Here is a 70,922-nt window from a genome sequence, read left to right as displayed (position 1 = left end):
TGCTGGACAGAGACCACTGAACTGAGCCTCCCCTCAAGGTGCAGAAGTCCCTCACAAGGACCTACATGGATCTGGGCCACCCTCCACAGGAACGGGCTGTATTCCTTGAGCCACCAGGAGTGTTATTTCAAACTGGTAGATCCTACAGACACAAAGTCAATCAAAGGATTAAATAAACAAGGACTAGAAAGGAAAGAACAACAATAGCCATTAAAGGGCCTAGAAAGGGAAGGACCCGGGTTAACTTTGGAAGGACTTTCTCTTTTTTTAAGCTCTTGGCAGAGGCAAAATCTCCCATGAAAAACTTGTGAAGCCCCTCTACCTGTATACTTAAGGTGCATATTTACACCTTAATATAAGATGTAGTAATATAAGGTGTCTATTTCCTTAATATTGATCTCAGAGAGACAGCAGTGAGCGGTGCTAAAGAGGGATCTTAGTTTCCTGCCCAGGAATTGAACCTGGGGAGCTTGGTATAAAATGAGGAGTTCTAGACACTAAACACCAGGGGCGAGATGCAAAGTTCCCTTGGCTCTTACCATCTTTGAAAGCAAGAATGTTTCAAGGAGGCAAAAACTGTAAAAACAGATACCAAAGTTATTACTGGGGACATACAGAAATAGTTCATTTATTTAAGACGGAAGCAAGGCGGAAATATACACCCAGAGAGAAGTGCAGGAGTCCTGAATGAGCAGCACAAAGAAGCTAGGCTAGGGATTTAACACACACATACAGGGCTTCCCTTGTAGCTCAGTCAGTAAAGAATCTGCCTGCAGTGCAGGAGACTGGGATTCGATCCCTGGCTTGGGAGGATCCCCTGGAGAAGAAAATGGCAACCCACTCCAGTATCCTTGCCTGGAAAATCTCATGGATAGGAGTCTGGTGGGCTGCAACCATGGGGTTGCAAAGAGTCGGGCACAACTGAGCGACGAACACTTACTTACTTACATGTCTCTATCTTCCCTGGTGGCTCAGTTGGTAAAGAATTTGCCTGCACTGCAAGAGACCCGGGTTCGATCCCCGGGTCGTGAAGATCTGGAGAAGAAAATGGCAACCCATTCCAGTACTCCCTTGCCTGGAGATTTCCGTGAACAGAGGAGCTGGCAGCTGACAGTCCATGGGATCCCAAAGAGTCGGACATGACTGTGTAACTAACCTTCTTTCACTTTCACTTCCATACATGCATCTATTCTTCCCCAGCTCCCCTCCCATCCCCACCCAGGCTGCCACATAACACTGAGCAGAGTTCTATGTGCTATACAGTAGGTCCTTGCTGGTTATCCATTTTAAATAGATCAATGTGCGCATGTTGGTCCCACACTCCCTAACTATCCCTTCCCCCAATCCTTTCCCCCCTGGCAGCCATAAATTCATTCTCTAAGTCTGTGAGTCTCTTTCTGTTCTGTAAGTAAGAGCACTTGTATCACAACTTTTTGGATTCCACATATAAGGGCCGTCAGAAGGTGCTTCTGCTTCCCTGTCTGACTTATGTTGTTCAATATGACAATCTCCAGGTCCATCCACATTGCTGCATACGGCATTATCTCATTCTTTCTGATGGCTGAGTAATACTGCCCTGAGTAATACTGCCCACATCTTCTTTATCCATTCACCTGTGGGTGGACGTTTAGGTGGCTTCCAGGTCCCGGCTACTGTGAGCAGCGCTGCCGTGAACACGGGGTGTCCTCTCAGACCCTGTTTCCTCAGGATCTCCAGGTGCACTGAATCCCATAAGATGTAGAAACGGTGAAACATCATGACCTCTCTTGTGGGTTAGAAAACAAAAATCTTAAATATTTCAAGTTTTCTGGAGTTCTGAGATGTTGATTTAAATAGCGCTAGCATCATAAACAGGCTTCCCCAGTGGCTCAGATCGTAAAGAATCCGCCTGTCAATGCAGGAGACACGGTTCAATCCCTGAGTTGGAGAAGTCCGCTGGAGAAGGAAACAGCAACCCACTTCAGTGTTCTTGCCCATAGAAACCCATGGACAGAGGAGCCTAGCGGGCTAAAGTCCACTGAGTCGCAAAGAGTTGGACAGGACTGAGTGACTAACACTTCCCCTTTCAGCATAATAAACTATTAAGGGAAATAGTCATGAATAAAATTACCTTCTATTGAAAATAGGCTGAGGTGATTTCTCCAGACACAGAAAGAATCTCTGAGTCCTGTAATAGCAGATGGTATTTTTCTTGCAATATCATTTGCAAGAACGAGGTCACGAGGCAGAATCTAATTATCCACAAACTAGAATATGATGAAAAATGTTCTGTTTGTGGAGATTTCTTCAACTACTTGAGCATTTCAGTGTAGAAATTCCATCACTTAGCACCAGGAGAAAGTGGAGAAATAAACTGTTTCTGTTTAGTGTTTTAGAGATGCTGAGTAGGATTTCCCCAAATGTGATAAAGCCCATGAGGTGATGCATCTACTGTGACATCGTAACCGGAAAACAGACTCAGGATTCATGGGGTCTGATCTCCTGGATCTAAAGTGAAGAGCAGGAGAAAGGCAGACAGAGCACCTGCCGCGCTTCCTGGGAGCACAGTCACCTGCAGAAAAGAAAGAGCCTTGGTCCAGGGGGCTGAGGAACTCCTGTCACTTTCCTGGGGCTGCCCCTCCCGAGCCCCTCCTCGAGCCCTGCCCTCACTGGCTCCTATATCCTCCACCCCCACCCTAGGCCGCAGCTTCTTGTCACCTCCTCTTTCCTTCCTGCATCACAGAGTCACCCCAGGCCCTGACACCTCCTACTCAGGCTCAGGACTGTAGCCAGTGAGGAATCAATCTGCTCCCTTTACTCAGGTCCTGATCCTCCCCGAGGGGGGCCTAAAGGACCAGGGAGCAGGTCCCCGGAGGAGGGGCCTTGCTTCCTGACAGCCTTGGGGAGCTGCAGGGAAACCTCCCTCCTTCGTGCCCCTCCAGCCTCTGAGGCAGCAGCACACACAGCTCTCAGGACCAGGGTCTTTGCCCCCTCCTCTCTTCACGGTCCCGCCCAGCTGGGCGCCTCCACCCCAGCTGGGGCCCACCACCCCCAGGCACCTCTGCTCAAGGTAGGGTCCCTCAGTGATGGAGGCTCTGGGTCCCCAGGAGGCTGCTGACATGTAGGCCACAGGCTGAACAACAGTTGCTGCTGCTCCAGGAGCACAGGCCTGGCCTCAGCCCTTCCCCCAGTCTCTGCTGTGGGGCTCCTGCCTTGCCTGCTTGACCCAGGCCACTTCCTGAGAACAGGCCTTTGGAGTTGGGTCTGCAATTATTGCTCTTGGGTGATATGGGGTCTTATCCCCCTGCTCATTTCCAGGGTGAGGAGGTTCAGTGAGCAGCAGGGGTTGGGTGGGATTCACCTACCCCGGCCTCACACCAGGCCCTGTGCCCTTGCCTTCCCTCTGAATTCTGCCCTCAGTACCTGCTCCTGGAAAGGACTCAGCCCAGGAAGACAGTTATGACAAAACTGGTAAGGAGCACGGGGAGGATCCAGGTGATGTGCTTGCTGGCTGTGGCCGAGGACTTCACTGTAGGGGGGCCCGTGGTCGGTGATGCTGCAAGGAGAATGAGGGTGAAGCCCTCGTCCAGACCCCAAACTCGGCAGATGCCGCCTCAGCCCCCCTGACCCAGGTACCCCTACTATGCAGCCTGTTTGCACCCACACGTGGAGGCCCTTGTGACAGGTCCTCAGGCGAGATGGGAGGGAGGGAGGAGCCCAGTCCCCATGGGATTCTGACAGCTAATGGGGAAGCAAGATTTCCAACAGAGTCACTCAGTCCTGCTGTGACATCAGAGATGGTGACATCAGGATGGAGTCCTCAGGAGCTGACAGCAGAGGCGGTATTGACAGATTTCCAGAAGGAGGACTGGGGACATTTAAAAGAAGGTTCTGGAAAGAGGGAATAGTAAGAAGGAGATTGGAATCACAGAGACGCTCTCATGTTTAGGGTCAGTGAGAATCCGTGTCCAACAGTACAAAGGCCTGTGCTGTGAGGAGAGACGCCAGGAGGTGTACGAGGAAGGAGGGTCACAGAGCATCCCCAGGCCATTGTTCTCCCAGGACAGCTCACCTCTGACGGATCATTTTCACAAACACAGAGGGGTGGGTCCATGTCACCAAGAGAGAACTACCACTTTCTCCTACCCTTCTCACTTACCCATGGTGTTCTCCCAGCACACCAAGAAAGCCTGATAACAGAGCCGACAGTCTCTCTTGCAGACCTTCTTGAAGCAGTCGGTCACAGCTCTGTCATTCTCCCTGTTCCTTTTCATCCGTCTCCCTCCAGCATGATGCACTGTACAGGGTCCATCGTCCAAATTAAAGGGCAGCCACGGTTGTCCTTTGAAGCCAAACTCCCAGGATGCACTGATGTGTCCGCTGTCTTCTCTACAGCATTTCATCCTGGCCTGCAGGGTGAGAGGGCCTGACCCCACGGAGGAAAAGAAAGAGCTCAGCCTCTGGGCTTGACAGATTCTTACCCACCTGGGTCCACCTCCCCTGGGCCCAGCTAATCTGGCCCTGGTCTCCCCTGCAACAGCTGCTCTTTCCACTGGACTACTAGGGAAGGACAGTACCCTTTTTTTTAAATTCCGAAAATAGTGGATGCAGCTAAGCCCCCAGTCTACTCCTCTTGCATTTGGATTTTCTAACTCACCCTTGTCTGTGTGTTTCTCTGGTGTAACGTCAGGCATCTGCCCCTGGAGCAGGTCTCCAGTGTCTCTGAGTGTGTCAGTCTGTGTTTCCCAGGCATTTATACATTTCACTTCCTCTCCCAATGGACTCATGTACTTGCTCTTACCTTTACCAAAATCACAGGAGACAAAGACCTTTTGATCAACTTCTCCTTGAACCTCACACCATGGCTGACCATCTCTGGGCCGAGGATCGATGGTGACATTATTGGAAAGAGAATGAGGGTCTGTGAAGGCAAAACACAGTGAGGGTGAGGTTGGGGAAAAAAACCTGTAGGCCCCTTCCCCCAGTTATGTGAGAGCGGAGTAAAGTGCAGGGCTGGGCTAACAGAGCAATGATACCCCACAACACACACCATATAGCCAGTGCCCCTCCTCTCCTTCTGGAGAAGGAGCAGTCCCCTGCCTGGCAAATTTCACACATCCTGGCTGTGTCCCCTTGTCCACCAGGTCCGTTCCCAGCATCATAACCTTTGCAGAGACGTGCCAGGCTGCTGTGCAGGAAAAGCCTAGACGACAGAGGACTGTCAGAATCTAACCCCGGGTCCTGTGAGAGATGGGGAGCCTGTGGGGATGCTCCTGAGGAAGCAGGATCACAGGGAGAGAGGCAAAGAGGCGACAGGTGGGTACAAAACCCCAAGTTGGAGAAGGAAGAGTTTATAATTACAGGTCATAGGAGTTAGCAAGACTGGGGAGCTGCTGCTGATCTCTCACTAGGATGGGTCTTGGAAGCCTGGAGAAAGGCCTGGCCCACATGGCATGAAAGAGAAAATCCAGAACTTCTGAAGCAGGTGGTAGAGGAGGGGATCAAAGCCTTAGGGAAGTGAATCTGCCAGGGCGGACATGGTATGAAAGGACAGGAAAGTGTGCAATCCACTAGCTCCATGGGACAGCCTGATGGACTCTATCGAGCCCAAGAGGAAAGCATGGATGGGAAGCATCTCCAATAGCTCAAAGTTTACTTTTGTGGAAATCAGGGATAGTGGTAGGAGACCGTGTTCCTATGGCCTTTGCAGGAATAGGGATGGAAAATAGGGAAAGATCAGATTCTGGGTGGAGTGTTGTATGTCAGGAGCAAAGTTGGTACAATGATCAAAGTGATTAGTGAAAGTCGCTCAGTCGTTTCAGACTCTTGTGACCCCCATGGATGAATTCTCCAGGCCAGAATACTGCAGTGGGTAGCCTTTCCCTTCTCCAGAGGATCTTCCCAATTCAGCGATCGAACCCAGGTCTCCCGCATTGCAGGCAGATTCTTTACCAGCTGAGACACAAGAGAAGCCCAAGAATACAGGAGTGGGTAGCCTATCCCTTCTCCAGCGGATCTTCCCGACCCAGGATTCAAACTGGGGTCTCCTGGGTTGCGGGTGGATCCTTTACCAACTGGGCTATCAGGGAAGCTGAAAGTGATTAGAGAGTCCCAATGCCAGCCAGGGCCCGACTGCAGAGAGCACAATGCTGGCTCAGAGCACAGGGTGATCTAGAGGCAGAGAGATGGCCAGTGAACCTGGAGGAAAACTGCTTGACTGAGAGACAGAAACCAAGGAGAGACAAACACAAGACCGGATGATCAGCAGGCGGAAAGCGGCCATCCCTCCCAAACACCCCTACCAAAATTTCCAGAACTGAGCTACTTCTCAGAAGGCATCACCAGAGAAAGAAGCCACGTCCCAGTGAGGAGGGCCCTTTCATCACCACGGCAAGTGCAGAAGTCCTTCCATTCTCTCCCGATAAGCCACATGGTTATTTACTGGGGTAAGTAAGTCCAATACTTTGGCCACCTGATGCAAAGAACTGACTCATTGGAAAAGACCCTGATGCTGGGAAGGATTGAAGGCCAGAGGAGAAGCGGACGACAGAGGATGAGATGGCTGGATGGCATCACCGACACGATGGACATGAGTTTGAGTAAGCTCTGGGAGTTGGTGACGGACAGGGAAGCCTGGCGGGCTGCAGTCCATGGGGTCACAAAGAGTCGGACACCACTGAGTGACTGAACTGAACTGGAACTGCAGAAGGAGAAACTACTCCCACATTCATATGGGACCCAGGGTGTTGCTAACACCACGCACAGGACTGTAGCATGATCATGGCCCCCGTGCTGTGAAGTGATGCTCCAAGGACCAGGCAATTAATAGACACCTGTCCCAGGTCCTGCTAACAGTGCTTATCTCTGGGTCCACAGATCCACTCAGTGTCCATTGCACATGTCCTGGACTTCTGACATGAATGGACAGTCTGTGTTGTTAGTAAACTACCATGGGTGAGGGTACCATAGTCGTGAATTCCACATTCATTCTTCTGACCCTGACTCCCCATCGCCTGATAGTACGTGTAAACAACATCATCTCCTGGAGGAAATCATGGAAATGAGTACCAACCTACAGTCACTCTAGGCCTGCAGAGCTCTGGTCCCTATCTCATCTCCACTGAATTACCATTGGGGTCCTAGGTTTCCTCTAATGGTACATATGAAACATTTCAGGCTTCACAGACCCTAAGTCTCTGCTGCAACTGCTGTCCTGGCACAAAAGCAGTCACAATTGATGAATGATGAGTGTGGCTGGACATGCTTCTTGGGCAGATGACCCAACAGAACTGGTGACGTTGTAGCTATCTGTGTTCGGAAAGGTACTACATGCTGTATGTGGCATTTTACTTGGAGGCTCACAACACAGACTCCTAGTGTCCTGAAGAAAGGACACACCACCAGCAGTGAGAAAGCCCATACCATTCAGTGTGGCTCCTGGTATGGTCCTGGGGCCTGGCAGAGATGAGGCCTCTGGTCATGGAATGTCAGACTTGCCCATCATGATCTGGGTTCACCAACCCCTAAGCATTAGTTCAGATAGGCCAGCCGTCATAGGATAGAAGTGATTATGTGGCTTGGCATAACCAGGGCCACAGGGAACAAATAAGATGTACCAGCAGGGGACCTAGGCCTGACACCAGCGTTGATACAGGGCCACTGTCCCCTGCTCACACCTGTGACTTCATGCAGTGTCCCCTGCGGCTCCTTGAACCAAGGAAGCCAGTCTACAGCAGAGGGGGTGCATGAGCCCATAACAGCCAGATCCGCACTCCTATCACAGTCTCACCACCAGAAGCTACAAGGCAGGACGGGGTACGTTTCTGGTTCATAAACAGACAACTGAGGCAGCTCTTGGATGATTCTCTACAGGATGGGTCACTCATTACTGGGGTCAGAAACCAGGACAGTGGACAAGTCTGGTTCTCAGTTGATTTACACATCATATTTGGCTCCTGCTGCTCCACAAATGCGGAAGCTCCTTTTGCACCCAGATACAGATACCAAACTGCCTAATGAGACCTTGAGATATACTTTCTTCTGTAGAAGAAAAAACTGTCAACTCCTTCCTTAATCAATAACCATTATAGGCTGCTGCTGCTACTGCTGCTGCTAAGTCACTTCAGTCGTGTCCGACTCTGTGCGACCCCATAGATGGCAGCCCACCAGGCTCCCCTGTCCCTGAGATTCTCCAGGCAAGAACACTGGAGTGGGTTGCCATTTCCTTCTCCAGTGCATGCAAGTGAAAAGTGAAAGTGAAGTCGCTCTGTCCTAGGCGACACCATGGACTGCAGCCTACCAGGCTCCTCCATCCATGGGATTTTCCAGGCAAGAGTACTGGAGTGGGGTGCCACTGCTGATGGTGTCCCAAGTCCTAGACACTATGAATGTGGGAGCAAAGGGTAGAAGTGGGGATGCCCAGCCTCCCCCTCGAGCCCTGTGTCACACTCTGGGAAACCCTGTTCCCGTCCTTCCTAAGTTAGGTCCTGGGGGCCAGATCGGGGGGGGTTTGCTGGGTGAGTTATCAGACAAAGGGATAAGATGCCAGTTGACAGAGGGCATGTTTAGACTCTGTTCAAGAGACAGGAAGCTGTTGGAGGCCCTGAGCTTCTTGGGACCATGGAAAAATGGGTAATAAATGGTCTTGTAACCAAAAGGGCTCTAGGGTGCCTTATTGGGAAAGACCCGCCCCCATGGTCTCTGTCTGCCTCCTGTTGGTAGAAAAGTTTTAGTCAGCCAGGCCTCCTGTGAGTCTCAAAATGGTGGTTTCAGAGTTAAGGATTAGAACCTGTGAAGATGGAGAAAGGAATACTCCTCAGGCTGGGAAACTCTTAACAATTTAGACTGTGAGCAGCCCATTTCAGTATCATGAAACTGCCAGTTCCCTGAAAGATAACAAAGAGCTGACACAAGCCTCAAGTTATTTCTACAGGAAGCAGACCCCAAGCACATACAACTGCTGGCTGCAAGCACGCAGACCCCCAGACTGGTTGAAACCATAAGCTTGGTGGTGCTCAAACGTTCGCCTTGTGCCAACCAACCTGACCGTGTTCAAGATGCTGATGCGCCCTGCAGCAGCCACCTCTGCCCCCTTTCTAACCTGGAAACTTGGAGGCAGTCTGAGGACATTAGGCCACTATTTTCCTGGGGCTCCTGAGCAAACCAACTTGTCCTTTTCAACCACTTGTTACCTTCATAGGTGGTAGGATCTGGGTCATAACCAGCTTCAACTAGTAACAGCCTGAGCTGTCTGGGAGGAGCTTTGACTCCAGGGAGGTGCTGATCAGTGGCTAGGCATTGAGTGCCTTCCTCAAGATGCATATGTAATTAAAAATAAATAAATAAATTGAATTCTTTAATTATTTCAAGTGTTTTAAAAAATTCATTTTCTATTAAGCCAGCCTTGAAGATAAGCACAAAATCTGTTTACTTTTTTTTTTCCTACGCAACACAACTCGGGCACCCATTCTGTGCATAGCACTGTTCTAGGTGCAGTAAAAGGAATTTTTTTCTATTGACCTGACCCAAACCCACTTCTGGCACTGAGAAATGCTAGGATCTGCTAAATTTAAGATGTTTCAGTAAATTCCTCTCCTACTTTCCCCAAAGTAAGAAGGCAGAACTCCTCTGTATTAAAAAAACATTTAAAAAGGCAACTTCCCATGAAAGAGTAGTTTCTGTTTCTATTGTATTTTTCTCTCTTTTTTTCCTTCTAGCTTTTAAGTTTTCTTCCTTCCACACTGCTTTTTCTTGTACAAGGCGAGAGCATTTTTTCATTTTTCTTTTCCTAAGACAAAGTATTTCATCTTATAGACAAATAATTCCCAAGACTAGTGATAAATATTTTAAAAAAAAGAAAGAAAGAAAAGAAAGAAACTTAAGGGTTTCCCTGGTGGCTCAGCAGGTAATGAATCCACCTGCAATGCAAGAGACCCCAGCTCAATTCCTGGGTCAGAAAGATCCCCTGGAAAAGGGAGAGGCTACCCACTCCAGTATTCTTGAGCTTCCCTGGTGCCATCTAGCTTCTTTCCTAGATGGTAAAGAATCCATTTGCAATGTGGGAGACCTGGGTTCAATCCCTGGGTTGGGAAGATCCCCTAGAGACAGGAAAGGCTATCCACTCCAGTATTCAACCCTGGAGAATTCCACGGACTGTATAAGTCCATGGGGTTGCAAAGAGTCAGACAGGAGTGAGCAACTACTCATGGTACATTCAAGGATGAATCATCTACCTGGCTCTCCATTACTGGGCTGAGGATCAACAGTGAAGTTGTAGCAAAGAGAGTGAGCGCCTGGGAAGGAAAACACAGGTGAGGACAGGTTTTGGAGAAGACCCATTACCTCCTCCTCCCACTTATGTGAGAGCAGAGGAAAGCTGCAGGGCTGGGCTGGTAGAGCAGGAAGGCCCCTCTGCCCCCCAACACCACCTACAGGCTGAGCAAGTGGAGAAACCACATAACATTATCTCTGCTCTGCTCATAAGGCCTGCACAGAACTGAAAGCTACAGAAAGGAGAATTCACAATTGGGGTCACAGGACTTAGCAAGGCCAGGGAGATGCTGCTGATCTACCACTTTGATGGGTCTTGGGATCCTGGAGAAGGCCTGGCCTACATGGCATGAAAGAGAAAATCCAGAACTTCCGAGGCAGGTGATAGAGGAGGGGATCAAAGGCTCAGAGAAGTGAATGTGCCAGGGTGGACACGGTATGAAAGGGCAGGAAAGTGTGCAGTCCCCCAGGTTCTATGGAGCCCGAGAGGAAAGAACGGATGAGAAGCATCTCCAACAGCTCCAGGGTGACTTTTGCTGAGGGTCAGGGACGGTGGTGGGATTGGCGTTCCTGTGTGCTTCCAGCAGGAGTGATGATGGAGAAGGCGGAAGAGCTGATGCCACGGGGAGTGCCCTATGTCAGAAACAAAGCAGATGCAGCAGCCAAGGGGACCAGAGAGGCCCCTGTAGCCAGGCCTCACTGCAGAGAGTACCACGCTGGCTCCTAACACAGGGCGATCCTAGAGGCAGACAGAAGAGCAGTGAGCCCTGCTAAAAACTACACGATTGAGAGGAAAAATTATATAAAAAACAGAGACAAACACAAGGCTGGGTGTTCAGGAACCTGAATGCAGACATCCCACAAAATGCCCAGGTCCTTTGTGCAGTATCCAGCACTGAGTCAGGTCTTATATTCAGAATCCATTCCTAGAGACAGAGATGCCAGGCATCAGCAAGGAGGGCCCTCTTATCACCACAGCAAGTGCAGAAGTCCTTCTGGCCTTGGAAGCCACACGGTCATTGACTGGGGTAAGTGTACAGACATTCTACAGAGAAGCCACACCCACATCCATAAGGACCGAGAGTGGGACTGTCGTCATGTCCAGCAGTCTGAAACATCGTCATGGCCCTCCTGTCATTACTGTGGTGCCTGAGATCTGTGTAAGGAATACACATCTGTCCCACATCCTGCCCACAGGAGTGTCACCCATCCACTGGTCCTCATAGTGCTCATTTCACATCCACTGCATTTGCATATGAATGAAAAATCTTCATAGTTAGTAAATTACCGTGTGGTCAGGGCTACCATAAAGCAATTTCCAAGTTCACACTTCTGACACGGACCTTCATCCCCCAATAGTACATGTAACCAATATCATATTCTGGAGAAAATGACAGAGAGGAGTACCAACCTACAACCCTCCAGGGCTGCAGGGGTGTCATCCCTATCCTATCTTCATTTAATTCCCAGTGTCGCCATACATTTCTATAATTGTACATATGACATATTCAGGCTCTGCAGACCATGGTTTTCTGTTACAACTGCTATCCTAGCACAAAAGCAGTCACAGATGAGTGGTGAATGATGACCTGCTTCTTGGGAAGATGACCCAGCAGAACCTGTGACGTCAGAGGTGGAAAAGGTGCTATGTGCCGAATATGGCATTTTACTTGGAGGTTCACAACACAGACCTTTTATGTCCTGAGGCAAGGCCATGCGATTTGCAGTGGGGAATACGACACCATTTAAATGTGGCTCCTGGTATGGTCCTGGGGACTGCTGGAGGTGAGGCCTCTGGTCATGAAATGTCAACATTGTCTATCATGATCTGGGCTCACCAACCCCTAATCATTAGTTCAGATAGACCAGCCACCATAGGATTAAAGCAATATTGTGGTTTGGCATAAGAAGGGCCAGAGGCAACAAATAAGAGAGCAGCAGGTGGCCTAGGCCTGACATCAGAATTGTTGTAGGACCACTATTCTCCAGGGCCTGCCCCCGTGGCTCAGCAGTAAGGAATCCGCTTGCAATGTTGGAGCTGGAGTAGATGTGGGATCTACCCCTGAGTGAGAGAAGATCCCGTGGAGGAGAGCATGGCAACCCACTCCAGTGTTCTTGCCTGGAGAATCTCTTGGACAGAGGACCCTCGTGGGCTAAAGTCCATAGGATCATAAAGAGTTGGACATGACTGAAGGGACTTAGCATGCACACACTATTCTCTGCTCATGCCAGAGGCTTCATGCAGTGTCCCCTATATCTCCATGGACCATGGAAACCACTCTAGAGCAGAGGGGGTCAGAGGACATTAGCCCATATCTCCTGGACCCACACTCCTTTCACATTCACACCACCCAGAAACTACAAGGCAGGACAGAGCAAGTTTTTGGTTCACAAACAGGCAGCTAAGGCATCCCTTGCACTAGTCCCTAGGGGATAAGTCATCTGTTACTATTACAGGGCAGTCACATTGTTCTTTTTTTTTTTTTCAGGTCATCGTTGCCTGCTCTTGTAGCACAAATGTGGAGATGTAGAATGCACAGAGACACCAAATGGCCTGTCCAGACCAACAGTGTTACTCTCTGTCTTTTGAAGAAAAGGTTCTCCAACTCCTGCCTTAAATAATAGCTAGTATAGGCCACTGTCTTCATAGTCTCAGGAAATATGAATGTGGGACTGAAGGGTAGAAGTGGGGGTGCCCGTCCTGACCCTCATGCCCTGTGTCACACACTTTTGGAAACTCTTCTCCCATCTCTCCTGCTTTATGTCCTGGGGGCCAGGCTGGGAGGCTTCTGCTGGGGTGAATTCTTAGGCAAGAGGATAGGGTGCCAGTTGACAGAGGGCAGGTTTAGGATCCCTTCACAGATGGGAAGTTGTTGGAGGCCCTGAGCTTCTTGGGATGGGAAGGGATATGGAAAAAATAGTGTTGTAACCAAGCAGGACTCTAAGGAGGCTTCTTAGGTAGACTCCAGCCATCTCCCTGCCCCCACCTCCTGCACACTCCCCCCCAAACCCTGCCCAAGTGGTGGACTCCACGGAGACCGTTGCCCATCTCCCCCCGCCCCCTGCTGCCCCGGCCCGCCCAACGCAACTGGACAGACTCCACCCAGCCTTCCCCTGCATCCGTGGGTTCTGTCCCTCAGGAGCGGCCGCCACCTGTCCTGCACTAGCTCCAGTGGCTCCAAATTCCCGAGAGGCGGCCCGCGGATTGGAGCAGCATTTCTTGCTGCTGCCCGAGCTCCCATTTCGCCCAGCTTCCCCTCCCTTTATGCTGTGATTCCTTTTTCACCCAGATCGTGTCTTTTACATGCCAGGGCGGGGAGGGGGCCCCGGCAGGAGGACGGGGAACCGCAACAAGCTGGGGAGTGGCGGCGGGGAGCAGGAGCCCAGCGGGAAAGGAGCGCGTGGAGGTCTAAAAGCAGGGAGGCGGTCCAGGCTGGACTTTCCCGAACCCCGGGGGACACCCTCTTCCCTCTCGGGGTCTTAAGGCCCCGTGTTCGCTCCCCGCAGGTTAATCCATGAACTCACCGCCTCGCGCCGGGCAGAACCGGAGAAACACGAGGAGAAGCAGGGCAGCCACACTAAGAGGCGCTTCGGAGTCAGTGGTCCAGCCCATTACCGTGTGGAAAGTGCTTTGATCTGACTTCGCCGGCGAGATCGGACTATGCCCAGCTCCTCTACTCTGCCCCGCCCTCCCGTCCACTCCCGCCGCCAATTACCCGCGATCCTCAGGTGATGGACGGTCCAGGGGAGCCAGGCGCTTCCATCTCCGGCGTCTGGCGTCCGAAGCCTCGCATGGCCCCACCCAGCCGCCCCCTCCTGACTCACTCCTTGCTCCTCCGAGTCCCTCTCGCCCCTCAACCTTCCTCCCCATTCCCGCCTGTCTTCCTGCGGTGGTGGTTTGCTGGCTCAGTCGTGTCCGACTCTCGTGACCCCGAGGACTGTAGGCCGCCGGGCTCCTCTAACCATGGGGATTCTCCAGGCGAGAGTACTTCAGTGGGTCGCCATGCCCTCCTCCTTGGGATCTCCTGACCCTGGGATCGAAGCCGGATCTCCTACGTTGCAGGCGGAACTTTAACGACTGAGGTAGGAGGGAAGCCCGGCTTTTTTTTTTTTTTTTTCTCAAAAGGGCCTGAAGAGAGCCCTTAACTGCAGTGTCATCAGCAATATGTTTTCTAGTACTTTCTGCCCCCAGAATAGTCCTACACCTTTTGTGGGCCAAAGTAACTGCTCATTAGAAAGAGTTTGAGGACTGAGGCCAGAACCTGAATTTGCAGGTTCCTCGTGGAGACCGGGATCCAGCGCTGCCACCGGGCGCCCCCTGGCGGTCTCTTCAGGCTGCTCGTTCTACACTAGTAGCCTGTGTCAGACAGGACTGAGCGACTTCACTTTAACTTTTCACTTTCACGCATTAGAGAAGGAAATGGCAACCCACTCCAGTGTTCTTGCCTGGAGAATCCGAGGGACGGGGGAGCCTGGTGGGCTGCCGTCTATGCGATAGCACAGAGTCGGATACGACTGAAGTGACTTAGCAGCAGCCTGTGTGATCCATTTTATTCCCCCTCATAATTTACTTGTATGCAGCATCCAGCCAGCACTGAACATCTCACTTTCCCATCTCAGGGCTATCCGCTGATGAAGAGTGAGATGATCCATCACTCTTTGGGACTGACAAGACCTCCTAATTCTTGGGAAGTGGTCTATCTATGACATAGTGATCTATCAACGACATTGAGAGGTCGACGTCTGTGACAGAGGGATCCATCTCTCTGTTATCACGGGGCTCTCGGCTTTTGCTAGCTTCAGGGGTGACTGAGCCCTGACCTCGGAAGGTCGCGCTGACACTTCAGCACGGGCAGTGCTCCATTTCATGTCTTGTCACTGAGTGAGGCTGGCTTCACTATTTGTAGATATGGAAATGGATGCGAGCAGAATATTAAGGAAGTAGCAAGAGCAATCAGGTGGAGTTTCATGTTCTTGGAAGGATGTTCATTGTTGACACTCATTAAAATCACCTCCCGGTTGATTTCACTCCCATCTGGGGCTACTCTGTGTCTGGGGGTGGCCAGGCCTGTCCAGAGTGGCCCGTCTTCTCCTATGTGGCTGTCCTGACCAGGGCTCTAACGCTGCCCTTTCGTCTTTCTCCTGCTCTCCTAATCACTTGCCTCTTCACCAGCCTCCTCCACTGGGGCTATGTGGTCCCCGTGTTGCCTCTTGCCAGAGATTAAACCCAGGGCCCTGTCCCCCAGGCCTATGCATGAGAGTTTTCCCCTGACACATTGATCACCTGAACCCACTAAATTGGTGCCCCACCCAAGCCTGAGTCCTGTCCTCCCAGCCCCCATGTGTCTCTTGTACGCAAACTGCTACACACCAGGCTCTTGGCCTCCTTAATCAGTAGAAATCAGAGGCCAGACAATAGAAATTAATCAAATTTCTTAATGAAGAGAAATTGAGGCAAGGCTTTATTGGGGCCACTACTGCAGCACAGGGGAGTGAGAACAAATGACAGTTTCCTTGGGTGCCCACTCCCCGAGGGGGTGGGGCGAGCTGGTTCCTTCTATGGGGTGAGGGGAGGGGTGTGTCCAGGGGCCAGTCAGAGGGGTGGCTAGGTGACTGGCTGAACCCTTAAGTGTTGTTGTGTTCCGGGGGCATGTGAGGCATCCTGCTTTTGCTCTGGGCTCTTCAAAAGTGGCAGTTGGGTTTTTCATCTCTTTGTATCCTTTTTCCAGAATTTGCTTCAACTACTCACTAAGCGTAGGTGGCTGTGACCGGTGCACTAAGCATGGCCGAGAGGAGATACCCCATGTCCGAGGTCAGGGGCAGCGGTCAAGACTGCCAGGCTGCGACAGCGCAGGAACGGCCGGGAGGAGCTACCCCGCGTCCGAGGTCAGGGGTGGCGGCCGGGAAAAGCAACCCCACGTCCAAGGAGCAGTGGCTGTGTGGGCACAGGAGGGCCTAGGGGAGCTATCCCAAGTTGAAGGTCACGAAGGCTGGCGGTGAGGAGATACCCCTCATCCAAGGTAAGGAGCAGCGGCTGCGCTTTGCTGGAGCAGCCATGAAGAAATACCCCATGCCCAAGGTAAGAGAAACTCAAGTAAGATGATAGGTGTTCCAAGAGGGCATCAGAGGGCAGACACACTGAAACGATACTCACAGAAAACTACTCAATCTAATCACACTAGGACCACAGCCTTGTCTAACTCAATGAAACTAAGCCATGCCCACAGGGCAACCCAAGACAGGCGGGTCATGGTGGAGAGGTCTGACAGAATGTGGTCCACTGGAGAAGGGAATGGCTAACCACTTCAGTATTCTTGACTTGAGAACCCCATGTACAGTATGAAAAGGCAAAATGATAGGATACCAAAAGAGGAACTCCCCAGGCCAGTAGGTGCCCAATGAGCTACTGGAGATCAGTGGAGAAATAACTCCAGAAAGAGTGAAGGGATGGAGCCAGTGCAAAAACAATACCCAGCTGTGGATGTGACTGGTGATAGAAGCAAGGTCCGATGCTGTAAAGAGCAATATTGCATAGGAACCTGGAATGTCAGGTCCATGAATCAAGGCAAATTGGAAGTGGTCAGACAAGAGATGGCAAGAGTGAACATCAACATTCTAGGAATCAGAGAACTAAAGTGGACTGGAATGGGTGAATTTAACTCAGATGACCCAAGAAATGGAGTAGCCATCATGGTCAACAAAAGAGTCCGAAATGCAGTACTTGGATGCAATCTCAAAAACGACAGAATGATCTCTGTTTGTTTCCAAGGCAAACCATTCAATATCACAGTAATCTAAGCCTATGCCCCAACCAGTAACACTGAAGAAGCTGAAGTTGAACGGTTCTATGAAGACCTACAAGACCTTTTAGAACTAACACCCAAAAAAGATGTCCTTTTCAGTATAGGGGACTGGAATGCAACAGTAGGAAGTCAAGAAACACCTGGAGTAACAGTGCAGCCACCCTGTCATCATAACAGGAAGGCAGGCTCTGAATTCCTGGGTCTCATCTCTTGCCTCTAAAGTGAATGCAGGAGAACAAAGGCAGCCAAGGAAAGACTGAGTCCTCAGGACAACAGAGCACCTGCTGCGCTTCCTGGGAGCACCGTCTCCTGCAGAAAAGAAAGAGGCCTTGGTCCAGGAGGCTGAGGAACTCCTCTCACTTTCCTGGGCCTGCCCCTCCCCAGCCTCCCCAGCCCCGCCCTCACTGAGGGGCTCCTGTGTCCTCCACCCCCACCCCACCCCAGGCCCAGCAGCTTCTTGTCACCTCCTCCTTCCTTTCTGCATCACAGAGTCACCCCAGGCCTGACACCCTCTCCTCAGGCTCAGGACTGGAGCCAGTGAGGAATCAATCTGCTCCCTTTACTCAGGTCCGGATCCTCCCCGAATGGGGCCTAAACGACCAGGGAGCAGATCCCAGGAGGAGGGGCCTTGCTTCCTGACAGCCTTGAGTGTCTGCAGGCAAACCTCCTTCCTTTGTGCCCCTCAAGCCTCTGAGCAGCACACACAGCTCTCAGGACCAGGGTCTCTGCCTCCCATCTCTTCCTAGTCCCCCCAGCTGGGCATCTCCAACCCAGCTAAGGCCCACCATCCCCAGGCACCTCTTCTCAAGGCAGGGCCGCTTAGTGTTGGAGCTCTAGGTCCCCAGGAGGCTGGTGCAGGACGTGCAGGCCACAGGCTGAGTCAGAACTGCTGCTGCTCCAGGAGCACAGGCCTGGCCTCAGCCCTTCCCACAGTCTCTGCTGTGGGGCTCCTGCCTTGCCTGCTTGACCCACACCACTTCCTGTGAGAACAGGCCTTTGGAGCTGGGTCTGCAAAGGCCTTGCCACCCCTTCCTCCTGGGATGAGAGCCTGGCCCCTTTCATCTTGGCTCCTGGGTGGGTCCCCTCCCCGCTGACACATCATGTGGAGCCCCCATGCTGCTCTCAACTCCCCTGAGTCCTTCCCTCGCCCTGAGTGCCTGCTGTTCTCACACCACCTACTCTGGGCCCTGCCAGCCAGCAGTCTGTGCTCAGCCAGGGGACTTGGCTAAACCCTTTTAACTTCCAACAGGCCCCCAGCCACCCCCCCCCCCCCCCCCCCCCCCCCCACTTTCCACTGTCATCTGACAGTGAGGACCTTTCAATACTGAGGCCTGAGCTTGTCTGAGTTCTTGCTCTCAGGTTATATGAGGCCTTGTTCGCCTGCTCATTTCCAGGATGAGGAGGTTCAGTGAGGGGCAGGGGTTGGCTGGGATTTCCCTCCCCGCCTTCACGCCAGGCCCCGTGCTCCTGCTTTCCCTCTGAATTCTGCCCTCAGTACCTCTTCTTGTAAAGGATCCAGGCTACGATGCTTATTATGACGAAAACGGCGAGAACCACAAGGACGATCTTGGTTATGTGGTTGCTGGCTGGGGCCGCGGGCTGCACTGTAGCGTGGACTGTGGTTGGTGGTGCTGCAAGGAGAGTAAGAGTGAAGCCCTTGTCCAGACCCTAAACTCAGCAGATGCCTCCTCGCCCCCCTGACTCAGTACCCCTACTGTGCAGACAGCTTGCACCCATCACATGGAGGCCCCTGTGATAGATCCTCAGGCGAGATGGGGGGAAGGGAGGAGCCCAGTCCTCACGAGGCTCTGACAGCTAATGGGGGAGCAAGGTTTCCAACACAGCCACTCAGTCCTGCTGTGACATCAGAGATGGAGACCTGAGGATGCAGTCCTCAGGAGCTACAGCAGAGGCTGTATTGACAGATTTCCCAAAGTAGTATAGGTGACATTTGAAAGAAGATTCTGGAAAGAGGGTACAGTGAGAAATAAATCCCAGAAATCAAAGAGATGTCTACAGGTTTGGGGTCAGCAAAAATCCATGTTCAGTCATCCAAAGGCCTGTGCTGTGAGGAGAGACGTCAGGAGTGGAAGAGGAAGGAGGATAACAGAGCATCCCCGGGCCATTGCTCTCCCAGGAACAACTCACCTCTGACGGATCACATTCTCAAACACACACACACACACACACACACACACACACACACACACCACGGGAATGGGTCCATGTCACCATGAGAGGACGACCACTTTCTCCTACTCTTCTCACTTACCCGAGGTCGTCAACATTTTCTCCCAGCGCACCAAGAAAGTCTGAAGCCAGGCCTGACAGTCTCCCATGGAGACCTTCTTGAAGAAGTCGGTCACAGCCCTGTCATTCTCCCATTTCTCTTTCATCTGTCTCCCTCCAGGATGAACCACTGTCCAGTGTCCATTCTCTGAATCAAAGAGGAGGCACAGTTGTCCATTGAAGCCAAACTCCCAGGATGCATTGGTGTGTCCATTGTCTTCAAGCCAGCATGTCATCCTGGCCTGCAGGGTCAGAGGGCCTGATCCCACTGAAGGAAAGAAAGAGCTCAGCCTCTGGGCTTGACAGATTCTTACCCACCTGGGTCCACCTCCCCTGGGCCCAGATATTCTGGCCCTGGTCTCTCCTGCAACAGCTGCTCTTTCCACTGGACTACTAGGGAAGGACAATATCCTTTTTTTTTTTTTTTAGCCAAAAACAGTGGATGCAGCTAAGCCCCCAGTCTACTCCTCCTGCATTTGGATTTTCTAACTCACCCTTGTCTGTGTGTTTCTCCGGTGTACCGTCAGGCATCTGCCCCTGGAGCAAGTCTCCAGTGTTTCTGAGTGTGACAGTCTGTGCTTCCCAGGTGCTCATACTTTTCACTTCCTCTCCCAATGGACTCATGTACTTGATCTTAGCTGTACCACAGTCATAGGAGAGAAAGACCTTTTGATCAACTTCTCCTTGAACCTCACACCATGGATGATCATCTCTGGGCTGAGGATCAATGGTGAAATTATAGGAAAGAAAATGAGCATCTGTGAAGGCAAAACACAGTGAGGGTGAGATTGGGGAAAATAAGACCCTGAGGCCCCTTCCCCCAGGTATGTGAGAGCGGATTAAAGTGCAGGGCGGGCTGACAGAGCAATGACACCCCACAACACACACCATACAGCCAGTGCCCCTCCTCTCCTTGTGGAGAAGGAGGAGTCCCCTGCCTGGCAAAGATCACACATCCTGGCTGTGTCCCCTTGTCCACCAGGTCCATTCCCAGCATCATAACCTTTGCAGAGACGTGCCAGGCTGCTCTGCAGGAAAAGTCTACATGACAGAGCACTGTCAGAATCTAACCCCGTGTTCTGTGAGAGATGGGGAGCCTGTGGGGATGCTCCTGAGGAAGCAGGATCACAGGGAGAAGGGCAAAGAGGTGACGAGTGAACACAGAACCCCAAGTCGGAGAAGGAAGAGTTAATAATTATGGGTCACAGGACTTAGCAAGGCTGGGGAGATACTGCTGATTTCCCACTAGGATGGGTCTCAGAAGCCTGGAGAAAGACCTGGCCCACATGGCGTGAAAGAGAAAGTCCAGAACTTCTGAGGCAGGTGGTAGAGGAGGGGATCCAAGGCTCACAGATGTGAATCTGCCAGGGCAGACATGGAATGAAAGGGCAAGAAAGTGTCCAGGCCACCAGGCGCCATGGGAAAGCCTGATGGAGTCTATGGAGCCCGAGAGGAAAGCATGGATGAGAAGCATCTCCAACAGCTCAAGGCTGACTTTTGTGGAAATCAGGGATAGTGGTAGGAGACCGTGTTCCCATCAGCTTCCGGCAAGAACAGGATGGAAAATGGGGAAAAATCAGATTGCAGGTGGATTGTTGTATGTCAGGAGCAAAGTTGGTACAATGGTCAAAGTGATTAGTGAAAGTCGCTAGTTGTGTCTGACTCTTGTGACCCCCATGGAGTCCATGGAATTCTCCAGGCCAGAATACTTCGGTGAGTAGCCTTTCCCTTCTCCAGAGGATCTTCCCAATTCAGGGATCGAACCCAGGTCTCCTGCATTGCAGGCGGATTCTTTACCAACTGAGCTATCAGGGAAGCTGAAAGTCATTAGAGAGGCCCAATACCAGCCAGGGCCTGACTGCCAGGAGCACAATGCTGGCTCAGAGTGCAGGGTGATCCTAGAGACAGAGAGATGGTCAGTGAACCTGGATGCAAATTGCTTTACTGACAGAAAACAAGGAGAGACAAACACAAGACTGGATGATCAGCAGGCTGAAAGCAGCCATCCCTCCCAAACATCCCTACCAAAATTTCCAGAACTGAGCTACTTCTCAGAAGGCATCACCAGAGAAAGAAGCCACGTCCCAGTGAGGAGGGCCCTTTCATCACCACAGCAAGTGCAGAAGTCCTTCCATTCTCTCCCGATGAGCCACATGGTTATTTACTGGGATAAGTAACTCCAATACTTTGGCCACCTGATGCGAAGAACTGACTCATTGGAAAAAACCCTGATGCTGGGAAAGATTGAAGGCCAGAGGAGAAGCAGACGACAGAGGATGAGATGGCTGGATGGCATCACTGACATGATGCACATGAGTTTGAGTAAGCTCTGGGAGTTGGTGATGGACAGGGAAGCTTGGCGGGCTGCAGTCCATGGGGTCGCAAAGGGTCAGACACCACTGAGTGACTGAAGTGAGCTAGAACTACTCCCACATTCATATGGGACCCAGTGTGTTACTAACGCCATGCACAGGAACGGTACCATGATCACGGCCCCCGTGCTGTGAAGTGATGTTCTGAGGACCAGGCAATTAATAGACAACTGTCCCAGGTCCTGCTAACAGTGCTTATCTCTGGGTCCACAGATCCACTCAGTGTCCATTGCACATGTCCTGGACTTCTGACATGAATGGACAGTCTGTGTTGTTAGTAAACTACCATGGGTGAGGGTACCATAGTCGTGAATTCCACATTCACTCTTCTGACCCTGACTCACCATCCCCTGATAGTACATGTAAACAACATCATCTCCTGGAGGAAATCATGGAAATGAGTATCAACCTACAGTCTCCCTAGGCCCGCAGAGCTGTGGTCCCTATCTTATCTCCACTGAATTACCACTGAGGTCCTAGGTTCCCTCTAATGGTACATATGAAACATTTCAGGCTTCGCAGACCCTAGGTCTCTGCTGCAACTGCTGTCCTGGCACAAAAGCAGTCACAACTGATGAATGATGAGTCTGGCTGGACCTGCTTCTTGGGCAGGTGACCCAACAGAACTGGTGACGTCATAGCTATCTGTGTTTGGAAAGGTGCTACATGCTGTGTGAGGCATTTTACTTGGAGGCTCACAACACAGACTCCTAGTGTCCTGAAGAAAGGACACACCACCAGCAGTGAGAAAGCCCATACCATTCAGTGTGGCTCCTGGTATGGTCCTGGGGCCTGGCAGAGATGAGGCCTCTGGTCATGGAATGTCAGACTTGCCCATCATGATCTGGGTTCACCAACCCCTAAGCATTAGTTCAGATAGGCCAGCCGTCATAGGATAGAAGTGATTATGTGGCTTGGCATAACCAGGGCCACAGGGAACAAATAAGATGTACCAGCAGGGGACCTAGGCCTGACACCAGAGTTGATACAGGGCCACTATCCCCTGCTCACACCTGTGGCTTCATGCAGTGTCCCTTATGGCTCCTTGAACCAAGGAAGCCAGTCTACAGCAGAGGGGGTGCATTAGCCCATAACAGCCAGATCCACACTCCTATCACAGTCCCACCACCAGAAGCTACAAGGCAGGACAGGGTAAGTTTCTGGTTCATAAACAAATGACTGAGGCAGCTCCTGGATGATTCTCTAGGGGATGGGTCACTCATTACTGGGGTCAGAAGCCAGGACAGTGGACAAGTCTGGTTCGCAGTTGATTTACACATTATATTTGGCTTCTGGTGCCCCACAAACATGGAAGCCTCTTTTGCACCAAATAAAGATACCAAATTGCCTAAAGATGCCTTGAGATTTACCTTCTTCTGGAGAAAAAAATCTGTCAACTCCTACCTTAATCAATAACCATTATAGGCTGCTGGTGTCCCAATTCCTAGATACTATGAATGTGAGAGCAAAGGGTAGGCGTGGGGATGCCCAGCCTCACCCTTGAGCCCTGTGTCACACTCTGGGAAACCCTGTTCCCGTCCCTCCTAAGTTAGGTCCTGGGGGCCAGGTCAGGGGGTTTTGCTTCATGAGTTATCAGACAAAGGGATAAGACGCCAGTTGACAGAGGGCATGTCTACACTCTCTTCAAGAGACAGGAAGCTGTTGGAGGCCCTGGGCTTCTTGGGACCATGAAAAAATGGATAATAAATGGTCTTGTAACCGAAAGAGCTCTAGGGCGCCTTAGTGGGAAAGACCCGTCCCCCATGGTCTCTGTTTGCCTCTTGTTTGTAGAAAAGTTTTAGTCAGCCAGGCCTTCTGTGAGTCTCAAAATGGTGGTTTAAGAGTTAAGGATTAGAACATGTGAAGATGGAGAAAGGAATACTCCTTAGGCTGGGAACCTGGTAACAATGTAGACTGTGACTAGCCACATAGCAGTGTCATGAAATTCCCATTTCCCTGAAAGATAACAAACAGCTGACACAAGCCTCAAGTTGTTTCTATAGGAAGCAGTCCCCCAGCACATAAAAACTGCAAGCACGCAGACCCCCAGACTGGTTGAAACCATAAGCTTGGTGGTGCTCAAACGTTTGCCTTGTGCCAACCACCCTGACTGTGCTCAAGACGCTGATGCGCCCTGCAACAGCCACCTCTGCCCGTTTTCTAACCTGGAAACTTGGAGGCAGTCTGAGGACATTAGGTCACTATTTTCCCGGGGCTCCTGAGCAAACTAACTTGTCCTTTTCAACCACTTGTTACCTTCATAGGTGGTAGGATCTGGGTCATAACCAGCTTCAACTAGTAACAGTCTGAGCTGTCTGGGAGGAGCTTTAACTCCAGGGAGGCGCTGATCAGTGGATAGCATTGAGTGCCTTCCTGATGATGCATATGTAATTTTAAAAAAATTGAATTCTTTAATTTTTTCAAGTGTTTAAAAAAATCCATTTTATACTTAAGCCAGGCTTGAAGATAAGCACAAAATATGTTTACTTATTTTTTTCTACACAACACAACTCAGGCACCCATTGTGTGCATAGGACTGTTCTGCTGCTACTGCTACTGCTGCTGCTAAGTCGCTTCAGTCGTGTCCAACTCTGTGCAACCCCATAGACAGCAGCCCACCAGGCTCCCCCGATCCTGGGATTCTCCAGGCAAGAACACTGGAGTGGTTTGCCATTTCCTTCTCCGATGCAAGAAAGTGAAAAGTCAAAGTGAAATCACTTAGTCATGTCCGACTCTTTGTGATCCCATGGACTGCAGCCTACCAGCCTCCTCCATCCATGGGATTTTCCAAGCAAGAGTACTGGAGTGGGGTGCCATTGCCTTCTCTGATAGGACTGTTCTAGGTGCAGTAAAAGGGATTATTTACTATTGACCTGACCCAAATCCACTTCTGGCACTGAGAAATGCTGGGATCTGCCAAATTAAGATGTTTCAGTAAATTCCTCTCCTACTTTCACCAAAGTAAAAAGGCAGAACTCCTCTGTACTAAAAAAAAATTTTAAAAGGCAACTTTCCATGAAAGAGTAGTTTCTGTTTCTATTGTATTTTTCTCTTTTTTTCCTTCTAGCTTTTAAGTTTTCTTCCTCCAACACTGTTTTTTCCTGTACAAGGCTAGAGCACTTTTTCATTTTTCTTTTCCTAAGACAAAGTATTTCATCTTATAGACAAATAATTCCCAAGACTAGTGATAAATATTAAAAAAAAAAAAAAAAGGAAGAAAAAAACTTAAGGGTTTCCCTAGTGGCTCAGCAGGTAATGAATCCACCTGCATTGCAGGAGACCCCAGCTCAATTCCTGGGTCAGAAAGATCCCCTGGAAAAGGGAGAGGCTACCCACTCCAGTATTCTTGAGCTTCCCTGGTGCCTTAGAATGTAAAGAATCCACCTGCAATGTGGACAACCGAGGTTCAATCCCTGGGTTGGGAAGACCCCTAGAGAAGGGAAAGGCTACCCATTCCAGTATTCAACCGTGGAGAATTTCACGCACTGTATAGTCCACGGGGTTGCAAATAGTTGGACACAACTGAGCAACTAAGCCCGGCACATTCAAGGGTGAATCAACTACATTACTTTGATGAAGTAAAAACTAAAAAGCACTTGGCACTAAGCTAGTCCAAGTATTTGTGTGGGAACAATTTTAAAAATTATTTATTTTATAACACTGTTTAAAAATTTCTTGGTCAAAACATTTATACAAACATTTTCAGTTAAACCTAATGAAAGTGATATCTAGAAAATATTCCACATTATTAAGTCTGTCTTAGAAAGTTCAGATGCTATGGCATTCCTAAGGCACAGTGTTCCAGAAGACAATGTGCTTCTGTGGTGCTGGGTGATATATGTGACTGTCTGGCTCCAAGTGGGCCTCAGCAGGCACCTTTCCCCTGATGTTGGGGGACTGTGAGAGGACAGTCAGACACAGGCCCCCAGGGCTGCATGGAACCCTTTGAGACATTGGACCAGCTGCCGGAACTGGGCTTCTCCTCCAAATCTAAGGCCCAGCACAAGGCATCACAGCAAATGGTTCATCAGGACAGTTGATAGGCTGGCTTATTTGATAACCTTCCTTCATATCTCTAAAGAGTCTACATCCGTGTAGGGTATTTGACCCAGAGCTATGAACTCCTACACTATCACTCTGAAGGCCCACACATCACTAGCACTGGAGAACTAAAAAAAAATTATTTTATATATATATATATGTATATATATATATATATATATATATATATATATATATTGGTTGTATTGGGTCTTAGTTGTGGCACTTGGGATCTTTTTGCAGCATGAAGACTCTTAGTTGCAACATGCTGACTTCTTAGTTGTAGCATGCGGGATCCAGTTCCTCGACCAAGGATCGAACCCGGCCCCTTCACTGGGAGTGTGGAAACTTAGCGACTGGATCACCAGGAAAGTCTGGAGACCTCATTCTTAACCAGACATTCATGAGCCATCCATCGATCCCACATTTTCATTGTCCCCCACACAGTGAGAGTCCATGGGTACAAGATTCTGGAGAGGGGCTCTCTGCACTCTTAACTTGAGGCTGTCATCAATGGCAGAGCTCCTAGCAGCTGGGTCTTTGTGGAGGACTTCTCTTCTGACCAGGTAATCCATTCCACAGGCAATCTGACCTTGTGGACCAGGTCCTGTTGAGAAATTGCCTGTGGATTATTGGCCTCTACTAATTTGTGCTGCAGGCTCCCCTGGTGGCTCAGACAGTAAAGAATCTGCCTACAATTCAGGAGACCAGAGTTTGATCCCTGGGTTGGAAAGATCACCTGGAGAAGGGAATGGCCACCCACTCCATTATTCTTGCCTGAAGAATTCCTCGGACAGAAGAGCTTGGCGGGCTACAGTCCATGGGGTGGCAAGAGTTGGACAGGACTGACTGGCTAATACACACACAGACACACAATTAGCAATGCTGTGAAAACTATTTACGATTCTCCCAATTCATGTAAGGCAATATCACCAGGGGTTTTCTCTATCTTCTATATACACAAGGGAAATAGGAGGAAGATTTCTGTAACGAAGATCTCATAGCTTACAATGTTCAGTGAGAATCATTGTCACCTGAATTTCAGAAGCTTAATCTCTGTTTTTACAATCGATTGCTGAGGAGGGAGGGAAAGATGGCGGAGGAATAGGACGGGAAGATCACTTTCTCCTTCACAAATTCCTCAAAAGAACATTTCAACGCTGAGCAAACTTCACAAAATAAATTCTGTAGGCTGGCAGAGGACATCAGGCAACCAGAAAAGTAGACCTTTGTCTTCAAAAACAGGTAGGATAAAATATAAAAGACGAAAAAGGAGACAAAGGAGGTGGGGAGGGTGCTCCGTCCTGGGAAGGGAAGCCCGTCCCGGGAAGGGAATTTTAAGAAGAGAGGTTTCCAAACACCAGGAAACACTCTCCCTGCCGAGTCTGTGGCGAGCCTTGGAAACACAGAGGGCAACATAACAGGAAGGAAAAATAGATAAATAATTAAAACCAACAGATTACAAGCCCAACAGTAACTCCCCCAGCGGAAAAGCAGCACAGACGCCTGCATCCGCCATTGGGAAGTGGGGGCAGGGCAGGGACGCGCGGGAGGCGCGGGCTGCAGAGCTCTGTAAGAATCGGGCAGGAACGCCCCACACGCAACCAGAACGACCTAACTTGGGCTAGCAAACCAGACTGTGGGATAGCTACCACGGGAAAAGCTCGAACATAAGACCCCGCCAGGACCGAGCACAGAACAAAGGATGGAACGGAAAAAGCCGGCTGCAGACCATCCCCCGCCGGGGACAGGCAGCCAGAGCCGTAAGGTCTGGAAAGGGGCAATTGCAGACCCGGAGAGACTTTACGTACCTAACTGCAAGCAGGCTTCTTTGCTAAGACTTCTGGGGGTGTTGGACAGTCACAAACTGCCTCACGGGGTGCGCCAGCGGTCCACCCAGAAAGCTGAGCAGCAGCGGCAGAAAAGGTGACAAGCCGCGGCGACCGCGCTCGCCAAACTCCTGAGCTACTCGGACCTGGGAAGGGCACAAAGCGCAGTTCCAGCCGAATCTGTGCCTCTGAGGGCTGCCTGAGCGCCGAACCTGAGCGGCTTGGACCGGGGAAGTGCACGCAGCCTAGGGCCGGCCCCAGACGGTTCCCGGCTGAGCATCGTAGAACCGGAGCGGTTTGTGCGCCGCGAGAAAGGACAGGTCAAGCGGAGCAGAGATACTGTGTGCACACGACAGTGCTATTTGTTTGCAGCATCCCCCCTCCCCACAGCGCGACTGAACTAGTGATCCTAAAAAACCAGCAAACAGAAGAAGTTAATCAGAGGGAACCACCTTGGAAGTGATCCCACACAGCCCATAACACCAGAAAGGGCCAGATAAATATTCTTTTTTAATATTTTTAAAAGCATTCCCTTTTTTTTTTTTTTGCTTTTTTTTTCTAACTTTTTTTTTTAATTCTTAAGTCTTCTATTTCTCCGCTAATTTTTATTTCTATAACCTATTATTACTATTTTTTTTAAGACCTTTTTTTTTTTTTTTTTTTAAGGCAAACACCATATATAGTCTTTGGATGGTTGTTGATGGTTTTTTTTTTGATTGTTTGTCTGTTTATTTGTTTTTTAATAATTCTTTTTCTTTCCTTTTTTTTTCTTTCTTCCTTTTTCCTTCTGCTTCTCTTTAATATTGTATCTTTGAAAATCCAACCTCTACTCTAGATTTTTAATCTTTGCTCTTAGGTGTTTATTGCCAATTTTGTACATTTAAAAACCCAAACTTCACTACCCCAGTTTACCTGAGAGCGAGATTACTGGCTTGACCACTCTCTCCTCCTCTGGACTCTCCTTTTTCTCCACCAGGTGGCCTCTGTCTCTTTTCCCCCCCATCTCTCCTCTATCCAACTCTGTGAATCTCTGTGTGTTCCAGACGGTGGGGAACACCTAAGGAACAGGTTACTGGCAGGATTTGTCTCTCTCCTACACATTCCTCTCTCTGATCCTCCTGGTCACCTCTGTCCACTTCCTCCCTCTCCTCTTCCCCGTATAACTCTGTAAATACCCCTGAGCGGTCCAGACTACAGAGCGCACATAAGGAAGTGACTACTGGCTAGTTTGCTCTCTTCTCTCTTGATCTCACCGCATCTCATTCCAGTGACCTCTAACTACCTCCTCCATCTTCTCTTCTCCTTGTAACCCAGTGAACCTCTCTGAGTGTCCCTCAATGTGGAGAAACTTTTCATCTTTAACCTAGATGTTTTATCATCGGTGCTGTATAGATGGAGAAGTCTAGAGGCTACTGTAAAAATAAAACTGAAAACCAGAAGCAGGAGGCTTAAATCCAAAGCCTGAAAACATTAGAGAACTCTTGAATTCAGGGAACATTAAACAATAGGAGCCCATCTAATGCCTTCATACCTACACCGAAACCAAGCTCCACCCAAGGGCCAACAAGTTCCAGAACAAGACATACCACGCAAATTCTCCAGCAACACAGAAACAATCCCCTGAGCTTCAATATACAGGCAGCTCAAAATTATCCCAAAACCGTTGATGTCTTGTAACCCATTACGGGTTACTCCACTGCACTCCAGAGAGAAGAAACCCAGCTCCACCCACCAAAACTCCAACACAAGCCTCCCTAACCAGGAAACCTTGACAAGCCACTGATAGAACCCCACCCAAAGTGAGGAAGCTCCATAATAAAGAGAACTCCACAAATTATCAGAATATAAAAAGGCCACCCCAAACACAGCAATATAACCAAGATGAAGAGACAGAGGAATACACAGCAGGTAAAGGAACAGGAGAGCTGCCCACCAAACCAAACAAAAGAGGAAGAAGTAGGGAATCTACCGGAGAAGGAATTCCAAATATTGATAGTGAAAATGATCCAAAATCTTGAAATCAAAATGGAATCACAGATAAATAGGCTAGAGACAAAGATTGAGAAGATGCAAGAAAGGTTTAACAAGGACCTAGAAGAAATAAAAAAGAGTCAAAATATAATGAATAACGCAATAAATGAGATCAGAAACACTCTGGAGGCAACAATTAGTAGAATAACGGAGGCAGAAGATAGGATTAGTGAAATAGAAGATAGAATGGTACAAATAAATGAATCAGAGAGGAAACAAGAAAAACGAATTAAAAGAAATGAGGACAATCTCAGAGACCTCCAGGACAATATGAAACGCTCCAACATTCGAATTATAGGAGTCCCAGAAGAAGAAAACAGAAAGAAAGATCATGAGAAAATCCTTGAGGAGATAATAGTTGAAAACTTCCCTAAAATGGGGAAGGAAATAATCACCCAAGTGCAAGAAACACAGAGAGTTCCAAATAGGATTAACCCAAGGCGAAACACCCCAAGACACATATTAATCAAATTAACAAAGATCAAACACAAAGAACAAATATTAAAAGCAGCAAGGGAAAAACAACAAATAACACACAAGGGGATTCCCATAAGGATAACAGCTGATCTTTCAATAGAAACTCTTCAGGCCAGGAGAGAATGGCAAGACATACTTAAAGTGATGAAAGACAATAACCTACAGCCCAGATTACTGTACCCAGCAAGGATCTCATTCAAATACGAAGGAGAAATCAAAAGCTTTACAGACAAGCAAAAGCTGAGAGAATTCAGCACCACCAAACCAGCTCTCCAACAAATTCTAAAGGATATTCTCTAGACAGGAAACACAAAAAGGGTGTATAAGCCCGAACCCAAAACAGTAAAGTAAATGGTAACAGGATCATACTTATCAATAATTACCTTAAACGTAAATGGGTTGAATGCCCCAACCAAAAGACAAAGACTGGCCGAATGGATACAAAAACAAGACCCCTCTATATGCTGCTTACAAGAGACCCACCTCAAAACAAGGGACATATACAGACTGAAAGTGAAGGGCTGGAAAAAGATATACCACGCAAACAATCGATTGCTGTTCTTTATTTGGATCTTTTTCATCTACATAAATCCCATGGAAAATACGCCCTAAACTACCTTCTTGGAGTACATTCTGTCTGTGGATAGAGTTATCCTCTCCTTGGACATTTCGATATCCTTCACCTTCGCTCTGGCCCCCAAAAGAGTGGCACTTCTCAAAACACTTCTCTGCCCAGCCACAAGGCAGGATAACGGGATGGAAGTTCCACTGTTGGGTGTGTCTCCTCTCAGATACTGAGTCATCTGGGACATAGCTGAGACCACCTTTGGGAACTACTGGACACTGATGCTGTCTTTGAGTTCAATTCTTGTCATGTTTTGAAGGTGCAAAACAGCTAATATTATTACTACAAGAAATATAACTGCACGGCAAACCCCTGCGCTGATATAAAACACACGGGTAGAAGTAGCTGGAGCTGCATGAACAGGATCATAAACAGTTCTGCTACTGGCTTTGTCTAAGACCGAAGTTTTTTGTAACACATTTCCTTCCTTTCAAATTTTTGAAGAAGGGAAGTTTCTAAAGAATTTACTGTCAAGTTGAGCTGCATTTAGTGTCATACCCTCATCATCTACTTTGCAGAAAAGGAAAGCTAGAGCCAATATAGTGCATGGAAGTCCCCCCACCCCGTGCCCCTCGCACGCCCCACCCTCACCAAGCAGAAATGCTGACCCGGGGCAGGTCCACGAAATTGTCTACTTGGAAACCTGCTTATATTCAACTTGGACTCTGCAGGCCAAGTGAAAGGCAGGACATCTGTTTCGCTGGGTTAAAGGATAGACGTGGTGCCCAACAAGGCCACTTCTCTACTAAAAAATTTGTGCATCTAGACCAATGGGCCCAGGCACCTGGTCCCTGCTCAGGAAGAGGCTCCCACCGGCCCCAGGGTCGCGGGTGAGGCCCCGGAGCTGGGGGTGGAGCCCGGGGCCAGGGGTAGAGCCCTGCCGGAGCCCAGTGGCGGAAGGTGGAGCCCGGGGACCGGGGGTGGAGCCCTGGGGCTGGGGGTGGAGCCGTGACACAAAGCCCTGGGGCCTAGGGTGGAGTCAGCAGCTACCCCTCAGACAAGAGCACTCAAGAACGGTTAGGCCTGGAGTGCGCCGCAGCCGCCTCCTGGGCACTCGGGTCCGCTCTGCATTTATAACTTACAGCCGGGAAAGAGCACTAGTCCTTCAAGGGCCGGGAGATGGAGGGACCAGAAGGGTCTCTGTTGCACAGGTCAGGGCGGGAGGGTGTGCTTTTCGGGGCGGGTCTGGGTCTCTTCTCCACGGGATGGCTGACTGGTCCCAAACGGCCCGGCTCCACGGCTCCCACTTCTAAGGGGCGGTCTGGACCCTTGGAGGGTTTCAACCCTATTTCCTGCCGCGTCCCGGCCCCCTCTTCTCCCGGCGTCACTTCCCAAATTCCCGGGCATTACTACTTCATCCAGGTCACCCTTGTTCTGGCCCGGAGAGCAGGCAACAAGCCGGGAGGAGCCTCCGAGGACTAAATGGGCCAGGGAGGGGAAAGAGGTGGGGGCGGCGGCCCCACCCTGTAAAAAGTTTCGCGAAACCCGAGGAGACCGCCCCCATCCCCTTCCCGGCTCATAACCCATGCAACCTCCTCGCGTTCCACCGCCACGGCCTGCGCAGGGTCATGCCCGAACTCACCGCTGGACGTTCCGCTGAACAAGACAATGGAAAGCAAAACGACACTGGTCTTGGAGCCACCCATCTCTCCCTTTGCCTCCTGGATCCCAATTTTTTAGGAGTGCGAGGCTGCCAAGCCAGAACCCTCGATCCTCTCCCGCTAGCCCACAGCTGCACCTCCCCAGGCCCCGAGCCGCCAGGGCTGGGCGGGGCATCCTAACAGTTCTTTCCCTTTCTATCCCGGCTTCCCTGTGTACTCCTCTGCCCACTTGTTTACGCGGTGCGTCAGCTTGCAATGGTGATAGGAGACCGCCTAGTTCTTGTTTGCTGAAGCTGAAACGCCAGTACTTTGGCCACCTGATAAGAAGAAGTGACTCATTGGAAAAGACCCTGATGCTGGCAAGGATTGAAGTCGGTAGGAGAAGGGGATGACAGAGGATGAGATGGTTGGAAGGCATCACCGACTCGATGGACATGAGTTTGAGTAAAATCCAGGAGTTGGTGATGGGCTTGCAGTCCATGGGGTCGCAAAGAGTCGGACACGACTGAGCCACTGAACTTAAGGCTCTTGTTTCTCACCTTGTCCCTTATCAGCCTTAAGTCTCTTGTTCCTTATCAGATCAGGGGCACTCAAGCCAGTCATGTGAGTTGGGAGGAGACAAGGAACAAAAGAAAATTCTTGTTTGGGCCACTGGGTTGGGTTAGTCAGCGGACAAGCTTGTCCCTAAGGTCCTGAATGGTCAGGGCATCAGTCGCAGTGAGGAAATCCCACCAGAGTCGCCATCTGTTACAGAAAGGGGGACTCCTTGCAGGGTCTGAGAGTGGGCTTTTGTGTAACCATTGGGAAATTAATGGTTCCAGGAGACACGCATGCTGACAAGGCAAGAGGCTTTTTTGGGAAGGGGCTACAGGGCGGAGAGCAGCAGGGTAAGGGAACCCAGGAGAACTGCTCTGCCACATGGCTTGTAGTCTCAGGGTCTCTGGTGATGGAGTTAGTTTCTGGGTCATCTCTGGCCAATCATTCTGACTCAGGGTCGTCCCTCGTGTCAGAAATGTGTTCTGGTGAGCTTTATTGATATTTCTGAGAGTTTATTTATATAGTGCTTACTTTCCCTTAACCGAATTAAATCCAGGTCAGTTACAAATTCATTTCCATGTAAAGACAGAACCAGAAATCTCCTTGTTTTACTGCTTCGGTTTTTAAAATGCTATTTTTTCCCCTCACTCTGAGGGACCACAGATGGATCAGATGGTTCCTGAGAACCCAGGCAAAAGACTTATATTTTTGGAGAGGAGAAATGGAAGCTCCCTTTTTTGTTTGTTTTGTTTTTAAAGCTTTCCAAAATGATTGTGAACACTGACTGCAGCCATGAAATTAAAAGATGCTTGCTCCTTGGAAGAAAAGCTATGATAAACTTAGACAGCATATTAAAAAGCAGAGACATCACTTTCCCAACAAAAGTCCCTATAGTAAGCTATGGTTTTTTCAGTAGTCATGTATGGATGTGAGAGTTGGACCATAAGAAGGCTGAGCACTGAAGAATTGATGCTTTTGAGCGGTGGTGTTGGGCAAGACTCGAGAGTCCCTTGGACAGTAAGGAAATCAAACCAGTCAGTCCTAAAGGAAATCAGTCCTGAATATTCATTGGAAGGACTGATGCTGAAGTTGAAGCTCCAATACTTTGGCCACCTGATGTGAAGAGATGACTCATTGGAAAGATGCTGGGAAAGATTGAAGGCAGGAGGAGAAGTGGATGACAGGGGACGAGATGGTTGGATGACATCACTGACTCAATGGACATGAGTGTGAGCAAGCTCCAGGAGATGGTGAAGGACAAGGAAGCCTGGGTTGCTGCAGTCCATGGGGTTGCAAAGAGTCAGACATGACTGAGTGACTAAAGTGAACTGAACTGATGATGATTCATGGTTGAAGTAATATCATTCATCTGCTCTTACTTCCATAGCCTGGGAACATGTCTTATAATGTTGCCAAATGCCTACATGTTTCTAATATACTCCCAAAGATAAAGGACTTTAAGCTGCTTTATTCAAAAGGAAGGTACTCTATAAACTATATCTCAATAACTTTCTATAAATTATATCTCAACTATAACTGTCTGTAAATTATGTCTCAGTAACTGGTTTACATTAAAGATGGAAAGAGAGAAGACTAATAATAGTGGAACAAAAGAAAAACAATGAACTTGTCTCACCTATGAGCACATCTATTGATCTGTTGTTTAAAAACGTTTTTGAAGCCTTCCCCCACCTCCACTAGGACTAAATGACTGCCTGTGTGTGCATGCAAGTTAAGTTGCTTCAGTTGTGTCCAACTCTTTGTGACCCCACAGACTGTAGTCTGCCAGGCTCCTCTGTCCATCGAATTCTTAAGGCAAGAATACTGGAGTGGGCTGCCATTTCCTTCTCCAGAGGATCTTCCCAAGGCAGGAATGGAACCCAGGTCTCCTGCATTGGCAGGCGGATTGTTTTTACCACTGAGCCACCTGGGAAGCCCCTAGGAGCTCTATTGCCAAAGTCTTGAAAAGAGTTTTAGGCCTACAGTTTTATATCCAGACAAAGTTTCCTTTAAGTGGGAAGGGTGTGTGTATTAGTTTTCTATTTCTGCCATAGCACAGACTCAACTGCTCAAATCAAACCCACTATTTTCAGACTCTTCTTGTCTGCAGGACAGAAGTCCGAGGTGACTCCCTGAGTTTCACTGCTCTGGTTCTCTCCAGCCTGAAATCAAAGTGTGGACCAGCTGGGCCCTTGGCCTGGGCCCTGAGAGGAATCAGCTTCACACCTCACTAGATCACTAATAGAGCCATTTCCTTAGAGGTTCTGGACTGGGAAGCCATTAAGACCCAGGACTAGGAGGCGGTGCCCCAGAAGTTTCTTGCTGGTGGTTTCCTCACCCCTGACTCATTTCTCTCTGTAGGCTCTTCCTCCTTGTAAATTCTCCTGGGGCTTGTTGACATCCTCCAGTCAAGGCAAGGCCAGATAAAATTTAAAAACTGGCCCCCTAAAAGTACTGTGTGGAGGAGAGGTAGGGCACAGAGAAGAGGGCGTGGCAGGAAATGCTGCTGCCCGCAGGCCACCCCACCCCCTCAGAAAGCAGGAGCCCCTGAGTTGGGCAGGGCAGGACAAGGCAGTTCCTCCCTGTGGTTCCCTGCAGAACTGTGAGAAGACCTGAAATGCTTTAAAAAGCCAGTGAGCGAGTGAATGCAGGTACGCGCACAGACACACACACAAACACACCCCTCCCCCTCATTCGATAAATTCATGACACTTCTGCTTTTACCCTTGAACTTGCCAGAGGAAAACCACTAACCAAAGTGAGTTAATGCTCACTTCCCCCAAATACTGGCATGTTACCCTTTTGCCTGAGGACAAACCCCAGTGAAGCCCTCAGTTTCTGAAGTAGGAGGAATGGAAGTACAGTTTCCCAAAGTGGGGCTTGGGCCGTGAGGGTGAGGATGGGCACCCCACTTCTACCCTCTGGTCCCAGATCCGTATAGTTACCTGCTGGGGACACAAATATCACGGTGGTACTTGATTGAAGCAGGACTCTGCAAACCTTTCCCTGCAGGCCGTTTGGTTCAGTCTCTGTCTCAGGGGCCCAGCCCGACCTTTGTAGAACAAAAGCAACGGAAGACAACAGACAAATCAATGCGGGGGACAGGAGTGCCACTGTCCTAGCTTACCATCCTCAGATCTAGGGTATATGGGGGTCCCAGAAATGGGTGCCTCACCTCTAGTGAACCTGCTGAGGGGTGCCTCAGCCTGCCTTTGAAGAGCCCTGGCTATGATTTCGGGGCACAGTGGATGCGCTAGGAGCATGGGTGTGCTATGCAGTGCCTTCCTGGTCTAAGGGGCCACGAGAGATGATTCATGAAGCTGAAGGTGTGAGGAGAGGGTGTATCTGATGATCACTGAGCCCCCCTGACCTAATGAGTACTGGGTTGAGGAGCGCAGATCACGATGGGCATGCCTGGGTTGCCAGGTTTCTTGATTTCCTATGGTATCCAGCTTTGGATTCTGTGCTCCTCGCCTCCTCTGTGATCCCACTTCCTCAGGAGTGGCCTCCACATGCTTTCCATCTCCCCGCATCTTCCTCTCCCTCCTCAAGCCAGCAAAGGACACCATTTTGACTGGTGATGACAGGGCTGGGTAGGGACAGTCCTTGCTCTGCCAAGTGCAGCCCTACAGAGGGATGCACTTGCTGTCACAGGGATTGGGAAGGGATGCCTGTGGGTCCTTTCCCCCTGACAGGAGAGTGTATTCTCAGTTCTGTCTCCTCTCAACAAAAATTTGAAACGATGGACATTAGAGCCCTCAGCTTGTCATAGCTCTCGGACAGACCATGTTATACCTCTCAGGTTGGAACAGACCGTGTTATAGCTATTAGATCAGTGTTACAGCTCCATTATATTAAAAAAATAGCAGGAAAATACATCCTGGAGGCGTGAGGGCATGCTGACCCAAAGAAGCGAAGAGAAGAGAGAGAGAGGGAATGAGCACACACGTGTGGGGAAGAGAGAGCACCCCGGCCCTTTGGCTCCTCTTTTTATATGTCTCCCCCTGCTCCCCCCCACCGCTGCCCCGGGGCCTGCCCTATGTAAGTTGGACTAGCCAGGAGTGCTGTTCTGCCTGAGGTCCTCACTCTGGTCCTTGCACCTTCCTTTGTTCGCTTTTCACGGGCTTTTCCCTTCCTTGTCTTTTAGCCACTGCCATTTTGGACTCCTGTTTCCTATTCTAACTACCTAACACTCCTTCCTCAAGAGATGGGAGGCCCAATTCTTTGGGAATAGGGGTGTCAAGTTCTTTCTGGCTACTTCCTGCTGAACTGGGATGGCGAGGGGTATTGGGCTTACCCCTCTTGTTAGTCTCAGGCCTCAGAGTCCTTATGGTGGTGTCCATGTAAGGGTGAGTGAGATTTTTCATGGTCGGCTGTAGTTTTATATATCTTTGTTGAACTGGCACTGCATGTTGTAGCTTGTTGACCTGGTGGCAGAGACAACACAGGTTAGACAATTGATAATACATGGAACAGTCATAAGCAGCATCAATATGGCATAACAAGGACTAGTAGGGGCATTAGCCAATTTCAAATTCTGTCGCCAGGATGGCTCAAGTCCCTCCCTGTTCAGGGATCAGAAGACCTATCTCCTGTCTGTTTTGGAGTATAACCCCTGCCAAGATATGTTGGCTCTTTAGAGCTGAGCTGAGAAATCTTATCCCCAGAAACCAGATTTTGGGCGTTCTCATTAGAGTGGCACTCCTCCGTAGTCCTGAATAGGTGTCTGAGATCTTCCCAGGGACTCACAGGTGTGTTGAGTGTCTCCTGTTTTCATCCACAGCTTGACTCGTGAGTAGTGAACCCAGGAGTCATGTCCTGGTACCTTGACTGCTGTGGGTGTAGAAAGTATTAAAGGGTAGGGGCCCTTCCATGTGGGCTGGAGTTGAGCCTTTGGGGACCCATCTTTCCAGACTTTAATTAGGACTTGAGTCCCTGGAGCAGATAGTAGTGACTCCTTAGAATCTTTTGGGTCCTGGTTCACACCCCATAAGTGTGTGTCCTGTTGGAATTGCCCAATGGCCATGGTATAAGACTGGAGGGTCTGAGCCTCTGTATCTAGGAAGAGGTCATGCACTGCACCACGCCAGGCCTCCCCATCCATCACCAACTCCCAGAGTCCACCCAAACTCATGTCCATTGAGTCAGTGATGCCATCCAACCATCTCATCCTCTGTCGTCCCCTTCTCCTCCCCCCTTCATTCTTTCCCTGCATCAGGGTCTTTTCAAATGAGTCAGCTCTTTGCATCAGATGGCCAAAGGATTGGAGTTTCAGCTTCAACATCAGTCCTTCCAGTGAACACCCAGGACTGGCCTCCTTTAGGATGGACTGGTTAGATCTCCTTGCAGTCCAAAGGATTCTCAAGAGTCTTCTCCAACACCACAGTTCAAACGCATCAATTCATTGGTGCTCAGCTTTCTTTATAGTCCAGCTCTCACATCCGTACATGACCACTGGAAAAACCATAACCTTGACTAGATGGACCTTTGTTGGCAAAGTAATGTCTCTGCTTTTTAATATGCTGTCTAGGTTGGTCATAACTTTCCTTCCAAGGAGTAGGCGTCTTTGAATTTCATGGCTGCAGTCACCATCTGCAATGATTTTGGAGCCCAGAAAAATAAAGTCAGCCACTGTTTCCACTGTTTCCCCATCTATTTGCCATGAAGTGATGGGACCAGATGCCATGATCTTAGTTGTCTGATTGTTGAGCTTTAAGCCAACTTTTTCACTCTCCTCTTTCACTTTCATCAAGAGGCTCTTTACTTCTTCTTCACTTTCTGCCATAAGGGTGGTATCATCTGCATATCTGAGGTTATTGATATTTCTCCCAGCAATCTTGATTCTCACTTATGCTTCTTCCAGCCCAGCATTTCTCATGATGTACTCTGCAGATAAGTTAAATAGGCAGGGTGACAATATACAGCCTTAATGGACTCCTTTTCCTCTTTGGAACCAGATTGTTGTTTCATGTCTAGTGCTAACTGTTGCTTCGTGACCTGAATATAGGTTTCTCAAGAGGCAGGTCAGGTGGTCTGGTATTCCCATCTCTTTCAGAATTTTCCACAGTTTCTTGTGATCCACACAGTCAAAGGCTGAAATAGATGTTTTTCTGGAACTCTCTTGCTTTTTTGATGATCCAGCAGATGTTGGCAATTGGATCTCTGGCTCCTCTGCCTTTTCTAAAACCAGCTTGAACATCTGGAAGTTCACGTTACACGTATTCAGGGACAGGATAACTCTAAAAGAAGTACTTTGAGGTGTATTTTTCATGGGGTTTTAGTAGATGCAAAATATCCAAATAAAGAGAAACAGTTAAAGAGCAAGCTTCTGGGTGGAAAACGAACAACTTGCGGGGAGTTTGAGCTGCTTACACTATGTCTGAAATGAACAAGCTGTCGGAGCTCTATGAAGAGAGCAATGACCTGTAGATGAATGTGAGGCCTGGTGAGAGTGACCTTCCGCATATCATGGTAGGCGGCGGGAGCCCGGAGCTATCCCAGAACCCCGCCCGCGCAGCCGGTGCCGAGCCACAGCTGGAGGAGGAAGGCCCCACGGAGGAAGAGGCGGCCCAGCCAATGGCCCCAGAGGGGCCCCAGCCCTGGGGAGCAGCCAGGCCAGATCGCGGGCCCTGAATTCGAGAGCGAGGGCGAGGGCGAGGAATTCGATGACTGGGAGGACGACTATGACTCTCCGGAAGACGAGCCGCTCAGCGGTGAGGGCTACAGAGTATCAGTGGTCCTTGAAGAAGCCACCAAGATGTTTCTGAGAACCTCCAGAGCCAGAGAAGCAGCTCTGGATGGCGGGTTTCAGATGCATTCTGAGAAGACCCTGTTTGATCAGTTGGCTTTTATCGGAGAGTTTTCACTTATGGTTGTCAATCGTCTGACTGAAGAACTGGGCTGTGATGAGATCATTGATAGAGAGTAGTTAAATGCTGTTAAGAGAGGAGGAAGCTGCTTGAGGAGAGACCCAGCATTCCACTGTCTTTGGGGTTCATTCCAAATAGTTCTGTGCCAATGAAAAGCTTGATCTTCCCTCCCACCCCACCTCCCACCCCCTGCCAACTTAAAAAAAAAAAAAAAGCAGAGTAGAAAAAGGTAGTGACTGCACAGTTATGAAAAAAGAGGAAAATTGTTAAAGCTTGGGCTTCCCTGGTGGCTCAGAGGTTAAAGCATCTACCTCCAATGCGGGAGACCTGGGTTCGATCCCTGGGTCGGGAAGATCCTCTGGAGAAGGAAATAGCAACCCACTCCAGTGTTCTTGCCTGGAGAATCCCATGGACGGAGGAGCCTGGTAGGTTACAGTCCACGGAGTTGCAAAGAGTCAGACACGACTGAGCAACTTCACCTAATAAAGTATTTTAGTACTGTTGAAATCTGTTTTCAAGAATGTCCAGAGACACTTATGGCTTTGACTTTGTTGTTTATTCAGGTTAATTTCCTCTTATTGGGGAAGATAATCTTTCATGTTTCACTGTAAGGAATGGCTTTGCAAGAATAAGTTATGACCAAGATAGACTGCCAGTCAAGAGCCCACTGATGATAATTATATGAGAAAAAAAATGACTGATTTATCCACCTTAGGACATAAGATGTCTTTGAGTTATTCGGACTCAAAGCATATTGAGAAAACTTTAAAGATTCAACTTTGTGAGCTATCCAAGCTGTGGTTATCAAAGGCTAAATTTTGCTGTAAAATAAATCTTCCACCCAGTGTTCCTCAGGATCTCAAAGGATAATCTAGTCCCCAAAGAGGTATGTGTCATGTGTGCTATATCTTAAAACGTGTTTCCAAGAACAACGGAGATTTTGTTTGTACGTTTATCTTGATCATTTTTAAAGCTACTGTAATCTTTAATTCAAGAAAATTAGTTGCCTTGAACATTTTTAAAAGGCAAAAGTTAAGACATCCTTAATAAAGTTTCAAATTTAGACTGTAAAATGTACATGAAGGTACAAAGAATACAAACTCTTTCAAACATCCTTATATACTAGAGAATTTTCTGTTTCTCTTGCTCTCTTTTTTCATTTAGCTTTACAGCAAAAGACTGGTTGAACTTCATAATGTAAGAAATGTTAAGTGAAAATTGTCCAGTAAAAGGAAAGCCTTACATCTAAAAAAAAGACATTATGAACAGCCCTTAAAAGTTTTAAATCTTCCCAGAAATCCACCTCGGTATTTGAAGTTTCCCTCTGTCTCCTCCTCTAATTAAGATTGTTTTTGGTTATGCACCATCATTCAAGATAATAAAAATTTCTTGTTCTGTGTTAAAAAAAAAATCAAGCTTCTGAAATTCAGGTGGCAGTGATGCTCACTGAAAATTGTAAGCTATGAAGGCTTCATCACAGAAATCTCCCTGTTACCCATGTGTGTATAGAAGGAGAAAAACCCATGGTGGATTGCCTTACATGAATTGGGAGAATCTTAAAGTGTTTTTATGGCAGCACAAGTTAGTAGAGGCCAGTAATCCACAGGCAGCACAAGTTAGTAGAGGCCACAGGGAATTTCTCAACAAGACCTGGTCCACAGGTCTGTTGACATTGCCTGTGGGATTAGTTACCTGGTCAGAAGGGAAGTCATCCACAAATACCAGGCTGCTAGGAGCTGTGTCATTGATGACAACTTTAAGTTAAGAGTACAGACAACCCCTCTCCAGAGTCTTGTTCCCCATGGGATCTCACTGTCTGGGGAACAATGAAAACAATGGATCAATGGATGGCCCCTGAAAGTCTAGTTAAAAATGAGTTCTCTGGACTTCCCTGGTGATCCAGTTGCCAAGAGTCCAGCACTCTCAATGCAGGGGCCCAGGTTCAGTCCCTGGTTGGGGAACCAGATCCTGCATGCACAACTAAGAAGGCAGCATCCTGCAACTAAGAGACCGACGTGATCATAAATGCTCTACATAAACATCTACCCATTTGAGATGGGCAGGTACCTGAAAGGGGTTACCAAATAGCCCAGCCCATCAGCTGTCCTGATGAACCATTTGCTGTGATGGCTTGTGCTGGGCCTTCGATCTGGAGAAGAGGCCCAGTTCCAGGTCTTGTTGAGAAATTATAATAGTTATATATTGTTATGTAACAAATTACACTGCAAGCTAAATGGCTTGCATAACAGTAAACAGTGGTTTCTGTTGCTTTGGGACTGGGTTAGCTTGGAGATATTGGCAAGGGGCCACCTGATGGGAAGAACTGACTCATTTGAGAAGACCCTAATGCTGGGAAAGGTTGAGGGCAGGAGGAGAAGGGGGCGACAGAGGATGAGATGGTTGGATGGCATCACCGACTCAATGGAGATGAGTTTGTGTAAACTCCAGGAATTGGTGATAGACAAGGAGGCTTGGTGTGCTGCGGACCATGGGGTCGCAAAGAGTCAGACATGACTGAGTGACTGGACTGAACTGAACGGATACTATTGTGAGATAGACAGTCAGGTCAGAAGTATGAATGTGGAAATCCCTACTATGGTAGCCCTTACCCAGTGGTATTTTACTAACTACAAAGATTGTCCATTCATGTCAGAAATCCAGGCGATGTGAAATGAGCATGGTGTGGATCTGTGGACCCAGGGATAAGCACTGTTAGCAGGGCCTGGCACAGCTGTCCACTGACTGCCTGGAGCCCTGAGCCTCACTTCAGAAACAGGGAGGCCATGACGATACTGCAGTCCCTGTGCATAATGCTAGTAACATGCTAGGTCCAACATGAATGTGGGAGTCGTTTCTGTTTCTTCAGGTTCACTTACCTGAGCCCATGGTCATGCGGCTCACTGGGAAAGAAGGAAAGGACTTCTGCACTTACTGTGGTGATCAAAGGGCACTCCTCACTGGAACGTGGCTTCCTTCTCTGGGGCTGCATTCTGAAAAGGGACTCTCCCAGGGTCCAGCCCCAGTGGATCCAGGGAATTCAAGGCAGGGATGGAGTCGGCGTCTAGGAAAGGACTATTTAATTAGCAAAGAGAGATTAGGAAAGAATAGTGTAGTAGGAAAATAGTGGAGAAAAGAGGCTGAATAACTTGGTTTATGTGGAAAACCAATAAAACTCTGAGACAAGGAGTTTGCACCGTCTACATAGGCCACTGGTGCTCACTTGAATAGCGGAGGGTGCCCCGCCTTGGGCTCCCTCTGGCGTGGGTATTAGAAGCCAGGGCAAAAAAGTAGACTCGGTGAGCCTGCGCTCCAGATGGGAATTCAGCCAGAAATGGAGAAAAAGACAACGCAGGGGAAACCAGTCTTTCCAGAAACTGGTCCATTTTCTTTATTTTCCAGGTCCACTTTTTATACTTTTAGCTGTACATAGAGATAAATGTGTTCTCAGCATACCTTTGTTCTTACAAGGGTCTTACATTTGTTTTATAATATCTTCTGGTCTGGAGACCGATTAACATTTTACGGCCCCACCTTTCTTTCTATTGATAAAGGTTAATCGATCAGAAAGCTTGTTTCCCCTTAAGATTTACTTAGTCTTAAGATAGTGATAAAGTTGCATTTTTACATAGCAAGGACACAGTGATTTACAACAAAGAAAGAGGAGTACAGTGACCTATAACAAAAGAGAAAATTCATTAACTCAAAAAGTCTGGTATTGCTAACATCAAAACTACTATATTTCTTTTTCTACATTCCAATTACATTGATTAACATACTCCCAGGTGCCTAAGGATATGGAGGCCTGGCAGCAATCATTAACTCAGCAATGAAACCCCTCACCAACATAATTTCTAACTCACTCGCTAATACTAATAATTTTCTAACTTTTCAAAAGAATCTGTTTTTGGAAAGTTTAAACTGTCTCATTCCTCTCATGGTTGGGAGGCTGTAAACAATCAGATGTGGCCGGATAATCCTGTCAGGCAGGCTAGAGAGCCATCAGAGGAGTTTTTGGATGGAAACACCCTTGTCATGCCCAGGAGATTTAAACTGGAATCCTAAGTTAACTCCTTTACAGAGAGAGGTGGTGGGGGATAGCCCCCCATAATGTCAGAAGTATAGGTGAAAGGCATAAGGCAGCAAGGCAGGCAAACTCTGGTTTTGGGGACAGATGCATGAGCAGATCCAGGGAGGCTCCCTAAAGGCCCGATTCGCCTTTGCCTGTCGGGCCCCTTAACCTCATGACCTTTGCCATGGGCAGGATTCCCCAAGCCGGCTCCCAGCAGGGCTCCGTTCTAGAAATGAAATGCTCCTCAGAAGCAGCCCCCACATGCTGTCCATCTCTGGCAGCACACTGGGTTCGATGCTGAAAGTCCTCTTCCATCTAGGCTTTTCCTGCAGAGCCGTCTGGCATATATCCAGAAAGGCTGTGTGTTGGCCAATCCTGGGTACGGACCTGGTGGGCAAGGGGAGATATCCATGATGTGCAATTTCTGCCCAGCAGGGGACTTCTCCTTCTCCACAAAGAAGGGAGGGGCACTGGCTCTATGGAGTGTTGGGGATGGAGCAGGAGGGACCATGCTTGCTCTGCCAGGCCAGCCCTGCACCTTTACTTTGCTCTCACATAACTGAGGGGAGGAGGCCTATGGGCCTTTTTCTGCCAACCCGGCCCTCACCTGTCTTTTGCCTTCACAGATGCTCACTCTCTTTGCTATAACTTTACCATCAATTCTCAGCCCAGACCTGGACAACCATGGTGTGTGGTTCAAGGCCAGGTGGACGGAAATGTTTTTCTCTCCTGTGACTGTGGTCGTGCTAAGATCCAATTCACAAGTCCACTGGGGGAGGAGGTGAAAACGACAAAGGCCTGGGAAACACAGACTGAAACACTCAGAGACATCGGGGACTTGCTCAGGGAGCAGCTGCCTGATGTTACGTCAGAGAAACACAAGGTCACAGGTGAGTTAGAAAGTCCAAGTGCAGAAGGAGCAGGCAAGGGGCTTAAACTCATTCATTGTTTCTGGGTAAAAAATAAAATGGAGGATATTGGTCCTTCCCTAGTAGTCCAGTGGAAGGAGCAGGCCTTGGAGGAGAGAACAGGGCCAGATTAGCTGGGCTCAGGGGAGGTGGACCCAGGTGGGGCAAAGAATCTGTCAAGCCCAGAGGCTGAGCTCTTTGCCACGGTGGGGGCAGACCCTCTTGCCGGGAGCCAGTGTGAGGAATCCCGCCCGTGACAAGGTCATGAGGAAGGAAGCTGACATACGCAAGGCGTGCTCAGACTTCAGGGACCCCTCTGGAAATTCCTAAGCATGTACCCCAACAAAAATCTGCCGGCTTTTGTGCTCTGCTTTTCTACTCTTCTGACATTTTCTGGAAAAAGTCAATTCAGGGCTTTAGTCTTCTGCATTTGAAAGAGTGTTTCAATCCAAAAAACCCTCTGATGGCTTTCTAGCCTGCCTGCAGGACTCATACAGCTGCGCGTGTGAATGTTTGAGGCCTCCTGACCGCAGGAGGCACAGGAAGCTTAAAACATCCTAGGAATGTAGGGGCTTCCGAGGAGTCAAAATCTTTAGAATAGGACTGATTAAAGGTTTCATTTGTTGAGTCAATATTTGCTGCCAAATTTTCACATCCTTTATTTGTAGATATAGTTGGTATACAGAAAAACAAGTAGTAGACCTTGTATTAGCAACATTAGATCTTTGAGTTAAGTACCTTCTTTGTTATATCCCACTGCACCTTTGTTCTACAGAGATGTAACTTTAATGTTAATGCTTTAAGGAGATGTAGATTAAAGAAAAACACTTCAGGGGAAACAAGATTAACATTCATTAAGGAAGAGAGCCAAAAAGTGTTAACAAGCCTCTTGGCCAGAAGATAATGTAAATCACCTGAGACCTTTTGTATACAAAATGATGTATAGAAAGAGTCTGAGCTGCAAACGCTACATAATCTTGTGTTACCCATTGATCTCTGTGTTTTATCAAAAGTATAAAAGGCCTTCTGAACAATAAAGGTGGGGGCCAGCTTCTGGGGCCAGTTTCTCGGACCAGTTTCTCTAACTAGTCTCCCGGCCTGGTTTCTTGGGGCTCTGGCTCCCCCCGTGTCTCTCTCTCTTTCTTCTTCTCTCTCTTTCCCTCTCTCTGCTCTTTACTTTAACTTCAGGCTGAATCTCCACCTGGGGCGCGGAGGCTCGCCAGGTCTACTTACTTGCCCCGGCTGTTAAGACCCGCGAGAAAGGGAGCTTAAGGCGAGGCACCCTTAGATATTCAAGTGGGCGCCGGTGGCCCAACGTAGATGGTGCAAATTCCTTGTCTGGAATTTTATTGGCCTTCCGCGTAAACCAAGCTATTCAGCCCTCTTCCTCCACTTAATCTTCTTACTACACTATAGTTTCTTAATCTAATCTTACATTAATAAATAAACAAGTCTTTCCACGCCGACGCCGTCCACCCTTCGAATTCCCTGGATCCACCGGGGCTGGACCCCGGCACCCTCTCACCTTGCAGGGCAGGATGACATGTTGGTGTGAAGACGATGGACACATCAGTGGATCCTGGCAGTTCGGCATCAGTGGACAAATGTGCTTCCTCTTTGATTCGGAGAATGGACACTGGACCGTGGTTCATTCTGGAGGGAGACGGATGAGAGAGAAGTGGGAGAAGGACAGAGCTGTGAGCAACTTCTTCAAGAAGGTCTCCATGGGCCACTGTCGGGCCTGGCTTCGGCATTTCTTGGTGCGCTGGGAGGAAATGTTGCCAACCATGGGTAAATGAGACCAGAAGAAAGAAGCAGTAGTCCACTCAGGGTGACATGGACCCACCCCTCTGTGTGTATGTGTGTGTGTGTGTGTGTGTGTGTAAAAGTGACCTATTCAAGGTGAGTAGTTCCTGGGAGAACAATGGCCCTGGGGATGCTCTGTGATCCTCTTTCCTCTTCCACCTCCTGACATCTCTCCCTCATAGCAAAGGCCTTTGAATCACTGTACATGGATTCTTGCTGACCCCTAACATGAGGGCACCACTCCGATTCTAGAGATTTCCTTCTTACTGACCCCCTCTCTACAACCTTTTAAAAAATATCAGCTCTTCTAGTTCTGGAAATCTGTCAATACTGCCTCAAACATCAGCTCCTGAGAGGACTTAATCTGTTCCCATCCTCATGTCACCTCATCTGATGTCACGCAGGACTGAGTGGCTGTGTGGGGACCCTCTCTCGCCCATTCACTGTCTGAGCTTTGTGGAGATGGGGCTCCTCCCTTCCCCCATCTCACCTCAGGACCTGTCACAGGGGCTGCCATATGGTTGGCTCAAATGACTGCATGACACGAGACAGACTTGTGAACATAGCAGGGGAAGGACAGGGTAGGACGAATTGAGACGGTAGCAGGGACATATATACGTACTAAGATGCGGAAAATAGCTAACCAGTGGGTAGACGCTATATAACACAGGGAGCCCAGGCTGGTGCTATGTGATGACCTAGAGGGGCGGGATGGGAGCGGGAAAGAAGGTTCAGGATGGAAGGGATATATGTATCTAATTATGGCTGATTTTCATTGTCCTATAACAGAAACCAACACAGCATTGTAAAGAAATTATGCACTAATGACTCCATAGTAGGGTACCTGGGTCCGGGGGGCTGAGAAGGCATCTGCTTAGTTTAGGGATCGGAACAAAGGCTTCACTCTCACTTTCCTTACAGCATCACCAACTGAAGCTCCCCTCACAGTCAACTCCGTGGCCACAGCCATCAAGCACATCACCTGGATCCTCCCTGTGGTCCTCACCAGTTTCATCATAACTGTCTTCCTGGGCTGAGTCCTTTCCAGGAGCAGGTACTGAGGGAAGAATGCAGAGGGAAGGCAGGGGCACAGGGCCTGGTGTGAGATCAGGGAAGGTGAATCCCAGCCAACCTCTGCCCCTCACTGAACCTCCTCATCCTGGAAATGAGCAGGTGAATAAGACCCCATATCACCTGAGAGCAAGAACTCCAGACCCAACTCCAAAGGCCCGTCCTCACAGGAAGTGGCCTGGGTCAAGCAGGCAAGGCAGGAGCCCCACAGCAGAGACTGGGGAAAGGGCTGAGGCCAGGCCTGTGCTCCTGGAGCAGCAGCAGGTCTGACTCAGCCTGTGGCCTGCACATCATCAGCCTCCTGGGAACCCAGAGCCCCATCACTGAGCGGCCCTGCCTTGAGCAGAGGTGCCTGGTGATGGGTGGGCCTGAGCTGGGGTGGAGGTGCCCAGCGGGGGGACCAGGAAGAGATGGGGGGCAGGGACCCTGGTCCTGAGAGCTGTGTGTGCTGCTGGCTTAGAGGCTGGAGGGCCACGAAGGAAGGAGGTTTCCCTGTAGCCCCCCAAGGCTGTCAGGAAGCAAGGCCCCTCCTCCCCAGACCTGCCCCCTGAGGGAGGATCAGGACAGGAGTAAAGGGAACAGATTGACTCCTTACTGGCTTCAGTCCCAAGCCTAAGCAGGTGATCTGTGTGTCAGGGAAAGGTTCTCATGCACAGACCTGGGGGACAGGGGCGTGGCTTTAATCCCTGGGAAGAGGCAACACGGGGGACCTGGTAGCCTCAGTGGAGGAGGCTGGTGAAGAGGTAAGTGACTGGGAGAGCAGGAGAAAGATGGAAGGACAGCGTTAGAGCCCTAGTCAGGACAGCCAGGTGGGGAAGATGGGCCTCTCTGGACACCTGGACAGCCCTGGCCACCCCTACCCATGCATGTTCCTGGCACCTGGACACAGTGCAGACCCCAGATGGGAGTGGAATCAACCAGGAGGTGATTTTAATGGGTGTCAGCAATAGAACATACTTCCAAAAACAGTGGTCATGATGAAATTATCCAATCGCTTTGTGTTCCTTTCTTAAACTTCTACATGCGTAGTTTCCACAGATGTCAATAGGAAACCCAGCCTCACTGAATGAGAAGACACGAAATGGCACTGCCTGTGCTGAGGCCTCAGCACACTCCTAGTTCAGGGCTCAGTCACCCATGAAGTCAGCAAAGGCCAGGAACCCCGTGATAACAGAGAGATGGAGCCCTCTGTCACAGGCTTTGACCTCTCTAGGTCATTCACAATCTCTTCGGATGGAAATAATGACCAAAGACAAGGACCCATTTACCAAGAATTAGGAGGCCTTGTCAGTCTCAACAGGTGATAGATGGCTTCACTCTTCATCGCCAGATAGATAGCCCTGAGATGAGAATTCTGAGATAGTAAAACGCTGGTTGGAGGTTGTACAAAAGGAAACGAATGAAACGAACACCAAGGGAAGAAAAGTCTTTCATAGTGGTTACGAGTGTCATTTGGAGAACAAGAACACTTAAGACGTCTCCAGGTGACAGCTCTGGATCCCAGTCTCCCTGCCAACTTGGAAATAGACATTTCAAGCTGAGTCCTCAAACTTTTTCTAAAGAGCAATTACATTGGTCCACAAAATGTCTTGGGCTCCCCTGGAACAGAAACAACTAGAGAACATATTGTTGATGACCCTGCAGGTAATGGCTGTCTTCTATCCCTTTCATGTTGCTGTTCAGTCATGTCTGACTCCTGCGACCTCACAGAATGCAGGATACTAGGCTTCCCTGTATTTCACTATCTCCCAGAGTTTAGTCAAACAGTCAATCCTAAAGGAAATCAGTCCTGACATTCATTAGGCTGATGCTAAAGCTGAAGCTCCAATACTTTGGGCATTTGATGCAAAGTACTGACCCACTGGAAAAGACTCTGATCCTGGAAAGACTGAAGGCAGAAAGAGAAGGGGACAACAGAGGATGAGATGGTTGGATGGCTTCACCGACTCAATAGACATGAGTTTGAGCAAGCTTTGGGAGTTTGTGATGGACAGGGAAGCCTGGCGTGCTGCAGTTCATGGGGTCTCAAAGAGTGGGACATGACTGAGTGACTGAACTGAACTGAATTGAACTCACCTCTGGCCATGTGTTTCTCCAGTATAACATCAGGCAATTGCCCCTTGAGGAAGTCCCCGATGTCTCTCAGTGTTTCTCTCTGTGTTTCCCAAGTGTTCATAGTTTTCACCTCCTCTCCCAATGGGCTTGTGGATTAGATCATGGTGCCACCACAGTCATAGGAAAGAAAAACATTCTCATCTACCTGGCCTTGAGCCACACACCATGGCTCTCCAGGACTGGGCTGAGGATCAATGGTGAATTGTAGCAACGAGAGTGAGCATCTGTGAAGGAAAACGCAGGTGAGGGCAGGTTTTGGAGAAGAAGACCCATTACCTTCTCCCCCCACTTATGTGAGAGCAGAGGAAAGCTGCAGGGCTGGGTTGGTAGAGCAGGAAGGCCCCCCTGCCCCCTAACACCACTTATAGGCTGAGCAAGCGGAGAAACCACACAACATTATGTCTACTCTGCTCATAAGGCCCACACAGAACCCAAAGCTGAGGAAAGGAGAATTCACAATTGGGGTCACAGGGCTTAGCAAGGCCAGGGAGATGCTGCTGATCTACTACTTTGATGGGTCTTGGGATCCTGGAGAAGGCCTGGCCCACAAGGCATGAAAGAGAAAATCCAGAACTTCCGAGGCAGGTGGAAGAGGAGGGGATCAAAGGCTCAGAGAAGTGAATGTGCCAGGGTGGACACGGTATGAAAGGGCAGGAAAGTGTGCAGTCCCCCAGGTTCTATGGAGCCCGAGAGGAAAGAACGGATGAGAAGCATCTCCAACAGCGCCAGGGTGACTTTTGCTGAAGGTGAGGGATGGTGGCGGAACTGGTGTTCCTGTGCGCTTCCAGCAGGAGTGAGGATGGAGAAGGTGGAAGAGGTGATGCCAGGGGGAGTGCCCTATGTCAGAAACAAAGCAGATGCAGCGGCCAAGGGGACCAGAGAGCCCCCCTGTAGCCAGGCCTCACTGCAGAGAGTACCACGCTGGCTCCTAACACAGGGTGATCCTAGAGGCAGACAGATGAGGTGAGGCCGGTTAAAAACTACATGATTGAAAGGAAAAATTATATTAAAAAACAGACAAACACAAGGCTGGATGTTCAGGAACCTGAATGCAGACATCCCAACCAAATGTCCAAGTCCTTTGTGCAGTATCCAGCACTGAGTCAGGTCTTATATTCAGAATCCATTCCTAGAGACAGAGATGCCAGGCATCAGCAAGGAGGGCCCTCTTTTCACCACAGCAAGTGCAGAAGTCCTTCTGGCCTTGGAAGCCACACGGTCATTGACTGGGATAAGTGTACACTTGGCAGAGGAGCCACCCCACATTCATAAGGACCTAGAGTGGGACTGTCATCATGTCCAGCAGTCTGAAACATCATCATGGCCCGCCTGTTATTACTGTGGTGCCTGAGATCTGTGTAAGGAATACACATCTGTCCCACGTCCTGCCCACAGGAGTGCCACCCATTCACTGGTCCTCATAGTGCTCATTTCACATCCATTGCATTTGCATATGAATGAAAAATCTTCACAGTTAGTAAATTACCAGGTGGTGAGGGCTACCATAGAAGCGATTTTCAAGTTCACACTTCTGACATGGACCTTCATCCCCCAATAGTACGTGTAAAGAATATCTTATCCTGGAGAAAATGACAGAGTAACAACCTTCAATCCTCCAGGGCTGCAGGACTGTCATCCCTATCCTATCTCCATTTAATTCCCAGTGTGGCCCATAGATTTCTACAATTGTACATATGACATATTTCAGGCTTTGCAGACCATGGTTTTCTGTTACAACTGCTGTCCTAGCACAAAAGCAGTCACGGACAATTGGTGACTGATGACCTGCTCTTCGGGCAGATGACTCAGCAGAATCTGTGACGTCAGAGGTATCTGTCTGTGGTCGGAAAGATGCTATGTGCCGAATATGGCATTTTACTTGGAGGTTCACAACACAGATCCTTTATGTCCTGAAGCAAGGCCATGAGATTTGCAATGGGGAATACAACATCATTTAATGTGGCTCCTGGTATGGTCCTGGGGGCTGGTGGAGGTGAGGCCTCTGGTCATGAAATGTCAACATTGTCTATCATGATCTGGGCTCACCAACCCCTAATCATTAATTCAGATAGACCAGCCATCAGAGGATTAAAGTGATATTGTGGTTTGGCATAAGAAGGGCCAGAGGCAACAAATAAGAGAGAGCAGCAGGTGGCCTAGGCCTGACATCAGAATTGTTTTAGGACCACTGTTCTCCAGGGCCTGCCCCTGTGGCTCAGCAGTAAGGAATCCACTTGCAGTGTCGGAGCTGGAGTAGATGTGGGATCTGTCCCTAAGTGAGAGAAGATCCCGTGGAGGAGAGCATGGCAACCCACTCCAGTGTTCTTGCCTGGAGAATCTCTTGAACAGAGGACCCTCGTGGGCCATAGTCATAAAGAGCTGGACATGACTGGAGTGACTTAGCATGCACACACTATTCTCTGCTCATGCCAGAGCCTTCATGCAGTGTCCCCTATATCTCCATGGACCATGGAAACCACTCTAGAGCAGAGGGGGTCAGGGGACATTAGCCCATATCTGCTGGACCCACACTCCTTTCACATTCACACCACCCAGAACATACAAGGCAGGACAGAGCAAGTTTTTGGTTCAGAAACAGGCAGCTAAGCATCCTTGCACTAGGCCCTAAGGGATGAGTCATCTGTTACTATTACTATTACTATTACTATTACTATTACTATTACTATTACTATTACAGGGCAGTCACATTGTTCTTTTTTTTTTTTTTTTTTTTCCAGGTCGTCTTTGCCTGCTCTTGTAGCACAAACGTGGAGATGTATAATGCACACAGACACCAAATGGCCTGTCGAGACCAACAGTGTTACTCTCTGTCTTTTAAAGAAAAGGTTCTCCAACTCCTGTCTTAAATAATAGCTATTATAGGCCACTGTCTCCATAGTCTCAGGGAATATGAATGTGGGACCAAAGGGTAGAAGTGGGGGTGCCCGTCCTCACCCTCGTGCCCTGTGTCACACACTTTGGGAAACTCTTCTCCCATCTCTCCTGCTTTATGTCCTGGGGGCCAGGCTGGGAGGCTTCTGCTGGGGTGAATTCTCAGGCAAGAGGATAGGGTGCCAGTTGACAGAGGGCACGTTTAGGATCCCTTCACAGATGGGAAGTTGTTGAGGCCCTGAGCTTCTTGGGATGGGAAGGGATATGGAAAAAATAGTGTTGTAACCAAGCAGGACTCTAAGGAGGCTTCTTAGGTAGACTCCAGCCATCTCCCTTCCCCCACCTCCTGCACCGCCCCCCCCACACCCCACCCAAGTGACGGACTCCACCTAGACATTTGCCCATCTCCCTCCCCGCCCCCTGCCGCCCCGGCCCGCCCAACGCAACTGGACAGACTCCACCCAGCCTTCCCCTGAACCCCGTGAGTTCGGTCCCTCTGGAGCGGCCCCCACCTGTCCTGCACTAGCTCCAGTGGCTCCAAATTCCCGAGAGGCGGCCCGCGGATTGGAGCAGCATTTCTTGCTGCTGCCCGGGCTCCCATTTCTCCCAGCTTTCCCTCCCTCTATGCTGTGATTCACCCAGATCGTGTCTTTTATATGCCAGGGCGGGGAGGGGAGCCGGGGCGGGGACGAGGGATGGCAACAAGCTGGGGAATGAGGGCGGAGAGCAGGAGCCCAGCGGGAAAGGAGCGAGCGGAGGTCTAAAAGCAGGGAGGCAGTCCCGGCTCGACGTTCCCAGAACCCCGGCGGACACCCTCATCCCTCTCGGGGTCTTAAGGCCCCGTGTCCGCTCCCCGCAGGTTAATCCATGAACTTACCGCCTCGCGCCGGGCAGACCGGAGAGCCACGAGGAGAAGCAGGGCAGCCAAACTAAGAGGCTCTTCGGAGTCAGTGGTCCAGCCCATCACCACGTGGAAAGTGCTTTGATCTGACTTCGCGCGGAAAGTAAAGTGAAAATGAAATCGATCAGTCGTGTCCGACTCTTGGCGACCCCATGGACTGTAGACTATCAGGCTGCTCCGTCCGTGGGATTCTCCAGGCAAGAGTACTGGAATGGGTTGCCATTTCCTTCTCCAGGAGATCTTCCCACTTCGCGCGGTGACCAGAGCTATTTATATGAGAGCCCGCCCCGCCCTTCCACTCTCCGCCCCGCCCTCCCGTCCACTCCCGCCACTTCCCCGCCTTGTCACTGCCGCGCCGTGTCACCTCCCCGCCCTCCTCAGGTGACTCCCGGACGGTCCAGGGGAGCCAGGCGGCTCCTTCTCCGGCTTCCGAAGCCTCGCATGGCCCCACCCAGCCGCCCCCTCCTGACTCACTCCTTTCTCCTCCAGTCCCTCCCCGTTTCTTTTCCTCTCCGAGTCCTTCTCGCCCCTCAACCTTCCTCCCCATTCCCGCCTGCAGTCTTCCTGGGGTGGTGGTTTACTTGCTCAGTCGTGTCCGACTCTTGCGACCCCGAGGAGTGTAGCCCTCCGGGCTCCTCTGACCACGGGGATTCTCCGAGCAAGAGTACTTCAGTGGGTCGCCATCCCTCCTCCTTGGGATCTTCCTGACCCTGGGATCGAAGCCGAATCTCCTACGTTGCAGGCAGAGGCTTTATCGACTAAGGCAGGAGCGAGGCCCTGCTTTTTTTTTTTTTTAAAGACTCCGGATTTCCAGGCCATCCACCACCCCGCAACCACCCCCACCAAAGAATTCTGCGGATCTGTGGAAAGGGCCTGCAGACAGCCCTTAACTGCAGTGTCATCAGCAATATGTTTTCTAGTAGTTTCTGCCCCAGAGTAGTCCTAGGTCTTTTGTGGGCCAAAGTAATTGCTCATTAGAAAGAGTTTGAGGACTGAGGCCAGAACCTGAATTTGCAAGTTCCCCGTGGAGACCGGGATCCAGAACTGCCACCGGGCGCCCCCTGGCGGTCTCTTTAGGCTGCTCCTTCTACACTGGTAGCCTGTGTGATCCATTTTATTCCCCCTCATAATTTACTTGTATGCAGCATCCAGCCAGCACTGAACATCTCACTTTCACATCTCAGGGCTATCCGCTGATGAAGAGTGAGATGACCCATCACTTTCTGGGACTGACAAGACCTCCTAATTCTGGGGAAGTGGTCTATCTATGACATAGTGATCTATCAATGACATTGAGAGGTCAACGTCTGTGACAGAGGGATCCATCTCTCTGTTATCACGGGGCTCTCGGCTTTTGCTAGCTTCAGGGGTGACTGAGCCCTGACCTCGGAAGGTCGCGCTGACACTTCAGCACGGGCAGTGCTCCATTTCATGTCTTGTCACTGAGTGAGGCTGGCTTCACTATTTGTAGATATGGAAATGGATGCGAGCAGAATATTAAGGAAGTAGCAAGAGCAATCAGGTGGAGTTTCATGTTCTTGGAAGGATGTTCATTGTTGACACTCATTAAAATCACCTCCCGGTTGATTTCACTCCCATCTGGGGCTACTCTGTGTCTGGGGGTGGCCAGGCCTGTCCAGAGTGGCCCGTCTTCTCCTATGTGGCTGTCCTGACCAGGGCTCTAACGCTGTCCTTTTGTCTTTCTCCTGCTCTCCTAATCAGTTGCCTCTTCACCAGCCTCCTCCACTGGGGCTATGTGGTCCCCGTGTTGCCTCTTGCCAGAGATTAAACCCAGGGCCCTGTCCCCCAGGCCTATGCATGAGAGTTTTCCCCTGACACATTGATCACCTGAACCCACTAAATTGGTGCCCCACCCAAGCCTGAGTCCTGTCCTCCTCCCAGCCCCCATGTGTCTCTTGTCCCCAAATTGATACACACCAGGCTCTTGGCCTCCTTAATCAGTAGAAATCAATCAGAGGCCAGACAATAGAAATAAATCAAATTTCTTAATGAAAAGAAATTGAGGCAAGGCTTTATTGGGGCCACTACTGCAGCACAGGGGAGTGAGAACAAATGACAGTTTCCTTGGGTGCCCACTCCCCGAGGGGGTGGGGCGAGCTGGTTCCTTCTATGGGATGAGGGGAGGGGTGTGTCCAGGGGCCAGTCAGAGGGGTGGCGAGGTGACTGGCTGAACCCTTAAGTGTTGTTGTGTTCCGGGGGCATGTGAGGCATCCTGCTTTTGCTCTGGGCTCTTCAAAAGTGGCAGTTGGGTTTTGCATCTCTTTGTATCTTTTTTCCAGAATTTGCTTCAACTACTCCAACTAAAAAACAATCTATTTTTTTAAGCCTTTTTATTTTGTATTGGGTATAGCTGGTTTACAAACAGTGTTGGGATCGTTTCAGGTGAGCAGCTAAGGGACTCATCCGTATACATACATATATGCATTCTCCCTACACTCCCATCCTGACAGGGAAGTCACATAACATTGAGCAGAGTTGTGGGTTTGTTCCTTGGGCTGGGAAAATCCCCTGGAGAAGGAAAGAGCAACCCACTCCAGTATTCTTGGTTGGAAAATTCCATGGACAGAGGAGCTGGCAGGCTACAGTCCATGAGGACAGAAACAGTTGGACACACACAGAAGGAGTATACACACACTCAGACACACCATGTGCCATACTTAAGTCCTTGATGGCTATCCATTTTCAACAGAGCAGGGTGTACATGACCTTTCCATACTCCCTAATGATCCCTTTCCCCCATCCCACCTCCAGCAACTAGAAGTTTGTTCTCTAAGTAAGTCTCTTTCTGAGAATGCACAACATCCTTATTGCTGATATGAAGAAAGGATTATGGGTTGGGATAGAAGGTCCAACCGAGCACAACATTTTCTGAAGCCAAAGACTAATCGAGATCACAGCCCTAATTCTTCATTTCTGTGAAGGCTGAGAGAGGTGAAAAAGTTGCAGAAGAAAAGTTTGAAGATAGCAGGAGTGGTTCATGAAGTTTAAATAAAGAAGCCATCTCCATAACATACAGTGCAGAGTGTAGTAACTAGACCTGATGTAGAAGCTGCTGCAAGTTTTCCAAAAGATTTAGCCAAGATAATCTATGAAGGTGGCTCCACTGAATCAGAGATTTCCAGTGTAGACAAAATATCCATCTATTGGAAGAAGATGCCCGCCAGCACTTTGATACCTGGAGAGGAGTAGTCAATGCCTGACTTCAAAGATTCCAAGAACAGGCTGATTCTCTTGATAAGGACTAATGCAGCAGATTACTGGAAGTCAATGGTCCATTGCCACTTGGAAAATTCTAAAGCCCTTTAGAATTAGGCTGAATCTGTTCTGCCTGTGCTCTGCAAGTGAAACAATGAAGCCTGGATGACAGCATACCTGTTTACAGGTATGTTTACATTGGCGCCAAGTGTTTTAAGTCCAATGTTGAGACCAATGCTCAGAAAGAAAGATTCCTTTCTAAATATTACTGCTGATTGACAAAGCATCCAAGAATGTGATGGAGAAGTACAATGAGATTCATGTTATTTTCATGACTGCCAACACAACATCCATTCCGAAGCACATGGATCGTGGAGTAATTATGATGTTCAACTCATTATATTTAGGAAGCACATTATAGGCTATAGCTGCATAGATTCCTCTGTTGGATCTGGGCAAAGTCAACTGAAAAATTTCTGCACTGAATTCATTTTTTAAAAAATGATATAGTCTTTTTAAAAAACATTTGCTAATTTATATTTTTGGTTGCATTGGTCTTAGTTGAGGCATACAAGGACTTTGTTGGGTCATGCAGAATCCTTCATCTCAGCACACAGACTCTCTAGTGGTGTTGCCTGGGTGCAGCAGTTGCAACACGGGGGCTTAGTTGTTCAGCGACATGTGGGATCTTAGGTCTCTGAAGAGGTATCAAGCTATTATTCCTTGCATTGGAAGGTAGATTCTTCACCACTGGGCCACCAGGGAAGTCCCTTTACATTGGATTCATGATTATAGATTCCACTGAAAATGTGAATCATGGGAATAGGTTGAAATATCACCATTAATGTGAGTATGGGAGAAGTCGATTTCTCCCTTCACAGATGACTTTGAGGGGTTCAGGAATTCACTGGAGAAAGTAAGTGCAGATGAAGTGGAAATAACAAGGAAGCTAGAGTTAGAAGTGGAGCCTGAAGATGTGGCTGAATTGCGGCAATTGCATCATAAAGCTGCATCATAAAGCTGAAATGAGGAGGATTCATTCTTATGCATGAGCAAAGAAAGTGGTTTCTTGAGACAGAAACTGCTCTTGGTGAAGAAGCTATGAAGTTTATGGAAATGACAACAAAGGATTTAGAATATAACATAAACTTAGTTGAAAAAGGCAGCGGCAGACTGCAGAGGATGAACTTCAATTTTGAAAGAACTTCTGCTGTGGGTAAAAACACTGTTAAAGGGCACTGCATGCTCCAGAGAAATCTGTGAAAGGAAGAGTCAAAGGATGTGGCAAACTTCACTGTTGTCTTCTTTTCAGATATTGCCCTACCCACCCCAACCTTCAGCAGCCACCATCCTGATCAGTCAGCAGACATAGACACTGAGACAAGACCCTCCACCAGCAAAAAGATTTTGACTTGTGAAGACAGAGATGATGCTCAAACTACTTTATTTTAGAAACAAAGTGTTGTTAATGAAATTCTGTATATTATTTACTTAGTTGTAAAGCTATTGCACACTTAACAGATGTTGGACAGTGTCAATTAACTATATACAAAGTGGGAAATGAAAAATTTGTGTGATTCACTTTATTATGATATTCAACTTACTGCCCTGGTCTTGAAAACAGCCTGGACTCTCTCTGAGATTTTGCTGTATCTACACGGCTTTTGGTCTACATTTTCCATCTGGAACTAACATTGGGTTGGTTGTGTAGTAAGATGGACAAACGATCTACTGTTGAGATACAGTGAAATATACATCTCAAGACAGGATTCAGTTTTACTCCTACAAACAATGTATGAGAACTCCTGTTATTGCATTTCCTGTACCACTTGATCCAGATTTATTTTAAAGGCTGTCAGTTATATGAATATATGAGGATATCCCAGCAATTTTTTTGTCAGGTTGATTATTCGAGGTATGTTCAATCTTTTCATAGTTTTACGCTTCTGTGAAGACAGACACGACCTTCTAGAACTAACACCAAAAAAGATGTCCTTTTCATCATAGGGGATTGGAATGAAAAAGTAGGAAGTCAAGAGATTCTTGGAGTAACGGGCAAGTTTGGCCTTGGAGTAAAAAATGAGGCAGGAGAAGGTTATTTGACTTTTGTCTAAAGTACACAGTAGTCATAGCAAAAACACTCTTCCAACAAAACAAAAGACGCTACACATGGACATTACCAGATGGTCAATACTGAAATCAGACAGATTATATTCCTTGTAGTCAAAGGTGGAGAACCTCTATACAGTCAGCAAAGGGAAGACCGTTAGCTGACTGTGGCTTAGATCATGAGCTCCTTATTGTAAAATTCAGACTTAAATTGAAGAAAGTAGGAAAAAACCACTAGGCCATTCGGCCATGACCTAAATTAAATCTCATATTATACAGTGGAAGTGACAAATAGATTTAAGGGATTATATGTGGTACACAGAGTTCCTGAAGAACTATGGATGGTAGTTCATGATATTTTACAGCAGGTGTGACCAAAACCATCTCCAAGAAAAAGAAATGTAAGAAGACAAAATGATTTCTGAGAAGGCCTTACAAATACCTGAGAAAAGAATAGACATGAAAGGCAAAGGAGAGAAGGAAAGATCTCTCCGTCTGAATGCAGAATTCCCAAGAGTGGCAAGGAGAGGTAAGAAAGGCTTCCTAGATGATCAGTGCAAATAGAGGGAAACAATAGAAAGGGAAAGCCTAGAGATCTGTTCAAGAAAATTTGAGATACCAAGGGAACATTTCATGCAAAGACGGGCACAATAAAGGACAAATCAAAAGGACCTAACAGAAGCAGATGAGATGAAAAAAGCGGTGACAAAAACAGACAGAAGAAGTGTACAAAAAAGGTCTTAATGACCTGGATAACCACGATGGTGTGGTCACTCATTTAGAGTCAGGTATCTTGGAGTATGAAGTCAAGTGGGCCTTAGGAAGAATTACTAAGAACATAGCTAGTGGAGGTGATGGGATTCTAGCTGAGCAATTTAAAATCCTAAATGGAGATAATCTCTAAGATGGCGGAGGAATAAGACGGGGAGACCACTTTCTTCCCCACAGATTCATCAAAAGAACATTTGAACGCTGAGCAAGTTCCACAAAACAACTTCTAAATGCTGGGAGAGGACATCAGGCACACAGAAAGGCAGCCCATTGTCTTCGAAAGGAGGTAGGGAAAAAACTATAAAAGGTAAAGAGAGAGACAAAAGAGGGACGGACGGAGATCCATCTCAGGAAGGGAGTTAAAAAAGAGAGACTTTCCAAACACCAGGAAACAGTCTCACCGGCAAATCTGTGGTGAGCCTTGGAACCTCAGTGGGCACATAACCAGGAGGAAAAATAAATAAATAATTAAAAGCCACAGATTATGTGCCTAAGGCAACTCCCAGCGGAGAAGCAGTGCAGTCGCTTGTATCCACCACTAGCAAGCGGAGGCTGGGCAGGGAGGCGCGGGCTGCATTGCTTAGAGTAAGGACCAGGCCTGAATGCCCTGAGGGCAATCTGAGGAAACTAACTTGAGGTAGCAAACCAGACTGTGGGATAGCTATCCCGCGAAAAGCCCTAACCTAAAACACTACCAGGCCCGCTCACAGAACAAAGGACTGAGCAGATCTAGCTGGCTGTGGACCGGCCTATCCCCCGCTGGAGACAGGCAGGCGAGGGCAGCCAGAGCCAGAAGAGGGCAATCATAGCCCCAAAGAGGCATCATCTACCAAACTGCAAGCAGGCTTCGTTGCTAACCAAGACTCCTTGGGATTCCGGACAGTCGACATCTGCTGGGAGGGTCGCAGCCAGAGATCAGCTCCTCAGAGGAGACAGGCACACCTGAGAAGGCGCGCCTATTGTACACCCAGAAAACTGAGCGGCTGGGCCGAGGGAGGCGATAAGTAGCAGCCCGCCAAGCACCTGGTCACTTGAGCTGCTCGGACTGGGGAAGGGCACAAAATGCAGGCCCAATCAAGTCTGCGCCTTTGTGGAGTACCCGAGATTCTGAACCTGAGCAGCTTTGACCTGGGAAGGGCACTCAACCCAGGACTAGCCTCAGACAGTTCCTGGCACAGCAACCTAGAGCCTGAGCAGTGTAGACTGGGAAAGCTCATATGCCGTGAGCTGAGGGCAAGCCCAGTGTGGCCGAGACACTGGGAGCACTTCCCACAGATGCCAGTGATATTTGTTTGCCGTGTTCCTCCCTCCCCATAGCACAACTGAACAAGTGAGCCTAAAAAAAAGTGACCACCACTGCCCCCTTGTGTCAGGATGGAAATTAGACACTGTAGAGGCCATGCAGAGTACATCATGAGAAAAGCTGGGCTGGAAGAAACACAAGCTGGAATCAAGATTGCCAGGAGAAATATCAATCACCTCAGATATGCAGATGACACCACCCTTATGGCAGAAAGTGAAGAGGAACTAAAAAGCCTCTTGATGAAAGTGAAAAAGGAGAGTGAAAAAGTTGGCTTAAAGCTCAACATTCAGAAAACGAAGATAATGGCATCTGGTCCTATCACTTCATGGGAACTAGATGGAGAAACGGTGGAAAGAGTGTCAGACTTTATTTTTCTGGGCTCCAAAATCACTGCAGATGGTGACTGCAGCCATGAAATTCAAAGACACTTACTCCTTGGAAGAAAAGTTATGGCCAACCTAGACAGCATATTCAAAAGCAGAGACATTAGTTTGCCGACTAAGGTCCATCTAGTCAAGGCTATGGTTTTTCCAGTAGTCATGTATGGATGTGAAAGTTGGCTGTGAAGAAGGCTGAGTGCCGAAGAATTGATGCTTTTGAACTGTGGTGTTGGAGAAGACTCTTGAGAGTCCCTTGGACTGCAAGGAGATCCAACCAGTCCATTCTGAAGGAGATCAACCCTGGGATTTCTTTGGAAGGAATGATGCTGAAGCTGAAACTCCAGTACTTTGGCCACCTCATGCGAAGAGTTGACTCATTGGAAAAAACTTTGATGCTGGGAGGGATTGAGGGCAGGAGGAGAAGGGAATGACTGAGGATGAGATGGCTGGATGGCATCACTGACTCGATGGACGCGAGTCTGAGTGAACTCCGGGAGTTGGTGATGGACAGGGAGGCCTGGCATGCTGCGATTCATGGGGTCGCAAAGAGTCAGACACACTGAGCAACTGAACTGAACTGAGAGGCCAGCAAACAGAAGCTAAAATAAACAGAGGGAACTGCATTGGAAGTGACAGTTGTAATAGATTAAAATCCTGCAGTTAGTACCAACTACATAGGAATGGGCCTATAGATCTTGAGAAGTGTAAGCTGGATCAAGGAACTATCTGAAAATGAACTGACCCCACACTGTCCACAACAACACCAGAGAAAGTCCTAAATATATTTTTACTATTATCATTTTTTAAATTAAAAAAATTTTTTTTAAATTCCTCTGTTGCTGCTGCTGCTGCTAAGTCACTTCAGTTGTATCTGACTCTGTGTGACCCCTAGATAGCAGCCCACCATGCTCCCCCGTCCCTGGGATTCTCCAGGCAAGAACACTGGAGTGGGGTGCCATTTCCTTCTCCAGTGCATGAAAGCAAAAAGTGAAAGGGAAGTTGCTCAGTTGTGTCTGACTCTATTACTCCTTTAATTTTCATTTTTATAACCTACTATTACTTTGCAAAAAAAAAAAGACCCTATTTTTAAAGCAAACTTCATATATATATATATTTTATAATTTTTGTGACTTTGTTCTTTTCTTGAATATTGTATTTTTGAGAATCTAACCTCTACTTTAGATTTTTAATCTTTACCTTTGGTATTTGTTATGAATTTTGTACATTTAAGAACCCAATCTTCAGTACCCATTTTTATTTGGGAGCGAGATTACTGGCTGGATTGCTCTCCCTCCTTTGGTTTCTCCTTTTTCTCCACCAGGTCGCCTGTATCTCCTCCTTCCCCCTTCTCTTCTCTATCCAACCCTGTGAATCTCTTTGTGTGTTCTGGGCTGTGGAGAACACTTAGGGAACTGATTACTAGCTGGATCTGTCTCTCTTCTTTTGATTCCCTCTTTTATCCTCCTGGCCACCTCTGTCTCCTTCCTCCCTCTTCTCTTCTCTGTGTAACTCTGTGAACATCTCTGAGGGATCCAGACTGTGGAGAGCACATAGGGAAGTGATTGCTGGCTAGCTTGCTCTCTCCCCTTTTGATTCCCCCTCTTCTCTTCCTGGCCACCTCTATCTCCCTCCTCCCTCTTCCCTTCTCCATGTAACTCTGTGTACCTCTCCAGGTGTCCCTCACTGTAGGAAACTTTTCACCATCAACCTAGATGTTTTATCATCAGTGCTGTATAGATGGAGAAGTCTTGAGGCTACTGTAAGAATACAACTGAAAACCAGAGGCAGGAGGCTTAAGTCCAAATCCTGAGAACACCAGAGAACTCCTGACTCCAGGGAACATTAATCGACAGAAGCTCATCAAACACCTCCATACCTACACTGAAACCAAGCACCACTCAAAGGCCAACAAGTTCCAGAGAAAGACATACCATGCAAATTCTCCAGCAACACAGGAACATAACCCTGAACTTCAATATACAGGCTGCCCAAAGTCACACCAAATCCACTGACATCTTAAAAATCATTACTGGACACTTCAGTGCACTCCAGAGACAAGAAATCCAGCTCCACCCACCAGAACACCAACACAAGCTTCCCTAACCAGGAAACCTTGACAAGCCACATGTCCAACCCCACCCACAGTGAGAAACGTCCACAAGAAAGAGGAACCACAAACTGCTGGAATATGGAAAGGCCGCCCCAAACACAGCAATATAAACAAGATGAAAAGGCAGAGAAATACCCAGGAGGTAAAGGAACAAGATAAATGCCCACCAAACCAAACAAAAGAGGAAGAGATAGGGAATATACTTGATAAAGAATTTCGAATAATGGCAGTGAAAATGATCCAGAATCTTGAAAACAAAATGGAGTTACAGATAAATAGCCTGGAGACAAGGATTGAGAAGATGCAAGAAATGTTTAAAAAGGACCTAGAAGTAGTAAAAAAAAAAAAAAAAGAGTCAATATATAATGAATAATGCAATAAATGAGCTCAAAAACACTCTGGAGGGAAGCAACAGTAGAATAATGGAGGCAGAAGATAGGATTAGTGAGGTAGAAGATAGAATGGTAGAAATAAATGAAACAGAGAGGAAAAAAGAAAAAAAGAATTAAAAGGAAAGTAGACAACCTCAGAGACCTCTGGGACAATGTTAAACGCCCCAATATTTGAATCATAGGAGTCCAAGAAGAAGAAGACCAAAAAAAAAAAAAAAGATCATGAGAAAATACTTGAGGAGATAATAGTTGAAAACTTCTCTAAAATGGGGAATGAAATAGTCACCCAAGTGCAAGAAACCCAGAGTCCCAAACAGGATAAACCCAAGGCAAAACACCCCAAGACACATATTAATCAAATTAACAAAGATCAAACACAAAGAACAAATATTAAAAGCAGCAAGGGAAAAACAACAAATAACACACAAGGGGATTCCCATAAGGATAACAGCTGATCATTCAATAGAAACTCTTCAGGCCAGAAGCGAATGGCAAGACACACTTAAAGTGATGAAAGGAAATAACCTACAGCACAAATTACTGTACCCAACAAGCAAAAGCTGAGAGAATTCAGCACCACCAAACCAACTCTCCAACAAACGCTAAAGGATCTTCTCTAGACAGGAAACACAGAAAGGGTGTATAAACTTGAAGCCAAAACACTAAAGTAAATGGCAATGGGATCATACTTATCAATAATTACCTTAAATGTAAATGGGTTGAATGGCCCGACGAAAAGACAAAGACTGGCTAAATGGATACAAAAACAAGACACCTATATATGTTGTCTACAAGAAACCCACCTCAAAACAAGGGACACATACGACCAAAAGTGAAGGGCTGGAAAAAGATATTCCCTGCAAATAGCGCCCAAAAGAAAGCAGGAGGAGCAATATCAGATAAAATATCAGATAAATATATCAGATAAAATAGACTTTAAAACAAAGGCTGTAAAAAGAGACGAAGAAGGACACTACATAATGACCAAAAGATCAATCGAAGAAGAAGATACAACAATTATAAATATATATGCACCCAAAATCAGTTCAGTTCAGTTCCATCACTCAGTCGTGTCCAACTCTTTGCGACCCCATGAATCGCAGCATGCCAGGCCTCCCTGTCCATCACCAACTCCCGGAGTTCACTCAGACTCATGTCCATCGAGTCAGTGATGCCATCCAGCCATCTCATCCTCTGTCATCCCCTTCTCCTCCTGCCCCCAATCCCTCCCAGCATCAGAGTCTTTTCCAATGAGGACCATGTAATATGTAAGACAAATACAAACAAGTATGAGAGGGGAAATTAATATTAACACAATAACAGTGGGAGACTTTGATACCCAACTCACACCGATGGATAGATTAACTAAACAGAAAATTAACAAGGAAACACAAATTTTAAATGATACAATAAACCAGTTAGACCTAATAGATATCTATAGGACATTTCACCCCAAAACAATGAATTTCACCTTTTTCTCAAGTGCACATGGAACCTTCTCCAGGATAGATCACATCCTAGGCCATAAATCTAGCCTTGGTCAATTCAAATAAATTGAAATCATTGCAAGCATCTTTGCTGACCACAATGGAGTAAGATTAGATGTCAATTACAGGAGGAAAGTAATGCTCAAAATTCTCCAAGCCAGGCTTCAGTAATATGTGAACCAAGAACTTCCAGATGTTCAAGCTGGTTTTAGAAAAGGCAGAGGAACCAGAGATCAAATTGCCAACATCTGCTGGATCATCAAAAAAGCAAGAGAGTGCCAGAAAAACATCTATTTCTGCTTTATTGACTATGCCAAAGCCTTTGACTGTGTGGATCACAAGAAACTGTGGAAAATTCTGAAAGAGATGGGAATACCAGACCACCTGACCCGCCTCTTGAGAAACCTGTATGCAGGTCAGGAAGCAACAGTTAGAACTGGACATGGAACAACAGACTGGTTCCAAATGGGAAAAGGAGTACATCAAAGCTATATATTGTCACCATGCTTACTTAACTTATATGCAGAGTACATCATGAGAAACGCTGGGCTCGAAGAAACACAAGCTGGAATCAAGATTGCCAGGAGAAATATCAATCACCTCAGATATGCAGATGACACCACCCTTATGGCAGAAAGTGAAGAGGAACTAAAAGGCCTCCTGATGAAAGTGAAAGAGGAGAGTGAAAAAGTTTGCGTAAAGCTCAACATTCAGAAAATGAAGATCACGGCATCTGGTCTCATTACTTCATGGGAAATAGATGGGGAAACATTGGAAAGAGTGTTAGACTTTATTTTTCTAGGCTTCAAAATCACTGCAGATGGTGATTGCAGCCATGAAATCAAAAGACGCTTACTCCTTGGAAGAAAAGTTATGGTCAACATAGATAGCATATTGAAGAGCAGAGACATTACTTTGCCAACAAAGGTCCATCTAGTCAAGGATATGGTTTTTCCAGTGGTCATGTATGGATGTGAGAGTTGGACTGTGAAGAAAGCTGAGTGCTGAAGAATTAATGCTTTTGCACTGTGATGTTGGAGAAGACTCTTGAGAGTCTCTTGGACTGCAAGGAGATCCAACCAATCCATTCTGAAGGAGATCAACCCTGGGATTTCTTTGGAAGGAATGATGCTGAAGCTGAAACTCCAGTACTTTGGCCACCTCATGTGAAGAATTGACTCATTGGAAAAGACTCTGATGCTGGGAGGGATTGGGGGCAGGAGAAGAAGGGGAAGACAGAGGATGAGATGGCTGGATGGCATCACTGACTCGATGGACATGAGTCTGAGTGAACTCCGGGAGTTGGTGATGGACAGGGAGGCCTGGTGTACTGCGATTCGTGGGGTCACAAAGAACTGTACACGACTGAGTGACTGAACTGAACTGAACAGGAGAAAAACTTAAAAATTCCAACATTGAAGGCTGAACAACATGCTGCTGAATAACCAACAAATCACAGAAGAAATCTAAAAAGAAATCAAAATATACATAGAAATGAATGAAAATAAAACAGAACAAGCCATACCTGTGGGACACTGTAAAAGCAGTGCTACGGGGAAGGTTCATAGCAATACAGGCTTACCTCAAGAAACAAGAAAAAAGTAAAATAAACAACCTAACTCTACACCTAAAGCAACTAAAAAAGGAAGAAATGAAGAACCCCAGGGTTAGTAGAAGGTAAGAAATCTTAAAAATTAGGGTAGAAATAAATGCAAAAGAAACAAAAGAGACCATAGCAAAAATCAACAAAGCCAAAAGCTGGTTCTTTGAGATGTTAAATAAAATTGACAAACCATTAACCAGACTCATCAAGCAACAAAGGGAGAAAAATCAAATCAACAAAATTAGAAATAAAAATGGAGAGATCACAACAGACAACACAGAAATACGAAAGATCATAAGAGACTACTATCAGCAGTTATATGCCAATAAAATGGACAACGTGGAAGAAATGGACAAATTCTTAGAAAAGTACAACTTTCCAAAACTGAACCAGGAAGAAATGGAAAATCTTAACAGACCCATCACAAGCACGGAAATTGAAACTGTAATCAGAAATCTTCTAGCAAACAAAAGCCCAGGATCAGATGGCTTCACAGCTGAATTCTAGCAAAAATTTAGAGAAGAGCTAACACCTATCATACTCAAACTCTTCTAGAAAATTGCAGAGGAAGGTAAACTCATTCTAGAGGCCTCCATCACCCTAATACCAAAGCCTGACAAAGATGCCACAAAAAAAGAAAACTACAGGCCAATATCACTGATGAACATAGATGCAAAAATCCTTAACAAAATTCTAGCAAACAGAATCCAACAACATATTAAAAAATCATACATCATGACCAAGTGGGCTTTATCCCAGGGATGCAAGGATTCTTCAATATCCACAAACCAATCAATGTAATACACCACATTCACAAATTGAAAAATAAAAACCATATGATTATCTCAGTAGATGCAGAGAAAGCCTTTGACAAAATTTAACATCCATTTATGATAAAAACCCTCCAGAAAGCAGGAATAGAAGGACCATACCTCAACATAATAAAAGCTATATATGACAAACCCACAGCAAACACTCTCCTCAATAGTGAAAAATTGAAAACATTTCCCCTAAAGTCAGGAACAAGGCAAGGGTGCCCACTCTCACCACTACTATTCAACTTAGCTTTGGAAGTTTTGGCCACAGCAATCAGAGCAGAAAAAGAAATAAAAGGAATCCAAATTGGAAAAGAAGAAGTAAAGCTCTCACTGTTTGCAGATGACATAATCCTCTACATAGAAAACCCTAAAGACTCCACCAGAAAAGTACTAGTACTAATTAATGTATATAGTAAAGTTGCAGGATATAGAATCAAGACATAGAAATCCCTTGCATTCCTATACACTAACAATGAGAAAACAGAAAGAGAAATTAAGGAAACAATTCCATTCACCATTGCGACAAAATGAATAAAACACTTAGGAATATATCTACCCAAAGAAACAAAAGACCTATATATAGAAAACTATAAAACACTGGTGAAAGAAATCAAAGAGGACACAAATAGATAGAGAAATATACCGTGTTCATGGATCAGAAGAATCAATTTAGTGAATATGAGTATACTACACAAAGCAATCTATAGATTCAATGCAATCCCTATCAAGCTACCAACAGTATTTTTCACAGAACTAGATCAAATAATTTCACAATTTGTATGGAAATACAAAAAAACTTGAATAGCCAAAGCAATCTTGAAAGAATAATAGAACTGGAGGAATCAACCTGCCTGACTTCAGGCTCTACTACAAAGCCACAGTCATCAAGAAAGTATGGTGTTGGCACAAAGACAGAAATATGGATCAATGGAACAAAATAGAAAGCCCAGAGATAAATCCATGCACCTATGGTCACCTTATCTTCGACAAAGGAGGCAAGAATATACAATGGAGAAAAAACAATCTCTTTAAGAAGTGCTGGGAAAACTGGTCAATGACTTATAAAAAAAAATGAAACTAGAACACTTTCTAACATCATACATAAAAATAAACTCAAAATGGATTAAAGATCTAAACGTAAGGCCAGAAACTATAAAACTCCTAGAGGAGAACACAGGCAAAACACTCTCTGACAGAAATCACAGCAGGATCCTCTATGACCCACCTCCCAGAATATTGGAAATAAAAGCAAAAATAAACAAATGGGACCTAATTAAAATTAAAAGCTTCTGCACAACAAAGGAAACTATAAGCAAGGTGAAAAGACAGCCTTCAGAATGGGAGAAAATAATAAACAGCAAACGAAGCAACTGACAAAGAATTAATCTCAAAAATATACAAGCAATTCCTGCAGCTCAATTCCACAATTCCTGGGTCTGCTCTCCAGGCTCTAAACTGAACAGAAGGAAAACAAAGGCGGCCAAGCAAAGACTGAAACTTGAGGCCGACAGAACACCTTTTCGGGCTTCCTGGGAGCAGCATCAACTGCAGAAAAGAAAGAGACCTTGGTCCAGGAGGCTGAGGAAATCTTGTCACTTTCCTGGGCCTGCCCTTCCCCAGAGCCCCTCCAGTCCTGCCCTCAATAAGGGGCTCCTATGTTTTCCACCCCCACCCCCACCCCAGGCCCAGAAGCTTCTTGTTATCTCCTCCTTGCTTACTGCATCACAGAGTCACCCCAGGCCCTGACATCCTCTGCTCAGGCTCAGGACTGGAGCCAGTGAGGAATCAATCTGCTCCCTTTACTCAGGTCTGGATCCTCCCAAAAAGGGACCTAAAAGACCAGGGAGCAGGTCCCCAGAGGAGGGGCCTTGCTTCCTGACAGCCTTGGGGGACTGCAGGGAAACCTCCTTCCTTTGCTCCCCTCCAGCCTCTGAGCAGCACACACAGCTCTCAGGACCACGGTCCCTGCCCCCATCTCTTCCTGGTCTCGCCCAGCTGGGCGCCTCCACCCCAGCTCAGGTCCACCATCTCCAGGCACCTCTGCTCAAGGCAGGACTGCTCAGTGATGGAGGCTCTGAGTCACCAAGAAGCTGGTGGTGTGTAGGCCACAGGCTGAACCACAACTGCTGCTGCTCCAGCAGCACAGGCCTGGCCTCAGCCCTTCCCACAGTCTCTCCTGTGGGGCTCCTGCCTCGCCTGCTTGAGCCACGCCACTTCCTGTGAGAACAGGCCTTTGGAGTTGGGTCTGCAAAGGCCTTGCCACCCCTTCCTCCTGGGATGGGAGCCCGGCCCCTCTCATCTTGGGCCCTGGGGGGGGTCCCCTCCCTGCTGACACATCATGTGGAGCCCCCATGCTGCTCTCAGCCTGCTATGAGTCCTGCCCTCGCCCTGAGTGCCTACTGTTCTCACACCACCTACCCTGGGCCCTGCCAGCCAGCAGTCTGTGCTCAGTGAGGGGACTTGGCTAAATCCTTAAGCATCAATAGGCCCTTAGCCTAGTGAAGGCCCCTCCCTTTCCACAATGTCACCTGACATTGGGGACCCCTCAGAACTCAGGGCTGAGCTTGTCAAGTTCTGCTCTCAGGTGATGTGGGGTCTTATACCCCTGCTCATTTCCAGGATGAGGAGGTTCAGTGAGAGGCAGCGGATGGCTGGGATTCACCTTCCTCATCCTCACGCCAGGCCCTGTGCCGCTGCCTTCCCTCTGAATTCTGCCCTCAGTACCTGTTCCTGGAAAGGACTCAGCCCAGGAAGACAGTTATGATGAAACTGGTGAGGAGCACGGGGAGGATCCAGGCTTTGGACTTGACGGCTGTGGCCATGGGCTACATGGTAGAGGGGCCCATGGTTGGTTTTGTTGCAGGGAGAGTAAGAGTGAAGCGCTTGTCCAGACCCCAATCTAAGCTGATGCCTCCTCATCCCCATGACTCAGGTACCCCTACTATGCAGACAGTTTACACCCATCAGTTGGAGGCCCCTGAAACAGATCCCCAGGCGAGATGGTGGGGAGAGAGGAGCCGTCCTCATGGGGCTCTGACAGCTAATGGGGGAGCAAGGTTTCCAACACAGCCACTCAGTCCTGCTGTGACATCAGAGATGGTGACATGAAAATGGAGTCCTCAGGAGCTGACAGCAGAGGTGGTATTGACAGATTTCCAGAAGGACTGGTGACATTTGAAAAATGATTCTGGAAAGAGGGTACACTGAGAAATCCATGAAATTAAAAGGATGTTTACAGGTTTGGGGTCA

General features: G+C 48.1%; 2 protein-coding genes and 3 pseudogenes across 2 annotated transcripts in view; 2 read left to right on the top strand and 3 right to left on the bottom strand.

Moving 5' to 3' along the window:
* LOC138444991 (UL16-binding protein 3-like) overlaps window positions 1-13,889 on the bottom strand; it is a 14,356-nt gene extending 467 nt beyond the window's left edge. The window contains exons 1-5 of the mRNA XM_069598719.1: window positions 13,774-13,889; window positions 4,781-4,900; window positions 4,139-4,405; window positions 3,403-3,535; window positions 1-2,551 (exon numbers count right to left, since the gene is read on the bottom strand). The exon at window positions 1-2,551 is cut by the window's left edge and continues 467 nt beyond it. Of these exons, the coding sequence (XP_069454820.1) occupies window positions 3,420-3,535; window positions 4,139-4,405; window positions 4,781-4,900; window positions 13,774-13,861 (591 nt within the window). The 5' untranslated portion in view covers window positions 13,862-13,889 and the 3' untranslated portion in view covers window positions 1-2,551; window positions 3,403-3,419. The remainder of the gene's footprint in view (window positions 2,552-3,402; window positions 3,536-4,138; window positions 4,406-4,780; window positions 4,901-13,773) is intronic.
* A 1,790-nt stretch (window positions 13,890-15,679) lies between these two features.
* Window positions 15,680-32,419, bottom strand: LOC138444988 (UL16-binding protein 1-like; annotated as a pseudogene).
* Window positions 25,624-31,201, bottom strand: LOC138444986 (tyrosine-protein kinase RYK-like; annotated as a pseudogene).
* A 6,809-nt stretch (window positions 32,420-39,228) lies between the features above and the next one.
* LOC138444992 (EP300-interacting inhibitor of differentiation 1-like) lies at window positions 39,229-39,862 on the top strand (annotated as a pseudogene).
* Window positions 39,863-43,893: 4,031 nt separating this feature from the next.
* LOC138444684 (UL16-binding protein 3-like) lies at window positions 43,894-47,542 on the top strand. The gene is made up of 4 exons (XM_069598001.1): window positions 43,894-43,945; window positions 44,418-44,675; window positions 46,209-46,490; window positions 47,427-47,542. Exons 1-4 carry the CDS (start codon window positions 43,894-43,896, stop codon window positions 47,540-47,542), a joined length of 708 nt encoding a protein of 235 aa, XP_069454102.1.
* Window positions 47,543-70,922: the final 23,380 nt, after the last annotated feature.

Source organism: Ovis canadensis, chromosome 8 (genome assembly GCF_042477335.2).
Source record: "Ovis canadensis isolate MfBH-ARS-UI-01 breed Bighorn chromosome 8, ARS-UI_OviCan_v2, whole genome shotgun sequence".
In the NCBI taxonomy this organism is placed as follows: domain Eukaryota; kingdom Metazoa; phylum Chordata; class Mammalia; order Artiodactyla; family Bovidae; genus Ovis; species Ovis canadensis.
The sequence above is the reverse complement of the archived record's forward strand: the minus strand, read 5'-3'. Positions and strand labels throughout refer to the sequence as shown.

Excerpts from the sequence above, each read along its gene's own strand:
- LOC138444684 (XM_069598001.1), top strand. The coding sequence starts at position 43,894 with ATGCATGAGCAGATCCAGGGAGGCTCCCTAAAGGCCCGATTCGCCTTT. Across the intron at positions 44,676-46,208 it reads TACGTCAGAGAAACACAAGG|CCCGGCACCCTCTCACCTTG; the intron begins TCACAGGTGAGT and ends CCGGGGCTGGAC. Across the intron at positions 46,491-47,426 it reads GGAAATGTTGCCAACCATGG|CATCACCAACTGAAGCTCCC; the intron begins GTAAATGAGACC and ends CTTTCCTTACAG.